The sequence below is a fragment of the Ammospiza nelsoni genome, chromosome 14 (assembly GCF_027579445.1).
Source record: "Ammospiza nelsoni isolate bAmmNel1 chromosome 14, bAmmNel1.pri, whole genome shotgun sequence".
Classification (NCBI taxonomy): Eukaryota; Metazoa; Chordata; class Aves; order Passeriformes; family Passerellidae; genus Ammospiza; species Ammospiza nelsoni.
Window position 1 is genome coordinate 10,337,419 of NC_080646.1, and position 72,089 is coordinate 10,409,507.

At 36.8% G+C, this 72,089-nt stretch overlaps 2 protein-coding genes across 5 annotated transcripts in view; both read right to left on the minus strand.

Moving 5' to 3' along the window:
* DTWD1 (DTW domain containing 1) overlaps positions 1–9,276 on the minus strand; it is a 15,676-nt gene extending 6,400 nt beyond the window's left edge. Inside the window, exons 1-6 of one of the 2 annotated variants that reach the window (XM_059482579.1) lie at positions 9,219–9,276; positions 6,806–7,084; positions 5,595–5,738; positions 4,458–4,731; positions 479–704; positions 153–240 (exon numbers count right to left, since the gene is read on the minus strand). In XM_059482579.1, coding sequence (XP_059338562.1) covers positions 153–240; positions 479–704; positions 4,458–4,731; positions 5,595–5,738; positions 6,806–7,078 — 1,005 coding nt within the window. In that variant the 5' untranslated portion in view covers positions 7,079–7,084; positions 9,219–9,276. Of the gene's footprint in view, positions 1–152; positions 241–478; positions 705–4,457; positions 4,732–5,594; positions 5,739–6,805; positions 7,728–9,218 lie in introns of those variants that run through there. The other variant, XM_059482580.1, reaches the window with a different exon arrangement.
* A 10,927-nt stretch (positions 9,277–20,203) lies between these two features.
* On the minus strand, positions 20,204–49,704 carry FGF7 (fibroblast growth factor 7). 3 transcript variants are annotated; one of them, XM_059482401.1, is made up of 4 exons: positions 49,495–49,704; positions 48,402–48,596; positions 24,750–24,853; positions 20,204–23,968 (listed from the first exon to the last, which is right to left on the minus strand). In XM_059482401.1, exons 1-4 carry the CDS (start codon positions 49,532–49,534, stop codon positions 23,774–23,776), a joined length of 534 nt encoding a protein of 177 aa, XP_059338384.1. In that variant the 5' UTR covers positions 49,535–49,704; the 3' UTR covers positions 20,204–23,773. The 3 variants fall into 3 exon arrangements, with proteins under 3 accessions (XP_059338384.1, XP_059338382.1, XP_059338383.1); XM_059482399.1 differs by having other exon boundaries at positions 48,402–48,986; positions 49,495–49,676; XM_059482400.1 differs by having other exon boundaries at positions 48,402–48,971; positions 49,495–49,667.
* Positions 49,705–72,089: the final 22,385 nt, after the last annotated feature.

Consider the following 72,089-nt stretch of genomic DNA (forward strand, 5'->3'; position numbering starts at 1 on the left):
CCACTCACCCCAGCAAGCAAACACCATCTGCTCACTCAGTAAGCCTTTGATGCCACGAAGGCAAAATCTGTATTGCTGTGTAAACCACAAAGAAACCATCTGACAGAAGTATTAGTAACAATGGAAAAGCCAGCATGCTAATTCCTTCTTACAGTTAAGAGATCACTCCTTACAGCAAGAGGGGTCAGGTCCTCCACTCCCATCTCAGGAAATGTGCTCATCACAGTGAGCACATCAGGCCTGTAGGTTGAAGTACAGCAATATTTAGGAAAACGTAACTGTTTTCAAGTAAGTAACTCTAATAAGACTGCTCATGTGAGCAGTTCTACAACCTCAAGCATGCAGGAGGAGGTCTGCAGCTCACTTCTGGACATTATTTACAGGACAGTCTATTGCCAAAAAAAAAAACAACCTAGTTATGTTTGTGCAGGTTATTATTACAAAAAAAAGTAGTGTCATGCACCGACAGACAGCTTACTTTTTTCCTGCACAACACTTGGCATCTTTAATCAATGTATACATAAATGAAAAGAAAAAAAGCAGATTATCATATTGTCCTTTGTAGCTCTCTTTCAAAATTTCCTGATGATAGTCCACAAGGAAATAATAAATTGCTTCTATTGTGGAAAGGTATGTATCTGGTGTTCCCTTCTGATGACGCCAAAAGCAAGTTTTCCTTGTCTTCAACTCAATTTGCAGTAACCCTGTCAAGAAAAAAAGATGACCTAGATTAGACAATCTGAATTGGTGGCCAGAATGTCAAACAAGACTTTAGCGCCAAGACTTTAGTTTTGTTTTCTGATTTTGCTGCTAGCCTGCTCAGTGCCTGCATGAAAATAATTTCTCTTCCTGTACCTACACTTTTGATCTTTAAAACTGAGGCAATAATTTTATCCCCCTTTTTGGATCACTTTGGAATTTGATGAGGTGCTGTAATTCCTAGGTTACAATCTTCAAATCTGCAGTTAATTACAAGTTATCCTTTCATTCAAACAGCCACACAGCCCTCAGTAAACTGCAGAGTCGCTTCACATGGCAAGAGTGGAATCCACACCTACCAAGACTCACCAATGTTCAGAAAATTATTATTTCATCTTTTGCAAAGTTAATACTTTTCAAGTGTAAAACAGAATCCCTTAGACTGTTAGTGTTGCTGAAGTGAGGACTATTTACAAGAGCCAGTTTGTAATTGTAATTGCACTTATGCTTGTAAAGTAACTGAAATGTCACTGAAATTACTAAGGAGTAAGTATGACAGCATCTTGCAATTAACTTTATTAGATACTAAAAGCATTCCCACTTAAGATGAAAGAGGGAATTTGGTGTCTGTATGGCACAAAAAAAAATCTTTTATCTACTTTAGTCTCTGTAACTATTCTATTATTCAGATGGATTTTAAACAGGATGGGCACTTGGATCATGAAGAACATGGTACACACCTGTCAACAATATCAGAAGCAGATTGTAAAGTTATCTTTTTCTATCACAATCTGATACTCTGTCTCATGGGACAGTTTAATACAGGTAACAGCACAAAAACCAGTATGGTCTAAGAACTGCTTGGAAGTTATGGACAGGGAAGTTTCAGAAAGGTCCAAATTCAGGCTAGAGCCTAGCACTTGTAACTGTACACTTCTAGCCTACAAACTGTGTTTAATTCTTTTCAGTGTAATTGCAAGAGGGATTTAGTTGTTTGCTTTGCAGTTAGTAAAGTATGGTATCCTGCATTGTAGAAGAAATCTCAATTACAGCATTAAAAAAATCCAAACCTGAACAGGAGAGTCTGTCCCTGAATTTCCATGTTATTATTGACATGTCAGAACCAAAACCTCAAAACAGCACACACAGTCTAATTATTACCTCTAATAATCCTACACATGTGAAACTTAAAATAGCAGGAGGAAACTGCATCAAGCTTGTTGCCCCCAAGAGTCTTCACCACCTGAATTCTCAGGCCTAACCAAAATGAAAACTTCCATCAAATCCACAGTGCTTTCACCCTAAAAACAGTGAAGAAAATCTCAAGGACGATTCCTCCAGCATCAACTCCCACGTAGTTGTGGTTTGAACACAAACAAAAGTTCACTGAAGGCAAGACCATGGACACTACTGAGCTTACCACAAGTGCAGTATCAGTTACTTTCAAACAAAAGACTTTAGGACTCATCATAAAAAAAAACAAAAAACCAAAACCAGAGGGGGTTAAGGATAAAAGTTTACTGAGCACTTTTCATCTGTACTGGATCTGTATTCAGCCAAAGGCAATGTTTGCTTACAAATACTCACCGTTCACATGAAACCCCACAATGCTAATGAATAAGCTAATAAAATATTTGGCTGATACAAAGCAGTTACAACTTACAGGGAAAAAAAACCAAAGCAATCAGTTTCTTTAACAGTCATGGTGATGCTGCCAATAAGCTCCATCACTCATGTCAGAAAGTCATCATTAACATTAAATTCACCTGTTTGTTTTCCGGTCTAGAGATCACTTTTAATGAAGTAATCAATCCTAGACAATACCAACTCTCATGTATTTCTTGTCTTTAACTGATTTAGTTTTGTTTTCTAAAGATATATTAACACTTCTCCAAGATATAGAACTAATTTTGTTCAAGTTCTCCCAGCTTATTTTAAGATCGATGTACTCATTTGCTTTCTCTTGCAGCACAATTTACTAGATTTACTGTCTATATGAATATAAACTTACAAAACACAAGGCTTTTCTTTATGTTTTCTTGGCTTCATTAATGTTTTCCTTCAATATTTCTTGTAACTTAATCCTAATAAGTATGGCAATTACTTTTTATTTGGAATTATGAACACTCCTTTTTTAGCTTTAACATATGATGGATATTTTGTTGGATGATGACTTCATTTGCAATTGAACTGAAAAATGAAAACAGTTCTCTATTTTTCATGTATGTACAACATAAAAATGTCATCAGTTTATGCCTAAGGAAACTCTGCCCCATTCATCTTGGAAGTGAAAACTGCAATCTCTAAAAGGGGTATTAATGCAATTTATGTTCTTTATGACAGGCACTAAGGAAAGCAATACATGCACAGGCTGTGCACACTGTTACACCCAATGTGTGGATGGGTAAAATTCTCCCATACTAGAAACTGACTTGCATGACACTATTAAACCTCACAGCAATCCTGAAAGGTGCTCAGGAACCCAGGGAGCTGCAAAACAGCTGGAAAACAGCTGGAACCGAGATGTACTAGAAAGGAAAGAGTAGTACATCAAATCAGCATTCTCATGGGGAAACTGGAAACCATTCAAGAGCTCCAAAGTAACACCAATTAAGTCTTTTTGACAAATATATGCATAGGCTTCCATGGAAATTTTCAGTTCCCCTGGCAGCCTCGTGTTTTCCTTGAATTTGTCCTCTTAAAGTAAGTTTCAAATGCCTTACATTAATGAATAACATGCAATTCCTCTAATCTTTACAGTAATACTTCATTGTGGCTGATAGAGTAGGATTTTAATTGCCCAATACATCATACTAATGTAGGATTCTTTAATAAGCTGACTAGACAAGGCAACATCCATCTTCTATGCAAGAAAGTCTGTTAAATTCCTTGTAGGATCCAGTAGTAGTGTATATGTGTGTGTATACATATATATATGTAATGTGTATATATATATATATGTGTATATTGCATATAAACTTGACAACCTGCCTCCCAGCTAAGTGCACTTTTTGCACTAATGAAAGTATTTTCTAACTCCTATTCATCTCAAAAGAAATGGAATGCTATTGCTAAATTGTTTTGTCTTTTGTGGTTTTAATTAGAATGCTTAAATGTAAACTTCTTGTAAAGAACCTAAGACAAAAACTTTTTGCAGAATTACCAATTTCTGCTCTCAGAGTTGGAAGGGTGTGGAGGGCAAGCAGCCATTCCTTTTTTGTCTGGAGTAGTGAGATCATGGAAATGTCCATTAACAATTTGAGGAGAAAGAGAACCCAAGGCATGACAAACCTGTGCTGAACCTCCTAAATCCCTTATTTATCTTCTTGGGGCCTGTCTGCCACAAACTTGTACACAAATGGTCCCATGGGTCTCTGGAAAGCAGGCAGCCACCTGCAAAAAAATCTTCCTGGCTTCCCCTTCAGAGGCCTTTCTAACTACTGTTCTACTGTCTAACATGACAGCTTCCATTCTCTGAGACTGAGGAAATTCGCTCCAACAGAGAAGTGAGACAAATAAATGTAAATGCTTTCTTAGTACTAGTATTATCTTTTTGCAAAATAAATTATATGCCATGAAAAGTAATGGAGTCTTTGGCTCAGGAAGTATTTTACAGCCCTGGAAGAGGCTGCTGAATCCTTCATACACAGAGATAGGGGTACATACAAGCTTACATTGTGCTCAGGTCTGTTATAGACATATGTCCCTTAATCATTTATGCAGCAATAATGTCACAGTATCAACTTGTATTTTTTTACCTTGAAGTCGTTCATCAGTTATTATCTTGTTAGTTTGATTCCAGGTACTGTCAATAAATATTATTTTCTTCAGTCTAGTGTCTTCACTCCTGCTGCTTGAGATGCATTCATTTGGATTTTTTTCTTCTTCAGGTTCTATTTTTGCTTGTTTAGGAAGGGGCTCTCTGAAACAGTCATCATCACTAGAACACACACTTTTCTTGGTGTACTTTTGGAGATGGAAAGCAATATCTTTAACTGAAACTGAATTTGGGCCAGGAAATATAAGTGCTATCTGAATGAAGAAAACAAAGAGATCTGAGTGTCAATAAAATCTAACAGAACAACAGGAATTGTTATATTAAAGATCAGAAATTTTCTAACCTGTCTGTAAACATTTAAGTCAGGACAAGATGAAATAGTGTCTCTTAAAAATATTCTATTGTCCAAAGCATTAAATGCACATTAAAAATATGTTAATGAATTGAGATTCTTAACAGAGATTTTTAATTAATGTTACTTCCATGCCTCTACTACCAACTCTAACACTTCTGTATAAAAAGATTTTTCAGCCAAGACAATGGTGTCAGCCCTGAGGAAGTTCAAATGTCACTTGTCACTGCAGTGTATGGGGCAGGAGGGCCAAAAAGGATAGCTTACCATTTAAATGAACATACACATCCACGTTCATAACTCACTTTTTTTGTGCTCTATGCTATGATAGACAAGACTTGAATTTTAGTTGTTTTCCTTTGTCATAGTGAATGTTAAAAATTTTAAGGAGGTTGTGAAAAGGTATGTATCTGGTTGCAGCTGCTAAATATGAGCACAACATTCAACTGCTGTTTAACTTGCTCCAAGTTGAATACTTTAAATATAGGCAAAATATTTCTTCAGATACACAGTAAATCCAGTTCTCCATTATGTGAGGAGATGAACACAGAAAATTCAAGGTGGTTAAATAGTGCTGCGGTCTTTCTCAGCTTTGGAGAAAAGGTTACAGTCCATAACTGTGTGTTTGCAGAGCTAATCTTTGAGAGAGCACAGGATGGACTGCACTAATGGAACAGTGGTTTCCTCCCTGCAGGGCACTACCACTGCAGGAGGGAGCTGCACCTCCCCAGCACAGAGCCTGGCCATCTCTAGAGAATCTCTTACTTCGTGTCTCTTCTCTTCATACTCTGGAATGCAGGGGTATTTATAAATTGTAACATCATCAGGTGCCAGGAGCTTAGCGTGCACAGCCGTGCTTTTGCCGTCTGTTTCGTTTGGGTGTTTAATAATGTCAATCTTCAAAGGTAACTAGAGTAAAAGGAGAAAAAAGCAGTGTTCATCATCATATTTACAAACATCTATTAGAAACTTACAAGAACTTATTAGAACTTACTTAGAAACTTATTAGAATTTACAAGAACTTATCTATTAGGAACAAACAAGAACTTACTCAAAACTTGGAAGAAATTCCTATGGATGTGTAATTAAAATGTATGTGATGATTTTTTTATAGGTTTAGAACTAAACTAGAGACAAGTTAGAAGAAGCACCTACCTACATTCAATTCATGCAAATAGCTAAGTAAGCAGTGATGCACTTTGGAATGCTGCCAATCTACAGAAATAGAATCAATAAGGTAAGCTGGATGTGCTCTTAATTTGAGCAATATAATGGTTCTATCTCTATTAGGTACTCACCCAACTGTGAAAATTATTATTTCAATGAAAATATACCTAAGTTTACTAAGTCAAATTTCAAAATTACTTCTAAAGTATTTTTATGATGCTTTCAAACGCCACTGTCTTCAAAACGCATCTTAGATCCTAAATGATATTGCAAAATGTCTCAGTCCTCTCTGACAGTTTCCCCAAGTAAGTCAGCTGAAAGGCATTTCACTACTTATATTTTAACAGTGTTATCTGAATTATAGAACCATGACATATAGGAATGTCTTTTAGGTCACATTTTATGTAAAATTCTCCCTTGGTTTTGGACAAATTTTTTGTTCCCAATATAACATTTTCTGGCCAGAGTTATTAGAAACTGAAGAATGTGCAAGAGCACCATAAAGAAACTTTCCACAACTAAGTGGAAACACAGTTGCATGAGAAGCTGAGTGACTTCAGCCTATATTCTCATCTAGAAGACACATAAATGTTTATGTGAGGATTGGAACATTTTCAGTGTTTGTACATGTAATTCCTCAAGTAAGAACAGTAATTTTATCTAACTGTAGTTTATTCATACTTATAGCTGTGTTCAAAATGAATGTCTGTAAAGAATGAGTCAGAAAAGAAATGACTGCAGACACTATTCTCTGTCCACAGTAACTAAAACCCCAAAGATATTATAAAAAATTATTAAGAAATACTAACCTTCACAGTTGGAATTTCTTTGGTAGGGACAGTTTCAACAGGAACAAAGCATGTATAACAATAGAACATCCTTGAACTATTGCATCGGGGGCATTTTGATCTCCCACTCTTTTTTGCCTTTTCCAGTACTTCCTGGGATGCTAACTGTAATTGTTGAAGTGGATTATCTTGAATAGATGATGGACTCTGCAGTAGGCTTTCCAAACACTCAGTATTTCTTTTTGCTCCTTGAGCATTTCCTTCATTTAAAAGTGTAGATGAATTTAAAGACATGGTTAGCTGAAACAGACAAAATGTTGTTAAATAAAAAGCCAATTACTATGAACTAATCTACTGGAAAATATTCAGCATTATCCCATTTAAGAACAGGTTTCCTACAACAGAAAGAATAATAAAATCATCTGATTCAAGAGATTTGCATGAGATAAACTGGAAAGAACTCGAGATCTGCATCCTTAATGCAGAGATGCACATTCACTATCCCACTCATGTAAGTCCTGCAGAAGTCTATTATTTCTCTGTTGTTAAGATTTGTGCCTAGAAGTTTATGAAAACACTGTAAGCAGTGTTTACCTGGATAAGCAATCCCATTTGTCTCCAATATGACTACTGACAAGGAATTATATGCCTACAGGATAGAAATTTGTAAGACAAAAGTTAATTGTGCTAATTTAGATCTTTATCCTAAAATTTATTGCGTGTGGGCCAACCAAATAACCTGAATGAAATTCCTGTTGGATAGAACTTTGTGAAATAAAAGAAATTTTCCAGGAGAAGAGCTTGAGGCTGAACAGTAACAGCTAGAAAAGGGCTTTGGTGCCCCATGTTCCAGATACTAAGTGCTGACCCAGTCTAGACTTCCACAAGTTTGTGTTTTTTTAGTACTATTGATGGATTTTTGTCAGGCTTTCCTCAGGATAGCTGTTGTCTCACCCTCTACAGCTGGCACAGAATTTTCACCATGTAGCAAGGCATGAGAAACATGACCATGTGTCCACCCCGGGGCAGACAGAATTAGTGCTGCTGTGCTGTCACAGCCCCCTCTCACTGCTCTCTCAGCCCCACAGCAGCCCCAGCCAGGAGCCTGCCCAGCCTGCAGTAGTTATAAACTGCCTTTGGCACTTTGTGCTGCATCACATGCAATGAAAGAAGTTCTTCTCAGGATTTACTTTCAGCTAATTTAGGTTTACTTTTTCATGTCAAGGATCACACTTATGAAATCGTGTAGCAAAGTCATGTTTAACAAAAACAAACAAACAGTAAGTCCTGAAATGTAATCCAAAATGAAGCGTTTAAATAAAATCAAGTGTAATGTAATTGGAAAGTAACAAAACTAAAAAACTAAGCTAAGTTTCCTACACCAAATTAAAATCAATTCCAGAAAAAATTGTTATTTTCTGGTAAAATTAAATACTCATGCATGCTATGATACCTTCCCCTCTGCCTCTGCCATGGTCTAACTTTTGAAAGGGTCAGAGAAGTCCACTCAAATAAATACAAAATCTAATATGCATACGAATTTTCTAGTGCAATTTGCTTTCAAGTTTCTCTGAGATAAAGCCAGTATAGTTTACATCTCAGAGCAACCTGTGCTATTATCAAGTTTCCTCAAGAAGCAGAGGGCGAGAGGCCCTGGAATTGGACATGCATTCCCAGCCTGCAAACTGACTCTCTTCAGTGGAATGTCTTACACTCTGTGCCGCTCAACGGTGACACCCTGGAGCACTTTTGTTATCGATGCTGACAAGGGATACGCTGTGGCCTCAAACTAATAGCTGTGCCCAGGCTGCAGCACTTTACATACAGTACAGTACACTTCAGAAAATGACAGACTAGAACTTTGAGATCCAAATCTCATTTCAGAGAGATATTTTTAAGACTGAACAACAACTCCATCTGCACCTCATCTCTAAACCCCTGGTAAATCGCTGCCTGTGGGTGGTACCCTCCACACTCCAGCCGCCATTCTAGGACAACTCAGCAGGTCGGCGGTGCACCTCGGGGGGCCGTGTACAGCTCAGGGGTGCCACAGCCCCGGCCATGCCGCTGCTCGCTGCTATCAGCCCGGCGGGGTGAGCGCAGGCCGCCTCGGAGCGCAGGTTCTGCGGGCGGACAGCGCAGGGCGCTGGGCGGGCACAGCCCTGGGCCGCTGTCTCTGCCCCGGTAACAGCGCGGTTCTACCGCTCGGTGTCTGAGCGGCCCCGTCCCGCCGCCGCAGCGGCACCGCGGCCCCCGTGGGCGCAAAGCCGCTTCCCACCGCGGGCCGCCCGAGCCCGCCCCGCGAACGGCGCGGCCCCTCGGCGCTCCCGAGCCGCGCTGCCTCCTCTCTCCTGCCGCCACCGCCGCGCCGGGACTGGAGCTCCTCAGCCGCTCCTCGCCCGGCTCCAGCGCCCCCGCACCGCCCGCTCCTCACCCGCCGCCCGGCGCGACTCCCGCGCGGCCCTCGCAGGCCCCGGAACGAAAGTGCCGGGCTCGGCCGCCGCGGGGAGGCGGGGAACGGAAACAGCCCGGGGCTGAGCGCGGCTCCCGCGGGCCGCCTCTGCCTGAGGGGGCTGCGGTGCTCTGGGCGCCTCACGCCCCGCTTGGGCTGTTCCGTGCTTTGGGTCACAGATTCTGGGCAGAAAGCACTTCCAGCTCCCTGGGCAGGGGGGAGAACCCCGCCGTTCCCAGCTGGGCCCGCGCCAGGTGTTTCCTGCCTGCGTCCCTGCCCAGCGCTGCCCTCTCCGTGAGGCGGCGCCGCCTGGGTGTGAGGCTGCGGCTTTGACTCCCATCAGAACTCCAGGAAAGATAGATCAGAATTTTTTTTTTTTTAAACTCTGTATTTTTCGCGTCACCCAGTAGAATCCTTAGAGCATATTTATTGGCTGGAGGAATTGTGCTGCCACATTCCTCTGCTTGTTTTGAATCTCTCTCTAAAGGGAATATGGGATCTCTTCTGTGGGATTCCTTGGCCTGGTTGAGGATGCTGCTCCATTGTAGCATTTACCCAATATTCAGCCTTTAGGGTGAATTTCGGTAATCTGCAATCTTCACAGAGCTTCCAGCTTGTAAACAAATTACTGAATACGAGAGAATAGTGGCAGAATTGTCACTTTTTCTTCAGTGTGCACTTTAGAAGTGCGTGAATAATAATACTGTAATATTGTGGAGGTAGTGAGATGGAGATGGAAGTTCTGTCTTTGTGATCCCGTGCCTTTACGTATCTTTCACATATTTAGTATGTTTCTTAGCATCTAAGGATATGAAGTAGTATTTTGTGTATTAGAAGAACAAAACCCTATAAATGAGAATTTATAAACTGAGAATTGAGTTTGAGTGTAGGTTGTATTTCCAAGACCCTTGGGCACTGCAAAAGGGCTTTGTAGAAATGGCACACCTTTAAGAGAGCAGCCTCTCTGCTGTTAACCTTTTTTTTTCTTGCACCTATACCATAGAGGAAAATGCCTTTGTGCTGTACAGCAATTTTTTGTGGTTGGAACGTTGCTTGAGTCAAGATCCTGAATCAAGCTTTGTTTAAAAGATTTGATCAGGCCATGCCATTACTAACATAAGAGAAATCCTGAACCCTGAGGCAGAAGGTTCTGATGAGGATGAAAAGTTGGTTCTGATCTTACCTTTCTCTCTTTTCTTACACTCGTAGTACTGCTAGGGAAATATTTGACTATAGATGCCTTTCTGGTTTGTTGAAGAATTCGGTACAATGTGGTTACCAGTGAATTGTCAGAATGACATTCTTTTTGGAAGAAGCAGGACATTCCTTTTGACCTGCCTACATTATTTGCAAGTATTAATTCACTCAAATCTTTAAAACCAGAAAATTTGCTCTTTTGAGCTTTGAACCAGAACTTTTTCCCCATTGGAACAAAGAAACAAAAAATGCTTGAAAAGATATGGAGCATTTCATTATGAAATTATTTTTTTTAAATAGTAGATATCTAGGAGGAGGAACCTGACATGAAAATGGAAACACTTACATTTAGGATAATATCAGAACAAAGTATTGAATTTTTTACATTTTAAAGTTGGTTTTACTTAACCATTTTACCCTGAAATTGCAGCATCACAGAATGAGCCTGTGTGTGTTAATAGTTTCAGTGCAGTCAATAACAATTCATTGATTTGCTTTTTTAAAGAAATAATTTGCCTTTCTGCCCTGCTGTTACAATAGAGCATGTCAATGTCCTTCAGCAATACCTTCAGCTTAAAAACACACTGATAACTCTGTTTTAATGCTTGCTGAGTATTTTCAGTGAAGTGATCAATTTGATGATTAAGTTCAAACAACTACCTTTGGTTCCAACAATTTGCTCAAATATTTAAGCTGCTAGTTTAAATTCTTTGCTAGATCAAGGATCAGTTTCCTCTGTGCTTCCAAGGCTGTTCTCAACAGATGGAAGGCATTACTGGCCTTTCCGAGAACTTAAATTGCACATGATTTTATTTGTCTCTTTAGAAACATAATGACCCTTTTTTCTTGAGTTATCTCCTTCTCTAACTAAAAAGTTATAGTCTTTTTAATTACTCTGTGTCTGCTGTAATGGGCCTCCCTGGTCTATTTCTGTTTTTCTGGCTCTTTGAGGTGATGTAATCCTCTCTGAATGCAGAACATGAGAGAGGAGGAAAGCACAGTCTGCATTGCAGTGTTGCCAGAATTAGAGATTCTTAGATGTAAAATGCATTTATACTTGTATTGCAATTCTTTATGCAAAATAAAGTTCACAGATTACTTAATTTAAGAATTACATTTCTATAATTTCCAGAACAAGCTGTTTTTACAATGTACTGGTTGCAGAAGGAGTGGCTGAGTTGTATCTCTGTTGATGAGCTTTACTTTTTGCTGGGTAAGTTACAAAAGGTTTATTCCTTTAGTGTTGTATGTAAATATCTGTATGAACATCAGACCACACTCAGACTTGGAGAAGACAATAAACACACGTCACTGAGGCACAGAAATGTGCTCAAAAGGTGTTCTCATGCCAGTGTGGCCCTGTGGATCTAGAGGAGCATCTCCCTGCCCTTGAACAGAGCACCCAGCAGGCATTGGCCCAGCTAAGTGTTTACAGCTTTCCCTCACTCTGTCAGTGTGAAGTGTCAAGTTCATCATTTGAAAAAACCTAATAAACTAAAGCCCCAGTTCTGCCTGGGTTTTAGGAGCATTTTGTTTAGGCCTAAACAAGGTGCAGGCAAAAGTCTAGGCAAGCCTGTTCTCCACAGTGTTAATAAAGGCAAGATGAGCCTAAAATGGCAACTTTTAAGCCTTCCAATCCTTCCAGGGGGCCTGTGCAGTGTGTTAAGTTTTGTGTGTTGACACATTTAGGTGTAGATCCAGATATATGTAAGGTCGTTGCCTGCTTGGAGCTTTTAATCAATTAAATCATCAATCCAGCCCCTACTTCTTGCTAAACCTGGCTGAATTTTAAAGACATTGTTACTGAGAAAGTTACTACAGAGGGAGCTCTGACTGAGACATGTGAGATGTGGAGAGCAAAGGAGCATTAAATAATTTTAATTCTTTTTATGGATAAGACAAGAAAAATCAAATTTTCTTTTTTTTTCCCCCCTTGGATACAGAAATAGAATAACATCTATCTCTGTATGTTTTTTAGGAGGTAAAAAACCCAGCTTGAAAAACTACTTTGGTTTCTTTGTATTTATAAGAGTATCTTATAGTCACCTAAAGTAGCTGTTTTACACCTTTGTTCCTTATCTGAAATATATTCACACTTTGTAGTGTGCATTCTCTTAGCTGAAAATGCTGTTTATTTCATGTGTGAAATAGATTAATTATGAAATAAGTATTTATAAATTTTTCAGGTTCCCAGATACATTGCTGAGAAGTCAAATGGTAGAAATGTAGAGGTGAGTTTCTTTAGCTTGCATGTAAAAAAGTACACAGCATTCTGTCTTATGAATATGGTTTGACATGGAAATCAGACAAATACCTCAGTTTTTGTAAGATTACATGAATTCAGATACATTGGGTAATGGAAATTCCAAATACTGTGTAAATATGAGGACTGGTCACCATAAAAAGTGTAAATTCTGGGGTTTTTTACTCATCTTCAATGGGAATTAATACAGCAGGTGTGACTGGATGCCTTACTAATTTTGTATCAAACTAATTTTGTATCAAAGAACGTTTTTGTGGTTTAAACTTTAAATGTTTAGACTTTTAGTCTCGTGTTTACTGAAAACTGAAAAGAAAAATCAGTAACAGGCTGAGAGACTTGCAGGTATCTGGCAAATGCAAATCAGTCCCTGTGTTTTGACAGCCTGATGTTGAGATACCTAAAGAAGCTGCTTTTGTTTCTCTCAGTAAAAGTTAAACATTCCCCCTGCAAGTTTTTCCCTTCAGTACTTCTGCAAGCTGAAAGAAGTTCCTATGTGCCTGTGGATCATGTTTCAAATTAAAATCCTTGTACTTTTTACCTTTGTCCAGTTATGATTTGCTTTGTGGTTTTAGGAGTTTTAAATCCCTGCATTCATTGTACTGAATATTTTTTTGTTGTTTTGATAGAAAATTGTTCTCGAAGTCTGTTTCTCTCAAAATAATCTATTGCAGTGCTTCAGGATTCTTTGTGGTCATGGTTTCTCCAGAAGTTTAACATGTAAAGTAATTTTAAGTGTTGTTATGGCTTTTATTATCAAACAAAAAAATCTGCATATCCCACAAGTACAAAAATGTGTTTTACTCATGCAGCTCAACTGCATCAACTGTAGGTCCAAGTTACCTTTTCATGTAACTTTGGGAAGCTGTAGTTGAGCGTATGGAGAATTAGTTTAGTTGGCAGGTTTTTATCATGAAGCTTAAAATAAACTTTTAGATGAAATTGACTGTTTATTTTACTTTGCTTACTTTGTGCAATGGTCCTAAAATTTATAAAAGGTATGAGTTTGGAATATTTAGGTTAAGAGCATAAATCAAAATTGTGTGGGTTCTGTTACCTCAGATGGTCACTATGTTCTTTATTAAGAAGAGGAGGAAAATATTCCTGTGGCAGGAGGCTGTGATTATGTGCACTGGCTTTGGTTCAGTACCTCACTTAGATTCTGTCTTAATTGTTGGCTGATAAACTTAACATATGCTTCAGATAATTCATGTTTTTCAGTGCTGTTCTGAATCAGGAAATACTTCAATATACTCAGAAGCGATTAAACACTTAGAAGTTGTTAAAATGTTTGGAAGAAGGATGTGTTGGAGTAAGAGAGGGCAATAATTTAGGGATATGTGTTTTGGTGCTGTTCCTTTGTGTTGGCAGTGCCTCACCTCAGATAACTGTGAGTTTGACAGTGTTGTGCATCAATATTTGCACACAGCCATATCTGAATTTATGTAGGTATCTTTGCCCTGATTTTTTCCCCTTTGAAGCTTAACCAAGAGCACTTGTTTGACAGAATGGCAGATTTTGTGGCACATTTTCTTCCTGTTCTCAGGCATGCTAAGGATGCTTTTTCTCAGGTAAGAGTGCCGGTAGCATTTTCAGTGATACATGGGTAGCTGCTGCATTTTGGCACATAAAAGCATTAATGTGACACATAAACCAATGTACCTGTATCCAGATTGGCAGCTTTTGGCTCCAGAGGACAGCTGGAAGCACTTGCATGTAAGTACCTGAGAGAGAGAGCAACCAGGACTGGTGATGAAAAGCTGGAAATTATCATGGGCGGTCATTAAAGGGAATTTTTTTGGCTTATATAATATATGAATAGTAAAATGGAATTATTAAATGATGTGCTTTTTAAAAGCTTTTTTTTTTTCTCTAACAGAAGTTCATTACAGTTGTGACAGTTCACTTCAGTATTTTCACATTAATTAAAAAATTACAATATGAAATTTTTTTTGTAGACTTTTTGGATATGGTGTTATTTTGTCAGGTGTATCCTGATTGGTTGTCACAAGTCATTGTGTTGCTTTTTGGGCAGTATTTCCTGAATCTATTAAATATTTTGATGTTGACTTCCAGGAGGGATTGGTAGATTTAGTTTTTCAGTGGGTATCAGGTACTGGTAGTTTTTTCCTTTTCCTGAGGCATATTTTGTCCAGAGTACCAGCTGTGCATTTCAGTGAGATTCTGTTGCTTTATTGTCTGTTGCCTTATGTGTGTAATGCCATACATGTATATATGCATAGAAAATGCAGTACTAGAAATACTGATGTCAAAGCTGGCTTTTTCTGCTCAGTAATAATAATGATGATGACTTCTTAATACTGGTTGTAGGTGTATAAATATGAATAAATATTTTAAAACAGTATCCTGGAATGGAATCTGAACTAACTATCCATGGCATCATTTCTCATTAAGAAAAACAACACTGGATCAAACATCTCAAAATGTTTTTTGCAAAAGCAACTGTTTGTTGGTGGCCTTGAAAGAATCTCTCTATAAAAAAGAGCCACTTTTTAGAAATATTCTTACAGAATTCAGACAATACCTGCCCTAGAAATTTCTATTGGAAGTAGTATTACATTACCATTAAAGGAAGTAGTATTATATTACCATTAAATACCTGGATGTTTTGACAGTAAAAGTTTATGATTTTTAGATTACATATGTCATTTGATATCCATTCCAAAACTTAGATTTAGAGCAGATTTCTATCTTTAGTGCTCATTTATTTAGATTTCATGACAATGTGGATTTCATTATCTTATATGTTGAAACTGATTGACAAATGCAAAAGAAATATGTTTTTGAAGTAAATGTAAAATATAGAAATATTTTCTCAAAACCTTTCTCTGTGTCAGTCACTGTGCGTTGGGCAGAATTCTCTTTTTAGTTATAGACAGAGAAAATTATATGTAGAAAAAGATCACCCTGAAAAATTTAATTTAGAGAAAGTTTATATACATCAAAGTTATATATGCTCCAAACTCCTAAAGGGCCTTTAACTTGGAAGAGCTGGGTGAGCCCACAGCGTTCTCTGTAATGTGTTACCACTATAAACAGATAATGGATGGATTTAAGTGAAATTTAGTCAGAGCAGAAAAAATCCCAGAGCTCTGGGAGACCACTGCTATGGCACAGAGTCTGTGTCTGCATGAAACTTGGTGTGGGAGCTGTGTAAAATCTGAGTGGAATGAAGACTGAAAACCACTGAATAAAGTAAATTAAGTATTGCTGCGAGAGTAATTCACAACCTCAACAAAACATATGCAAATGTATTAAATTACCAGAACTGGAACAACCACAAAGTAAGGACATTCACCCATGTGCAAACCCAAGCAGGAGCAGAAGGGAGATAGCATAAACTGTTCTGGTTGACTTTAGGTATATGAATGTAATTGTTTTAGTTAACAGGCTTGGATCTCATGCCTAAAGTTGACAGTGGCATAAAAACTTGCACATTGGAGACAGGAAATAAAGCAATTTTAATTTCATTTGGGGATATTCATAGGGTGGTTTTCAAAATTCACATAAACGTTTTTCTAAATTAATTTTTTTTAAATTTTAGGTCTAAAACCAAGGAAATGTATGTGGAATAAATGGAATCTCAAAAGCCTTAAGGCTGCCACAGTAATTCATATTAGTAAAGATGCTACTGCTAAAATACAAGCTGGTGTATCTGCCAGTTCTGCAGCAGCCAGTCAGTCTTGTAAATATTTTAAACACATAAACCATGTGACCATATACTTTGGAATGAAACTTAAGGTACACTGCAAAATCTTAATTGTCAACATAGGTTGTTATTAATACTTTCAGTTCATTTTGCACAAACCCAAAGTATTAAAGCAATTCAAAATTAAATGTGAATTTTGATCAACTCTGAACATATATCCTGCCAATATATTGATAAGTCAATTTGATTAAGCTGTGAACAGTATTACAAAGCATTTAAAGGAGCTGCTGATAATCCATCTTGGTTTGATTTGTCAGTTTTCTTACACTAATGACAGCCACTCATTTTCCACTCCTTTGTCTGGTATCTGGATCCCATTTTCAGTATCTCTTGCATTGTAGCCTCTTTTACCCTCTTGTTTTCACTGTTCTGATGGATCAGACCTTGATTTTTATTCTTTCAATCAAGCCTTCTCTTCTGTCTCGTGGCCACTATTTTAACTTTTTTTTTTTCCCAACCTTCTTGTGTTGCTTCTAACTTGCTCCCTTTCTGAATGTTATCCAGCATTTTTTTCCTTCAGGGTAGCTAGTTTCTTCCCTTTTCCCCCTTCCTGAAATGACTGTTTTCCTTCAAGCATCTACAGCCACAATTTTATGCAACCAATGTTCTCTTAATCCCTTTTGTCAGTTTGCACCAGCCATAACCATAACTTTTCCTATCCTTGCCTCTTTCCCCCCTCTTTGTTTTGCTTTCATGGGCTTATGTGCTTTTTCTGAATTTAGATCATTCCCCATTCATCAAGAAAGGAAAATCTTATTTTTCTTGTGAATAATTCAGAGGAAATTAACTGAGCAAAAATTTGTAAGTTTGCATTTCCAGTTTTTAGTGACACCACTCTGACATGTTTTCTCTACAATTAGGTTAAATGCTTAGGAAAAGATGCTGGGCTCTCTGTGTGTCTGTTACCATTAAGGAGAGGAGGTTTGGAACATGCTGTACTCAGAAATCCTGAATTAATGAGGTACTGCAGACACATCAGAGGATGGGAAGAGCCCTGTCATGTGCCATGATTTCCAAAAAGCTTTCTCCTGTAAGAGCTGTGTGAGGCTATCAAAGCAGAGTGGAGTGGAGAGTTCCTCTTGAGACCTTGCTGAGGGATTTAGTGTCTACAAATGGATCTGGCTTTATAGAACCTTTGCATGGATTGCCTATGCACAGTTCACTTCATAAACTGAACTATTTTACTGTCATTGTGTATTGCCTGTTAGCTTTCCTGAATAATTTTCCTTTTTTACTTTAGTGTTTCTTTGTAAGTACAATTAGTGTGGTTTCTTTAAAATTGAAAATCTGTGTTACTCTCATCAAGTTACAGTCTTGAAAGGAAATTCTTGTTTACAGAATCCTTTTTTTGTGTGTTGCTCAGTTTGCAGTAAAATGTTTAGAAACAGAAATGTATCTGTGTTTTTGAACACAGGAACGTTTGGGTATTTTTTTAAACCCAAGAATCTAAACCCAGTGGAAACATTTGCCTGATTTTTATAAAATCTAGTGGTTCCATTCCAGTATAATCATATTTCCTTTTAGAGCTTGATACTTTACTAGTATATAGAAGCAAGAATAGGAAAACAAATAGAAAGTGATTATTTGTGAAGCAAGGTCAATAAATCACCTCAGCTGTTGATTAACACTTCTGACCTCAGGGAGCCTGTTTTAATGACAGTAATTTTGAAGTCACTGCAGCTGTTTATCTTGATTTTTTTGCCAAGATACAATGAATTATTTTTTCCTATGACACTAAAATAAAAGGGAGAAGCCTTACTATTTTAGCCCTTCCAGTAGTGATCTACCTTAGGCTTTCAGGGTGCTCACAGTTTTTTTAATAATTGCTTATTCTCTTTCATGGCCACTGAGAAATTAGTACTTGTTCAGATCCACTTTTGTGCCTGGGTTTTGGTGAAAGCAATAGAAATAAAGTGCATAGGCAAGTTAGCTGAACTATTAATGTATCTTACACAACAATTGAGTGTCCATGGCTTTCAAATGTTCCCTCTCCTCTAACAGTCGCATCCCATTTTGCTGTACTGTGCAGTAATGTCAGAGTAACTCCAGAAGATATAAACAGGCTCCCCCTGTTTGCTGGGGTGAGCAGAGAACTGATCTGCTGTGGCACAGGGGTGTCCTGTAGCAGCAGAGATCACTTGAATGTGACAGACAGACAGACAGACAGACAGCTGCAGCTCCTCTGCTGCCCTGGTGTGATTAGGTAATTACATAAGTCACATCATTTGTGTATGTTGGATGTTTTAACAGTGCATACCAGACTCGAACTTGTTTGTCTTTCTTATCAAATAGGACATTGAAAGTGGCTTGCTGAAAGTTATACAAGAAATCTGTAGCAGAGCAAGGTTTCAAAGGCCAGTAGGTGAACCCTGAAAACTCAGCAGCCACTAACTGAGGGCTGAATTCTTACCCATCAAAACTGGTGCTGTCCAAGGTAATAGTGAATTGTGTTTATGTTTGTTCAGCCAGTTGTAATTGTAAAGGGAATTGGTCCTGAATTCTGATGAAAATTGTATGATATAACATTATAAGGAACATTTCTAGGGGTAGTAAAGCTATTACTAGATTAGCTGGAAGCAAAGGGAGGTGAATCTTCTGTTCTACACCACACCTGGAGTGCTGTGTTCAGTTCTGGGCTCGTAGAGCAGGAGAGACATGGACAGAAGAGAGCCCGGGGAAGTGGCACAAAGGTGACTGGGGGTGCATCCCTCCCATGAGCAGGGGTGGGGAGCTGGGACTCTTTAGCCTGGGGATGGAAGGCTTAGGGGCAAACTTAGCAATGTGTACAAATTCCTGAAGTGCAGAGAGACCTGAGCCAGGCTGACTTCTGTAACACTAACCCTTAGTGACAAATTGAGGCATCTTCATTCTAGTTCCTCTGCTTTTCTGGTTAGTACTAAAGTAAAATAATGATTTTCATGAGAAAGTAATTTCATTTGAAGTGAGTAATTTTGTTTTTCCTTCTGTATTGGGTTGATCTTTTCAAGTGCCAGGTCTCTAAATTAAAGTGTTTCCCTAATGAAACAACCAATCTTGGTGAGCTAGGATTGGCTTCCAGGAAATGGAATGGAAGGAAATCTCCCTTTTTAGGGCTGGAATGTAAGCAGTTATGGAATTTCAGTATCTGGAATGCTTAAGATTTACCAGCTAGCTTTCCTCAGACAGGTATTGTGAAGTTATTTACAGAGCTCAAGATTTAACACTTGGTAGTTTTAATACTATATTAAGCCCCAACCCCCAAATATTTAAAATTAAATTTTGCTGTTTTGTGAATTTCTGTGTGAAAAAGCTTTTTTAGAATTTTTGCTGGGGCAATATTTAGAAAGTTAGGATAAATATCATGTTATAAACCTTGTTCAACTCTTTGAATATTTTCCCATCTAGTTTCTGCTTTGAGTACAGTCCTAATCTTCAAAATTATCAGCACAGAAAATTTAGCATCTTTTTCTGCTAGTAAATTCCCCTTCTCTGCTGTATTAATTAAATGTGTGATTTAAATAACTGTTACCATTTAAAACTCATCCAGTGATGTAAACAATTGTACTTCCCTTTTTTTGTTATTAAATCTTTAATAAAATATTATTTTTAAGTGAGGATCTCACCTCTGGTGATGGCTTTTCCTAATTTGTGGAAAGTCATCTAACCTGTCACTTCCTTTTTCTATGTGATAAAAGTTACAAAATCATTATGGTATTTGAAAAATTAGTAGTGAGGAGATAGATTTCATAGGTTTATGAAATATTTAGACTGCTCAGATATTGGTCACTGAGTGCAATGAAATACTGATGTTTTTATTTCTTTATTGATTTAACATCAACTTACATCTTGCTTCAGCTTATTAAAAGAGAATATACATATTTTCTTCAAAAAGTAATTTAAAACACAGACAGGTGTATTTTAATAGTCAATTGACCAACCATTTAGTAATGTGATTATTACAGATGCTATGCAGAGCCGTGTTTTAAGGTACCTGCAACAGAACTAAAAGTGAGACTGTATTGTACCATATAATATATTTTAAAGGTCATGGATATTGTCCAATTGTCATTTTTATTGTTTATGAAATGTATTTACACCATTTTGCATACCTTTAAAGACTCACAAATTATGAGACTAATGTGTATCTCCCTAACAAGGAGATGTGTTTTGTGTAGTTGTTTGAAGGGATTGTTTCAAGAAAAATAACTTTCTTATGGAATCCTAGAGTCATTAAAATAGGGAGAGCAGTACTGCAGGTCTCTTGTCCAATGTCCTGCTCAAATTAGGGCCCACACTGCTTGGACTGGGCTCTGTATTTTAAAACCCGCCAAGAACGGATTTGCAGTCATCTCTGAGATTCCTCAGGTGAGATTTGCTCATTTGTGCCCCAGAGTGTTTATCAGCAGTGATACAGAAGTAAATAAGTTACAGCTGCTGTGTGATGGAGCAGTTTCTGGGAGATGGGAGTGGCTGCTGTAGGTGCTGCTTTGACCACAGGAGTTGTTTCCCTTCTGAGCCCCAGTCTGGACACACTGTGTAGTGTCAGTGGGAAACAGAGAAAAAAGCTCCAGCAAAGCCAGTGCCTCTGAAGGGAGGGCAAAGAAATGACACTTGAGGTTGGCTTTTGTAACCCTTTTTGCTTGGGTTTTCTTGAACTTTTAGTATTATACAGGTTAGTAATGAGCCATTTCCAGATGTGTATCACTTTCTTTATGTACAAACATATTTCCCTCCAACATGGTATATGGTATGTTGGCACTAAGATTGCTTTGGATTGTGGTGGATTTGATGTAAGAGGCTTTTGGGAAGACTTCTGGCATCTTTCTGAATTGCTGTTGAAATCTAATAGATTCTTATTATCCTCCTCTTGTAATACTTTGCTACTGGAGATCATCACTGTAAATTTTCTGATTATTATTCTCTGGTTTAAGCACTAAACTGATTTTTTTGAGTCAGTATTTGAGAATAGATTTTCTAAGATAAAGATACATTGACAATTGCTCAGTTGTAAGGACATGTGAGTGTGGCACTGATGAATTGCAGCATCAGAACAATTTCCTCACAGAACACATTTCAGTTATGACAGCTGTAAAACATAAAGCAGCCTTGGCTTACCTGAAAATGGTGGTAACGTTGTGATTCATTATATAAAGCATTTAGAAGTAAGGGCTAATTACAATTTGGATTCAGGATTTGTTCAGCTGTATTTCTATGTTCTTGAATTACATTATCAAAAGATTTTTTAAAAGAGCCTGTGTGCACCTGGTTTTAAGATTTTTTACATATATATTTGTATATTAACGTGCATACATACATTTTAATTAAAACTTCAGTAAAGCTTTTAAGCACAAACAATCCTAATGGGGTTTTGTTATTTTCATTTTTATTTCAAAGCTTCTGCTAACCTAGTTTAGATATAGAAACTTCTGCTACTATGTTAATGTTGATCATAAATGTGAGCTTTGTTTCACTGTTACATATTCACAGAAAGTAGTGCAGGGAGGTACCAGCAAAAAAGTTTCCTTTATAGTACAGTCTGTTGTGTTCAGTGAACAAGTAATAAATAAAGTAGCAAAAGCACAGTGAAGGTTTACTGATAGAGCTGTACTGACACATTTTTTGCATGGATCTGTTTATATCTTTTTTAATTTTTGACTTGAAAATATCACAATTTGATTTTAAAATGGCACTATTTGTTAAACAAGATTTTTTTAAAAGAAGAAAATATTTGTCAAAGGAAACTGTTGCCATTTTCTGTGAGTGCTATTAAAATGAAAATGTTTTATGTAGGAAGAAATGGTTGACTCTAAACACTTGTTATTCAATGCATAAAATTGAAACATTTAAGACCATTTTAAATTAACTTTATCCCAGTCATGTCACTGCTTTACCTAGTTTTTGGTGATCTCTATCTAAGTGCAATTATCACAACCCAAGAAAAAGTGTAGGGAAACTGAATTAAATTATATGAGGAGGCATAAGTCAAGTAGTGCTTAATTGAGTACTTTCATGGCTAGAAAATTAGGATGTCTTTTCTTCATCTGGTCCCAGGGATTTTAGCTGTAGTTTCACACTATTCATGCAGGCTTGCACGTATTTCTGTATCTGTGAGGGGAGGTTCTACCATCTTTGGATTATTTACAGTGCCTGCTGGAACTGTAACCTTCTTTTACCTGGCATAACTCTGAGCATGCCAGTAATTCAATTATCAAGAGTATGTGGCATAGATTTTTAAGATTTTTGCATTGTTTCTTTTGAGATGTCCATTGTGTGATTTGCTGCAGGCTGTCATTTTTGTCTGCCATCCAATGTATGTTGGCAGGAAGGTTGTGTACTGGGCTTTGTGTCTGGTCACAGAAAAAAATTCATGCATCTCAGCCAGACCATTTTGTTATTCCTTTAGAATTAAAGGCATATGAAACAGATGCAGCTTAATAAGTATCTTTTTTTTATAAATAACATTTAAATAACTTAAAACAATAAAGTTCAAATACAACTTAAAATAAAGTTTAATGCTGTAACAACAGAAAAAGCATGTATAAGAATGGAAAAACAATATTGAAAGCTGTATGCCCTAACAGGAATTATACAAAAGATAGGATATGTTACATAAAAAACCTTAATATGTCTGAATTTTTGCTTCATTGTTATATAAAATGTTAATTTGTGAAAAGTGAGATGAAGTACATTATTTATTCCTATTTTTATTTTACATACACTATTTGAAACATCTTTTAGAGCAGCATTAGGTATTTGTTTCATTAATAGATAGGAACATTTTGTGTTAGAGTAAACTTAATTTGTCCAAACTAACTCTCTTATCTGAATACAACAATAAACATTTACAAGATTATATTTTTTTGATCATATAGTTTATGTATAGGATATGAGTTTCTTGGGGGAAGTATTTAAAATACTGCTCAGCCTCCACATTTTCTATTGACTTGATAATCTGACAACTCATTCCAGCAGCCTTAAAGTCTGACATATTTTACACAACATTATCATCTGCTTATTATTATTATAGCAGCCATATTTAAGAAGCAGATAGTTTTTTAAATAAAATATTATCAGATAATCAAGTAATGACTTATTCTTCAGGGTAAATTAATTTAAGAAACTACCCAGTTACAATGACTAAGATAATGATTGTACAACTCTTTAGAATTTTTTACAACTTTTAGTTAGTAAATCTGGTTTTGTGTATATTTTCAAATCTTTTTCATGTAGTCTCTTAAAAATAAAGATAAATGCGCAAGTCCAGCTTGTTCAGTTTCTCAGTAGTATTCCAGCCTCTCTTGGTATCTTGTCAAACAGTCTTCTTAAAATTAATCTTCCTGCTGGAACTAGTTCTTTATAGATCATTTGTGATTAGGATATTGCCAGAGGAAGGAAGTGGGATGCTCTGTGTTCTTTCTTTGTTTTTTTACCTTTCATTGGAACCCCTTTGTGGTTTAGTGTAATAAACATCTCTTTCCCTTTGTGTGTCCATTTTGCAGAAGCATATGTGTTATAATGGTTTTCTTCAATCAGTTCAATGAAGTTGCAGTCCTCATTGCAGACTTTCTGTTGAGAGTAAATAATAAAATATGGTAAGGCAAGAACAAAAGTGTCTTTTAAAATACTTAGATTAGTGAAGATGGGAGAAGAATGGGCATTATAGACCCTGCATATTAGGAATATTTTAATAAATAAATTTGGCCTCTGAAATCCGAGTATTGAAAATTCTAGCTTTGTGTATTCCTATTACTGCACCTGAATGGGCGCAGCTGGTGAGAGAGAGACGGTGAATTTTGTTTCTTGAATCAGAAGGCTTGATTTATTAATATATGATATAATACATTATTACTATACTAATAGAATATAGAGAGAGGTTTTGCAGAGCAGCTAGGCTAGCTAGGAAGAGATAGAAAAGAATCTACAACAAAGTTGTGTTCAAGGACTCAGTCTCCTAGCTTGCATTGGTGATTGGCTCTTAATTATAAACATAGAAAATGAGCTAATCAAGGTGTTCCTGTTGCATTCCCCAGCAGCTGATAATAATTGTTTACTTTCTCTTCGGGGGCCTCTGGCCTCCTGAAGACGCAGAAATCTGAAAGAAAGGATTTCTGTGGAGAAATGTCTGCGACATATTCCCCCTTAGTATTCCACATTTTGAAGAAGTATATAAGACCTAATCATCGAATTTATTAAATGGACATAAAAGTCCAATATGGAATGCATGGGATAAGTCCAGAATACATTTTACTTAATTAGGAATCAATAATAAAAAAACATACAAATGTTACATCTCAAAATACCTCTAAGATTGTAGGGATGTACACATAAGAGAAGTTTGCATCCATACCTTTCCATAGAGTCGCCCTGACTTGTTCATTGCCAGAAAATATTCACTTTCCACTCCTTTGATTGCCACAATTCCAACTGCCACCGTGCGGATTTCTAGAATACCTGCAAAGGTACACAGCAAGGGCTGTAAATGCTTGGTTGTTCTCCAGTTAACTCAGGTTTCCTTGAACTAATATTCTGCAGTATTTCCACATTTATTGAATTTATTTTTGGAAAACAGGAAATTTAAGTGCCTTCATGAAAGAAAGGGGTAGACTTTTAAAATTCCCTGTGTGATCATGTCTGCATAGAGCCACTTTAAAATTGTTTGGTGGTAATTTTTAAGTATATACTGAAGTTGTGATGTCAATATAAGTAATTCCTCTATTTTCAGAGAATCAGTGTAGCTTAGAGTTTATCAGGCTCAGGGTTTCATTTGGAATATGTAGTTAGCCATCAAGGTTCACAGAATTTGTGTAAATCCTTTATTTTGAAGTTTTGTGTAGCAGTATCATCCCCTTGAAAGAGTGTAAACCTTAGAACTTGCGAGTGATAGAAAACAGACCACAGTGTCTGAAATAAGATGAAGTATTTGCTTGACCTTTGTGTGCTTTTATGACTGATTGGAGCTGTAAAGATACGTGTATTTGAAAATCATTAAGGGCTGCCCTGAGAGCCTATTTATTCAAAACCAGAAAGCCTTTAGTGTTGTTTTCTATAACCTGATTTATTTTCATCTCACTGATACATATCAGCAATACTTTTCTGTAGTCACTATGATACATTTAAGTTACCTGCAACATAAAAATATTCTTTTGTTAATATTTAAAAAAAAAAGTGAAGGGGGGGATTATGCAGGTTATCAAGGAACACCAGGTTGTTTTCAAACTTAAATGTTATTAATGTTTTCTTAAACAGTAGTTTAGAGTTATATATCTGAGTTTGAGTTATTTCTTTCAATATTGAGTCACTGACAGAGCTCTACCATAGCAACTGCACTATGGCTCCTTCTCCAAAATGGGGTCTTTCAAAGGCAGCCAACTTGAGGCAAATTGCAAGAGCTTAGCATGGGGGAGACAAGTGAGGGAGGTGGGAGAGAGGCATGTGTTAGGTTATCACCTGGGTGTCCTCTTTAACAAAGCATTTCCTGTTTTTCCCTTTCAAGTTGGCATTGACTTTTCAGAGCCACACGGTAATAGTTTTTTGTTACTTAGGTTTTTAAGAAACGCATTAAAAATCTATGATATTTCTCCTTCCCCATACATTTTTATCTCCTCTTGCTCTTTGCTTTCCTTCGTGTTGTTTTGCTTTTCTCCTTGATGTTACTGATGTATCAGTTGTAGAACATACGGGTATATTTTTCGCCCTTTTTTCTTTAACAGATTAGTTCCCTCTTATGGTCTGTGCACTGCTGGGCATTCAGCTCAGAGTGTTTATACTTCTGTACTCCCCTATAATGCTAAGCCAGCTTTTTTTTAAGTAAAGCTTTTAGAATTCTTTGACAAGTTCCACTCTTCTGCAGGCCTAGCAATAGTTCTAACAAAGGGTAATTTGTAACCAAAACTTACAAAAATTATAATAACTATCATTTCAATTTCACTTTAGAAAAACCACAGTGAGGTTGAAAAACAGATGAGCATCTGCATTTAGCCTAACAAAGAACACAACAGTGGAAGGGATCTCTGGGTCATCAAGTCCAGTGCTCTGCTAGCCTGGGAATTGCATCAGATAATTCTCTTTTCATAAACTTTGCCAATACTAAATTGGAGTTGTTATTTCTTTGCCCCCAGTGTTTCTGCCGAGGGCTGTTCCAGAGTTTGATTTATTTTAATGGCTAGAGACTTTGTAGTAATTTGCAATCTGCATTTCTTCAGTGACAGCTTATATCCATTTGTTCTTTTGCCTCTGCTGGCCATTAATGTAAGGGGAGTTTTTTAAAAAAGTCCATGTTTGAGTTTTCTATTTATACAGAATTTAAAAAAAAATAAAAGATTCAAAATTACTTTTTAAAACAAATAATGCTAATAGGAATTGAGATTTCCTTGAGTAAGCTGATGTTGGCTGAAGTTAGAGTAGTAAGAAATCTTACTACTTTAAAAAAGGAAATGCCAAAAGGTTTTGTCCAAAGCAATATTATTATTGTTACAATTTCTACATTTTTTTTTAGTTTTTTTCTTTTTGCCTGAAGTAGATTGTGACTAACTTGATGGAGTTACTTTATTTTGGTTTGGGGTACTTGTTTTTCTACTTTATTCACAGTTGAGACATCACTGTCTTTCCTTGTCTTAAATGAGAAGGTCTCTTCTTATGTGCTTCCTTTTGAAGTAAAGGTGTTTAATCCTTTCAATATCTATTCATGAAAAGAAAAAAGTCACTAAACTAAGATGGGAAAGAGAAAATTCTTAGACATAGATTGTTTCATTGAAATACTCTTTTCATACTCTAGTAACTAAAATTACTTTAAAGGCATGCTTAAATTATTAAGATGTTGATGAGGAGAAATTCAGAAGGCCAAGCTTCAAAAAGGTCTTAAATATCCCTGATTTCAAAATTAAAATGTAAACTATGTTAAGTTGCTTTATCTAAAGCATCCCCAGAGAAGTTTGGAAGAAGTTTGAGAAAAGACTTAATATACCACAAAGTAACTGGAAAAGAAATCAGATTAAAGCTAGAAAAAGAAAAAAAAAAACAACCTAGAGATGGGCATCCAAAATTGAAAACAACTGTACGTCCTGTAAAATCAGCATGAAATTCCAAACAATTTTATATGGTTGTATGGTCAGTGTATCAAATATAGCTTGAAATTCCTGTAGTGAATGAGGTTTCCTACAGAGCTGAAATTCCTCTGGTGTATGTAAAAGACGCTCAGTAGAGATGGGCTATAGTTTGCTTCAGAAAAGATGCCTGTGGATGGTGGCAGCAGCCTTTGGAACCACTTGGTACAAATAAAATAACACACAGTTGATATCCAGTAGAAAAAAAAAAGTAAACAAAAATAAACAAAACAATCCTTTAGGCTGACACAACAGTTTCGGTGGGTGAAATATGTATCAGGTTTTGGACAAAATTTATGTCATTAATGAGGTGAGTTTCCTGGCATTCTGGTCTAGGATGACAGTTCCTCAGTACTTAGAAGCAGACACTTTTATGTGCAGACTTATTCCATAACCGTAGCCTGAATGGCAGGCCAGTACCTCAGGCTGGAAATCTGTGCAGAAAAATGGCATTTAGTTATATGATTGCTATAACATTGAGCATTGCCACATGAGGTGATTCTGTCCTGGCAAGTAGTATTTGATAATTTTGTTTTTATCTCCTGATACTGTGTGTTTTCTGATTCAATTCATATTTTCAAATCAGCATCTTCCTTTTATTTGTTAGACTCCTTTTTGCTTTTACAACACACTGACATTGTATTTGTTAAAACAAATCTTTGCTTTTATTGCTACATGATCTGTTTGCAGACTATATTAATTTCCATCAGTGTGCAGGCACAGTTGAATAGGCAGTTTCTTTGTGTTGGCCCATAATATCCTTGGATAAAAGTATCTTATCTATAACAAAGTAGCAAGAGCCTTGTGATTTAGCAAAATCAGGGCATTTCCCTTTAGTCACTTGTCAGCTTAAGAGGCTGAAAGAGCAATTGCAGCTCTGGCTCCTGAGAGTGTAAGGAATTCAGTAAATGCTGCCCATGCCTGAAGATCCCACTGGCAGGTGTAACCTCTCAGGAGCTTTTGGAAGAGGAGGGGCAGCAGAACCACAGAGGGAGATCTCTTTTCATGTTCTAGGAAACTGCCCCAGTATGCAGGATTGTTCAGGAAGGTTCTGGGAAGCACGCTTTGAGTTCAGTCCCCGTTCAGCTGCCTCTGTTTCCAGACATTTCATATGTTGCAAGTATCCCCTCAGTGTCTACCACATGAGGTTTCTGGTCACTGCTCCTCAGTTTGCCTGAGTCAGTGTCTGTAGACATTCATTCAGAGAGACATTTTGGCATCCATTACATTTTTCAGAAAGCTGACAGCAATTTCATGCCAGTACTTTCCTGCCAGGTACATGTGTTGAGGGAGCACATATGATTCGTAAAGCACTTTATTTCTTGTGGCTCTCTGTGCAGTTGAAAAAAAGCAGTCTCTTGCTGGTTTTTAAGGGTAGGGAGGCTGGCACTGACAGTTTAGCACTTGTGAGGAATGTTTTTGTGAAACACTCTTTCCTCAGCAGAATTGTCTTTAAAAATAAAGTATGTGAAATCTTAAATAGGGACAAAGGGGCAGAAAAGACTTGGATGGAAAATGAGTCAAAACAAAATGTAACTTCTAAATTTCACTAACTTGTGTTTCTCATTAATGGAATTTGGAGCACATATTTATGAATTCAAATGACCTTTGCAAATGATTCAAGGCCAAGGAAAATTATCTTGTCTTTGCTTAGAAGACACTGTTTAATGATAAGTAATGTAATTTGTTCTTTTGTTCTGGCACTTAATAAGTTAATTTTTGTGCCTGTTAAAGCCAGAAAATAAGGTTCATGATGGTCAGTCTTGGAAGACTTTCATGATATTATTGGTACATGTGTGCATTTGGTAAGCCAGCACAGTAAATAGCTGGTGTATTACACTTAAATGTTTTTCCAGAAGAATCTTATCAGCGAAATGAATACTTTTATTGGATAGTTTTGAAAGTAATTTGTTTCAGGAAATATTTTTCTTTCTTTTTTTTTTTAATATAGTGCCTATATTGTAAAGTATTTGTGCAATTTAAGTTATTTTGAGTCTTAATATTTTTAAATGGATGCATCGTGAAGTTCATTTTTAGGTAAAACAATTTGTGTGCTCTTTCTCTCTCAAATATAAAAACTAACAGTAAAAAATATTACTGCAAATAAAGGTCTTGATTTAAGATATTTTGTAATATGACTTAATTGTTACCTTTCCCTATTATTAAATTAAAATTGATAGGAAGCAGTATTTGCATTTGTATTGAGTACTTAGCAAGAGAATGAAGAAGTTTCCTAAATGGTACCTCGCAGAACTCCTGTTCATAAGCTTTTGAGTAGAAATAATTGTACAGGTATATGTTAAAATATGTTACAAAGCAGTAGATTTCTCCACACCAGGAATTTTTCGTCTGTGGATGTGATTTCAATAAAGAATTAATTAACAGAAAACGAGTTGGTACATACATTCACTATCACTTTCTTCTGTCTTCTCCTTTTGATTCTTGGAATTTGGATTTATGTCATAAACACAGATATGTTGTTATTTACAGCATAGAAGGCTAAAAAAGATCTTCAGAGGCTTTTTGCTGTATCCGTGCATGCATTTGCTGTGCATGTGTAGAGTCTCTGAAGCACTTTAAATATGAATATGGCTGTAAAAATGATCTGAACAGAAATGATGGATCTGTCAAGGATTTTCAGGAGAACAGTTGAAGCTACTGCTTCAGTGAGAGGCCAGACATCTGGATATCATGGAGAAATACTCAATACTCCTGGGTTTGTCCTGTGTGTAATTTCCAAGCAGGAACAATTGTAGTTGTCTGAGGAAACATGATTAACGATAGAGAGGTATTCCCTGAGGACTTGCTGCAGCTCAGGGTTCAGCGTCCTCAAGCAGCAGGATTTGCTGACAAGATTTAGTTAGTGTACAGAACGTTTGATTAAGCATAAATAGCTGATGTTTAATTACCCTTTTGCATTTCATTGGGCACGAAAAGGAGGCATACTATATTAAAATCAACTAAGTGCTAAACAGAAGTCCATTAAAGTATTTTTGTCCTCCATTAGATTATCATTTAAAATTTTCTTTATTTGACATTACCTTATCCATAAATGTCTCCACTGTTTTCCAGTCAGACAAACTAACTTTGTGATAAACCATTGTCCTGTTAATACTCAACATGACAGAGAAGTTAGTTATGGAATATGAGCCATGTCAAGGTTTATGAAAGAAACTGCTAACCTCATAACTCTGTGAAAACAGTATAAAAAAGGCAAGATAAGAACCAAAAATAAGAGGGAAGATACAACAGGGAACTAAAATGATTGTTTAGAAATGCTGTTATTTTACTTCCAACATATATTGTTGCATGTGTACTTGGACTTGTGGGTGTTTACCTTTATTGCAGAAAAGGAAGGGGTAAGCCAAGTTCCACTCTTAAGTCTGTGTTTTTCCAAGTATTTACACATTTTCTTATGTATCATGAAATGTATAATCTGCCCTTCCAACCATGGATGGCTGATACTGTAGTGTGAAGTGAAGAGTGTGGTTTGAGCTATATTTGGAAATACACCTTCCTTTTTACTTTAAACTTAACACATTTGTTCTGCAGTGGGAAATATTAAAAGCCATAATACCTATTTTTAGTCATTTTTCAAATAACAATGAATAATAAATATAATAATGAATAAATGTAATGCAATGCTCATCAGTTTACAACTCTCTGTAAAGTCTACCTCCCCTAATTACTGTAGTGAGAATTTCATTGACCCTATTGCAATTAATAATTGCTAAAGGAAATACCTTAACATTTTCAAGTATTTTTCCTTACTGTACAACCTGTTTTGCCCCAGTTTTGTATTAACTCTCTGTTAATTTTGCTGAGTTAGGAGATAGTTTTATAAATCAAAAGCTTCATTCTTCATGGAAAATGGTGGCATATTAAGAGTTGGTGTAGAATGTTCTGACTCTAAATTGATGCCTTCTGTGCATGTCTCTGTTGAACATTAACTATTCAGACCACTCTATTTCCAATATTTCTATTGATTTGATCTTTAGAACCAAAGGGTGTGACATTTTCACTTAAGTAGATTGCAGTTATGGAGTTTTTCAATTTTTGAGGTGTGAGTTGTGAATAGCAGTACATGGTAACAACTGAATAACATGCTGCCCCAGGCAGTCCTTCTCTTGGGAATGTCTCATTAAACTTATTAGAAGTCTTTACTTCACTGATCTCCACTGCTTTATATAAATATTTTCTTGATCAGCCTCTTAGACAGCATGTAGTCATTTCTCATTTTTGCAGGAAACTACATTTCCCTCCAATAAAAATTGCCCTGAAGCTAAACATATGGTTATAATGAAGAATAATATTATTTTTTAGAATTAATACTGTCATGTAAAATTCAAGTCTTAATCCTTAGTCTGAAAAACTGATCTCTTATTACAGCTTTAATAATTTACTGATATGAAAAATGGAAAAAAAGAGTGGAATGACTGTTTACAAAATGAAATTGTTTCCAAGCAGTAATAAAATTAATGATTTAATACTTTAAAGTTGAACTTGTACAACAAATGCTTTCCCTACAGCTCAGACGAAGGCTATTTCTAGTATTTAAATATTTTGTGCCAATTTTAATAGAATAAATTATGTTTTCAAGCTCTGCAGACTTTCAGAATGTAGACTCAAAATACCAAAAGTAAATGTAAAATGTTGCTTATTAACCTTTCCAAAGCAAAATAAGATATATCCAACTAAAGGGAGAAAACTTCCCAGACTCAGTTTCAGTGTGCATAGCTATTTTGATTATCTGAACTTGGAAAATTCTACATAAGACCAGAGCCTCCTTTTTTTCGAATTCTTCCATAATGCAGAAGTCTTTAAATAGATTACTTTGTATTTTTAAAAAATTTTCGTTACTATGCTATTTTGTGTTTTTATCTGTTGATGAGCTGTGTTTGCTCCTTTCCTGAGTAGGTGATCACAGCTGACCTAAAATTATTCATATCATTTCTGTGGAAGATTTTTTCTTCTGTTTTTCTAAGAAAAAATAGAGTGCCTGTTAACGAGCCTTTTCCATGTACAAGTATTTCATTCTCTGAATTGTGTCTGAGGAACATTAAATCCAGGTGCATTTCCTGTATATCACCTGGATGCACTGGCTGCAGGCAGTTGCAAAATCAGCTTAAATATAACGTGGCAAGGGGTGCTGGATTTATTCAGCTAAACGAGGCAAAAATAAATCCAGCATAGAATCTGCTCTTTTTATATGAAATTTCCCCTGAGCTCAAGGCCTTGCTGTTTTGTTCTGTGTATTGTCTCCAGCTGTTCCTGTGGCAGTTTTTCTGGTTCCTGAAACAGGCTTGACAAGAGGAAGAGCAGAGCCATATTCTGGGGACAAACTGAATCTAAGAACTGCCTTCCTGTGTTCTTTGAGGAAAACTTAAAATTATACATCGTTGAGGCAAATCACTAAAAGCAAATATTAAATTCCTGTAGATTGATCATAATGAAATTCTGCAATGTATTATCAGTTAAAATATATAGTACAACGCTTTTTAACTGAAAATGGTCCCAGAAGTAGCTAATAACAAAAATTATTTAAAACAAGTAAAATTCAGAAAGTGGTTGCAGAATAAAGAAGGTGACTGCAGTTTTCTAGAGCTTGAAGATATCCTCAGGGGCCTATGGAGTAGAAGCAAAGAGTTTTAAATGGTTTGAAATTTTAGACAGTTTAATTTTGTTTCACGTAGTTAAGAATTCATTTCAGTCATAAACACTGCAATCCTCTTGAAGAGAGACATCTTTTCCCATTCTCAGTAGTTATGTAAAATGTAGGGCAGGCACTACCCAAGTGCATGGATTTTAGTTCCATTTCCATAGATTTTAATTCCATTTCCAGACCAGATCTGCTATTTTGTGCAGGAAGAGCTGAAGTTGGATATCTAAATATATCAATTACAGTGTCTAGAAGAACACGGGCAGTCACTACGTAATTCCTTCCAAGGTAGAAAATGCAAGAAGCTGCTAAGAAAATTGTGCTAACCCCTTGCTGCCTCACAGAGTGGGAATTGATAGAAACCAGCTGGCTCACTCCTGCCTTCAAAACACTACTGGACATATATTTATATGTATGGCTGCTCAAGTTGTTCTGGTTTACTGCTGACAAATAATTTAGATTTAGTTGGACTTTCAAAATCTGTATAAGATTGTTATATTAATCTTAAATATTAAATTGTAAACTAATAGAAGGAGAAAATTAAAATTCCCTTAAAATCAAAACCAATCAAATAATCTAATTAAATTCTGATAAATAAATTCGGATTTTGTAGCAGATGTTTCTCCTCTCTTGTTCAGTATATGGATCAAAACTTGTGTCAATTATCCTACCACTGTTGTTTTTTCAAATAGCTTAGGTCATTCCTTGTCTTAATTTTGCTTAAAGTAAATAATTTCCTTCCTTCAGGTAAACACCCTGTTTTTACCAGTCTAAAATTTAAACCTGACTGGAAGCCTGACTTTAGGGAAATCAGTAGAATATTTGCCGTTACACAGAGGCAGCACTTTGAAACCTCTCTGTTTACATGAGCAGATATTTGTAAATGTGTAATTGTCATCCACTTGTTATCCTTAGTTTTTAGCTCGCTTTACAATTCTATACCAAAACAGAGGAAAACAGCAGCATCAGCAGCAGCAGAGAAAATTGTTCCTCTGCTACAGGACCAGTTGCTGTTACCAGAGCAAATAGACTGTAGGAGCTCAGCCAAGCTTCTCTTTTATTCTGTATTTATTTATGTGACTTTTTAATGTGCCTCTTAAAATTCAGCTCAATTGACCAGTTGGAAAATCTGGACTTATTTCAGTTTTGACTGCAAATGCCAGGATGCAGAACAACCACCTTGAATCTGGTGATAAAAGTATCCATGCACACTCTTACTTCTGTCCATGTGCATAATATCAGGAAGTCAGTGAGAAAACTATTTCAGATAGAATCATTTAAACATATTCTATTTTCTAGAGTCCACAGTCTTTCTGTGCTTTGCTTTATTTGCACTAAATAGGAGTAATGGCCTCATTTTTCAGTGACAGTTAATTGTACCCTGAAAATAGAAATCAGAGCTCTAGTACTCACATTCCAGTGTGTTGTGATAGAATACTATGGTGCTATATTAAGAGAAGGAGTTACTAGTCATAGCTAATGTAAAAAAGTAATGGAATAAGTAATAAGTACTGAACAATTAATAGAGCATAGGATTAGCCAAATTATATGATATTTCTTTAAATGTTTTAAATAACTTTAACACATTTTAGTATACTGTTGGTTGTACATAACGCAGTTTCCCATTGCTTTTGTTCTCATTTTATATCCTCATGTATGAATCAGCACAGTTATAGTTGTTTTAATTAAATTATCGGCTTATATTAGCTAAAGATATATAGAGGGAACATAAACAATGGCAACTATGAAGTTAGAAAGCTGCCTTGTTGTCTTACCCAGTGTTCCTTTGCATTATCACTGAGAACCCCAGATGAAGTATTCTCTCAATTAACCAGAGCATGTAAAAAATGGTAGAAATCACTTCACTTTTTGCCTTTGCCTTTGCCTTTGCCTTTGCCTTTGCCTTTGCCTTTCCTTTTAACTAAGAAAAGTTTCTTGTGGCCCCGAGCAGCCTGAGGAAGGATGGGAGCTCTCCTGTGCCTGCAAGCTGCACAACTTCATTTTCTCGGCTCTGAAAGCACACGGGTACTGCTGTATCACTATACAGTGATTGTTTGTAATAAAGATACCTGTGACCAGTCTGTAAAAGGATTTAATAACTTAAAATCAGATCCATTCTGGCATCCATATTGTTATATTGGTGGAATTCCAAATTTCCATCTCTGATGATAATCAACCAACCTGTTTGATAGACAACAGTGCTGTGCATTGGCATAAGTGTAAAGACATACTTTTCTCTTGACCTTGAAACAAATGGCAGATTTCATACCATTCAAGCATTAGAGAACAGCTTCAGTTAGGAGCCTTTGAGAATGTTCCACTTTTCAATTTTTTTCTGCTACAGTTTGTTCTTATATGTGGTGGTGTCATGGAAGTTTGATGAGCTCCGCAGAAGTACTACTTCAGCAACCTGTAGCAGAATATGTGGACCCTTATAAAATCTGGGAAACAGCTGGTCTGTGAGTTGTAGATATTTGAAAATATACATTTCGGTAGTGGGCTTGAACAAGGACCTTGTTCAACAAGGGAAGAATAAAATGTTCGTTTTAAGGAATCAGAGTAAAATAAGATTTCTTCCATAGGTTTATTAAATTAAATTACTCAGGTAATTACTGGTGGGGTTTTAATATAGGAATCTGGACTGGGTAGCAGATGCTGCATGTGCAAATAAAGGGTTTGCAGCTCTTACATTTTTATTTTGTTGTGGATTTGCATCAAGTTTGCATAATTCTGTGATTGGCAGACTCAGTTTGACAGCCTTTTTTGAGTCTGCATTATATTTATGATAATTTCTACTCCTTATGGTACTGTTCTCTCCTAATGTTTTTAACATAAAATAGTGACTCCATAACATTGAACTTAGCAGGAATTTTTGAACTGCCTTGAAGAGTGTACAGTTAAAAGAGCGCAGGGCTTGGCTGTGCCCGTAGTGGTACGTTCTAAAATATATAAAGAAAACCTGTTCTTAGTAAAGGATTTGCTATGCTTTTTGCTCTGACTGAAACAAATATGGCTATTCTAAGCACTTAAGTGGTGAAGAAACCTTTTCTTTCTTTGCATAAAATATCTGTGACTTCAGCTGTATTGCAGCAAAGAGCTGGGGAAACACTACCCAAGTTTACTGAGATCGTGGGTTTTTTTAACCACACAAAATGAAACAAAATAATTCTGCTGTTCTTAACTTCGTCTTTTTGTGCCACCTTAATTCCCCCATGAGTATCAACATGTTCTTGATTCAAATGTAAATGCAAATGTTCTATGGTGGGAAAAAAATCTCACAAAATGAGATATACTTCTACTATTGAATATACATTCACTATAAATAATGCTGTCAGTTTTTAGTCGGTATAGAAATGTGAATCTATGATTTTAATATAGGTCAGAAAAACATAGAATAAACTTCTTGTTATATCTTTCATATGTAAATATAAATTTGCACATATATTTGAAAAGTGACATCTAACTATTTTTTGAGTATCCTAAATTGGTATATTCTGATGTACTTCACTTCTCAGACCATATCTCGAGAAGAATAAATAGTGATAGCGGTGTTACTCCTACATTGATATTGGTAAGATAGAGAAGTCATTCTGACTTGAAAGTCAGGAAGAGATTAATAGTGGAACAGGAATTTCATTTTCCTTTATGCCCAGTATTTATTACCAATGTTATGAAACGGTGTCTTAAAGTAAAAGCACATGGGTTTGGAGAAGCAATAGTTATTATTTGCCATATTTTAAAATAAACTCCTCAGCCATGGATAGGCATCAGTAACAAGACTTTTACTGATTTCAGTAGAGCCAGACTTTTACAAATGGCATGTATTTGTCTCTTTCCTAATATGGGTCTTTCAACTCTTGAGCAAACTTTTCCTAATGAATCACAGGGTTAGATAGCTTTTCCACTAGTCAGTAACTTAACTCCTCCACAGCTGTGCAATATTCTTTACTTTCAACAGCAGCTATTTAGACCATCAGTGATAGTTTTCCATAGTTCATCCCTAAGTCAGTATGAATAGAAAAGCCATATTTTGACTTTTTTTTTGGAAAGAGCTAATGCTGTACTTCTTGGCAGTTACTTTCTCATGTTCATTACATCTCTGTGTTGTTGAGAATTTATTTCAATCAAATATAATGCACACAGAGAGGGAATTGTTTTTTTTTCACATAGAAATCAAAATTAATGAAACAAATATGGCATGGTCTGACAGGGCTCAAGTCCGACTTTTTTGTGCAATACCACCTGTGATGTAGATTGCAGCACATGTGATTACAAGAGATGATGTATGCAGAATTCTTTAGGAATCCACTAACAGAGGCTAGTTTGGGGTGCAGCTGCCAGATAGCTCTTAAGAGGAAAACAAAGAAAGGAACCATCCTGCTGTGACAGGTCTGGTGTTGGAGAGTAAACTCGGGAAACGAGCACTGTAACAAACAATTCTCCTTGCTAAGCTCAGTTCAGCTGAAAACACCCAGAACTGCATTGTTGAAGTATGAACAAGACAATATAATAAATTGTGATCCAAAATCCTCAATATTTACAGTGCTGTATACAGACAGAAATAGTCTTCATTTTTCTAAATCACCTTAAAAGAGGTGACTATCTTTGGAATCTGGGTAGTCTATTTTCTCACAAATGAATAAGGATACCCTAAACAAAATTATGTCATGGACAGAAAACAGTGAAGAGCAATGTGAAGAGGAAGAAAGGGAAGAAAGATTTTCATAAGGGCAGTCATGACTTTAATTGAGCCCCCTAGCAGTAGAAAAATGTCTTTATCTATGTATACAAGATTATGACTTAAAAATGTATAGGACAAAGTCAGAAAACATGGGTTCTGTTATTTTTGTCTCACACAGTTGAAAAAGAGTGGCAACTTGCACGTTTTTGTAGATACCACCTAAAGTGATGTAGAAATGTAAGCACCATATATATATGATGTGGGGTTTAGGCTTAAGTATTGCCCTTTTTTAAAGTAGCTTGAAGTGTCCCTTGAGTATTTATCAGCCCTTTTAGAGAACTGTCTCTGGGTTGTCTACAGATCCTATGTGAAAAGGACAGCATACAGATACCTACCTGTGTTTATGGAATATTTTGTTATCTAAGAAGAAAATGTCTTGTTTTGACAAACATAGAAATGTATTCTATTTCAAATGTTGAATGGTTCTGAATAATTCTCCAATAATTTCTTACTATAATTATGATATATTTTTATCACTAGATAATTTTCTGCTTAGATGATATAGCCATTGTTGCCCATTTGCTTCTCTTAAATAATCTCCCTGGATCAGAGTTAGGCTGTTCATCACTATACTAAATTAATGGGGTTTGCCTTGCATGTTGTAAATAATTAGAAAATTCTCCTTTTGGTCTAATGGTAGTTTTATGGTTTTGGTATAGACTGGTTTTGCTTCCAGTGTTCCTTCTGGATGAAAGTGCCATTTCAGAAGTTTTCACCAGAATGTCTCCTAGAAGAATATGACTAAATTAGAGGAATTCAAATTCAAAACACTGTATTACTTAGCTAAAAAATCAACAGAGCATGATTTCTGCGAAATATGTGGTAATAGTTTCCTAGAAAGATGTGGTAATTTCTTTTTCTTTAGTTTTGTTGCATGATAGTTCTTTTTAGTAATATAGACTAAATTTCCCAAGTCACATAAGGGTGCAATCAAAAATGGAAGCATGCTAAGTAATTTTAGTTTGATATTTGGTAAAGGAGGCTGAGTGCCAGTTTGCTAATATAAACATTCTGATTGAAGTTGGTGTATAATAATCTAAAAGCTTGGTTTTATTAATAGCTGTGCTATTTTCATTACTCAATTTAGAAGGCATTTAAAGGGACAAGTATAAGTGGCCTAGGACTCTTGCCATTTACTCTATCATTTGAGCAGACTCTCCTAAGGCTACTCTCAAAGTTGATGTAACATTTGATTTCCTTTGAGTTAATAAATATCTTCTACAAAGTCCAACACAAATTCACCCAAATAAGTGGCTGTTGCACTGTTAGTAAGGTAGAACAACATGCCAGACTGTCTTTCACAACTTCAAAATGGGAGCTTTTCTGGTTGCTGAAGCAGATGCTCAGAGAAAATGCTCAGCCCTGTGAAGCAGTGTCAGTACTGATGGGGTGGTTGGATGCAAAACAGAGCAAGAGACTCAAGGCACCTGTGTACCTGATTACATGCTAATGAGAGGAAGGAGGGCAGAGTCAGGCCCTCGTGGCTGGCCAGCAGTCAGGAGAGGACTCCTTACAGGGAAGAGGCTCTCCATCCATTTCCTACTGGGGTTTTTGCCACAGTTCTTATCTCGTTCCTTATCTGGTGTGGTAGGTGGTATTTTGTTTCCTGAGTAGATGAACTGTCTTTTTGGAATCATCATTTGGGCATAAGTTAGTTTCTTTTTTTTCTGACTGGTTTGCAGTCATTTAGAGTGCTCTAAAGAACTTGCTTGCCCTGGGAATTATGTACCTTTTTATTTGGTTTTGGTTTTCAGTCTTTGTTGGAAATACTGAGTGGAATCTCCGTGCTCAGTAAAAGACGTAAAAAGTTTGGTTAGAAGAGTGGATTTTATTCAAATAGGAAGAATGGCTTTTTTCCACTTGTTAGTTTGAAAGTACTTGTATATAATTTTGCTTTTGATTAGTAACAATGTTTGCAGGCAGAGTGCTGTGTGAGTTCTGTCACATTTGTAGTTCAGATGTGGTCAGACATGTACATGGCAGAGAATTCTTTTTGTGCTATGTTCTAGTGTGGTATTGCTGAGGTGATGCTGAACTAATGCAGGCACTCCTGCTGTGTGTGGAATTCAGTTGGGATGAATCTCACTGGACGCAGGTATTTGTCCCTGTCCTTATGTAAAGGTACTATTACAATTTTTTTGCTGTAGCATTGGGAAGTGACATGACTGTGATGACTTCAGGACTTTTCAGGTGCAGTTTTCCCACAAGCAAACATCAAGGGCTGCTGCTGAGGGAGATCTTGTACTGGCCTTTCCCACAGCATAAATCTCCCTTGTTGTAAGGCAGCTCTATCAAGCAAGTTCCATTATTTGAATCACTCTGTGCTGGATTTACATAGCTAGTTCCCTAAATCCTTGTAAAGTGTCACCAATAAGCACTGAAAAATGGCTTGGATTTCTGTGTATCATCTTGCACATTATGCACAGTCCCCAAGCTGCCTGGGCTATTCCAAAGGAAATAAATTAGCTTGGTGGAGTTAAAGTTGCTTTTGAAAGCTGGTGAAAGTTGCAGTTTCCTATTGTGTTAGTACTGACTGCACTCTCCAGGATTCAGTTACCCTTTCTGGTTTAGTTCAGAGTTTCTGTCAGGGAGTACAGCTCTTGTTTTCTGAAGGACCTACACAAACACTGGATGGAATCACTCCTCTGTTTACTGCCTTTTTCCCTTGACTAGGTCAGCATTCTCTCCCAAATGCATCTGCTTAGTGACTAGCTAGAGGGCCTGAATATTGGCACCCTTAGAGTCCATGTAGACCACTCAAAGGACAAGTCTATCATCACCATATAATGTTGTGAATGTGTTATACAAGAAGCCAGCAAACTCTTGCAGTGAGCATTTCCACACACCTGGCATGTAAAACTCCACGTTTGCCACTGCATTCCAGCTGTGCACACAAACTGCTACTGAACAATGGCACCAGTTCACCTGAGCAGCTCAGGGACTGCAGCACAGATTCACGTACAACCTTTTCCTAATTTGATGTTGATTGTGGTTATTTTTTCCCTCTAATATTTTTTCAGCTCTAGATAATATATTCATCTAAAAGAATTTCTGTGTTTTAACAGTCATAAAGTTATCTATTTTTTCTTTTTTTTTCTGTAAACATTTACTTCTGATTGAAGTGTCAAACCCCATGTGGCGTTTAACAGTCATAATAAAACATATAAAATCAGCAAGATTATTAGGGAAAATATGCTTCTTTTTGGGGGCTGTTTTTTTTGCTTTGAAATACAATACCTTCTTGTTAGACAAATATTGAAAATGCAAGGTATCAAAATAGCCAAGGACAAGTCTGATCACCTTCTTTTTATAGTCTATAGCACCTCCCAGTGTCTGCTGACACATTTAAGAGGGAGCAAGCCAGCTTACCAAAAATGGAAGTACTAATGCTAAGAAACACCTTAAAAAGAAAAATCCTCCAGGTTATGGAGCTATTCAAAACATGTCATTATTGAAGAGATGGACATGAGTGGTGTGTGTTGGTCCCTGCTGAAGTCACTGTGTTTATCAATGCCATGGAATGGTCATGTTTTCTGTTTTCATTTCTAGTTTTGAGTTGATCTATCCATTCTGCCTGGGCTTAATTTTGAAAAACTGGATGCAGAAGGAAGATTTCAGTGTTTTGAATAGACTATCTAGACCCTTTAATAATTTCATCCTGGTTTTGTTCTTTGTTTTAAAAACTAAATAATAGTCAAAAGAGCCTATTGATTGCATTGGTATTTTTATTGCTTCTTTGGTGTCTTTTCATGAATTTGTGGGCCACATCTTGAATATCCACTTCTAACTTTTCAACGCCAATTGTTACAAAGAATTTTTCCATTTGAATAAATGATGTCATGTGTTATGAAAGTTTTAAAGTGTGACAATTCAGTGCTATGATTGTTAACCTCTATTATGTTACTGCCATAAAAATTTTCACTATTAACATTTTATTAATAATGTTTCTAAATTGCATACACCAGAAGGCTAACTTGATCTTTCTTTCCTATCCAGATTTAAACATAATGTCAAAGGTCAAACAAGACAATTGAAATACTGTTGCCAAATATAGTCATAGACAGTCAATTATGCAACAAAAGCAGTATGCCACCCATGAAGAGTAACAGCCTACATTTGCCTAAACTTTGTTTTGATGAGAAATGTGTTCCAAAATATACTGCTAGTTGATAGAAATTGTAATGTGGAACAGTGTAATCATATGGTTTAGGATGTCTTGGTCTTCCTGAGCTTTAAGGAAGATGGGGAGGAAAGCCAACTCTGTTGTGTATTCCAGGATCCTAGAAATCTGAAACAATCACTTTCAGATACTCAAACAATACAGAAAGTAGGAAGCTGTGAAGGGGAATATCTGGATTTGGGCTTTGTTTTGCAAAACTGACTGTATAAGGAATTAAATTTTATACCAAATTCTATTTGCCTGTAGGGAAATTGCTTCTTTAAGATTCATCTGAGCTCTGTGTTTTTGTCTGGCTACTGACTTCAGGACTTCTAGTTCATTCTCAATTAGTCAATTAATGTTCTATTATCAAATTATTTAATGTTGAAAATAGTAACACACAATTCTTTTGTGGTTTGAAAGTTTTTTGCTAATACTTTTTAAAGCTCTTTATGAAGAGGTGAATAATTCTTTTTCATAGAGGCACAGAGAGTTTGAAGAATTTTCCCAAAGTCTGTAAGCAAATTGCTTAGAAGTTTGGATTAGCCTCAAGTCTCTTGAGTCTCAGGTCAGGGCCACTTCAGCACATTTTCTTCAGGATGGAGCAATAGCATATTTAATGATACAACACTGAATTTTTTGAAGATTTAGAAATTATAAACAATGTAGGGGGGAAAGCTGTGGGGGAAAAGGAGCTGCAATTTATCTTTATATGTATCCTGTGACTGCTTCTGTAGTTTTCTGCTAAATTTGATTGATAGTTCTATAAAAGTGCACTATTTCTCATTTCTGATAAATTTCAGTATTGAGAGATACAGAAAAACTGCCAAGCCCCAGCTGAACTACTAGGGTGCATCAAGGTCGGAGGAATCTGTAAGGGCAGTGTGTACAGACTCAGATTTTTTCACTGCTCAGACCGATGGTAGCTCTGTTTTGAAGCTCCCCCAGGCAGGCATAGCCCTGTTGGTGTATGTTAACTTGTGGAGCTGCTGCCTGGGCCTCAGGCCAGAGGTTTGAGTTTTCCCCCACAGAGCTTATGCAATCATTTTTGTTCATGAGAGTGAGAAGAAAGTGAGTGCAAACTGCTACCGTCTGGCTTTACACATATTTTTCAGCTGGCAAATGCCTAAGAATAGACAAGGTGATGAAGATTCAGGAGGTAAATTCAGAAGTTGTAAACAGTTTTAATTGTGTTCTGTGGCACCCCTCTTATACTATGCCAGTTGAGCAGTGATCTGGATGTTGATAGGTGAGACTGAAGAATCATGCTGCAGTCCTTCAAGGCTTCACACCTTGCTTTCTTCTCACTTCCCCGAAGGCTACACTCACCAAAACACTCTATAGAAGCTGTAAAACAGGTATAACTCAGCTACTTCTGTTATCTGCATCTTTGCTAAAACCCATCTTCATCAGCAGTTGAGGGTGAAAACCTGGGATTTGTCATAAGGCCTAGACTGAGGGATAGGCATAGATCTCTCTGTGGCTACTTGAGGGTACCCCCGGTGCCAGACAAAGAACTGGGGAGGCAGCAGGGGAATCTGGTATATTAGGTTTGGTTAGTTACTGTGAGAGAGAAAGTCATCCTTTGTGCTGTGGGTTAGGTTTTAGAGGATATGTATCTATTTCCATTTGAATTAAATCTTTCTGTTATAATTGGAAAGATTAGCAGAGTACTAATGTGAAGCAAAACCACTTCCATGTTAGTGAAGGTTTGAGTTCTCCTGGCACCAAAGTGTTGGTTGAACCACAACTTCTTGAAAAACCAAGAATGCAGCTGCAGAGGCAGACTTTCTGTTTGTCTGGAGCACACATAACCCTTAACTGCATCTAGCCCATCAATACCTGTCTTGAAATACCTGATTTTCAGGAGCTGAATCTTCTTGGCTCATCTATGTAATATGTATTTAAGCAACAGCAATAAAATTTATACAGTAACAGCATACTTATATTTGTTTTATGCTAAGAAGCTTATATAAAATACCAGTAATTCTGATTTCTAAGCAAGTTAGACTATTTAACCACTAAGATGTGTATAAAGTGTATTTTGTCATCAGTTAGGGTTTACATTTGAGCAAAACTGAGTTGAAGTTCATTTAATATTGCCAAAAACTTTGACTTGTTGGATTCTGGTCAAAATAGAAGTAGTTTTCCAAGATAAAATTGTAATCAAGATTTCTGCCATTTTATGTCAAGATTTCACTAGAATACTTTCTCTACTTTTTCTTTGGTTGGCTTTACCCACTGAAAAAGAAGAGGAAATGGGCGCTTTCTGGGTTTAGAGCACACATGGAATATGATAGGATCAGACATGTTAGGATTCAGGTTCCGGGAAGGCTTTCCTAGTAACTAAGAGACCCTTTGAAGTCTTTAAAATGAGATTCCAAAGGCAACAGAGCATGGAAAGTCCTAAAGCATCATCCAGTCATAGTTAAAAATCCTCTTGGAGAGAGTCAAAACAAACTCTGATTTTTGCTGCCTTTTTTCTGAACAAAATTAACTAAATCTGGCAAAATTCTGAAATGCAAACTGAAATGAAGGCAGGAGTAAACAGTGATAAGGAGTGATTAATTTTTCTATCAAGATTAAGAGTTAGCAAATCACCTTGTTATCTCCAAGATTTGTTCAGTCAATCTCACGTTTTACAATCATGAATTAAAAAAGTGCTTTTTGTGTGCACACTAAGATTCTTTTCCTTGAACAAGATTCAGAATTTATTTTTTGTTAAAAAAGTTCAGGCTTTGGCAAGTTATAGTAAGTTTTTGTAAAAGAGAAATTTTTTTATGAATAATGTCAGATTTTTCTGGGTGACCTAACCTCTTGCTTAGGTCTTGGCTGCTGCCTAATTCTTGCTTTAGTTTTTCAGTGGGTGACTCTCAGCTCTCCCTCTGCCATTTAGTTTTCAGATTGAAAGCAAAGCTGTCAGGTGCAAATTGATTTCCCCTACTTAGTGGAGATCACTGTCCTCTGATTTGATTAGTTCACTCTTGAGTTATCACCTTTATGTCCACCAGAAGGCTCTACTGCTTTCTGAAATGTGCACAGAACCATGTTCTTTGGGTACCTAACAAGGTCAGCACTGTTGTAAACAGGATTTGGCAGTTTGCTTGCACTGAGGCAGCACACATGTATTTCTGTAACTAAGCAATTAAATTCTAATGTTTTTAAGAAATCAAAATTTGATAAAAACAGATTATTTACAATTGGTGAGTGAAGATTTCGTTCAGTATTTAGTTCTGATGTGAAATTTGAATCCACACACATTTAATACAGTGGCTGTTAACTGAAAACCTTAGAAATTTTAACACTTTCACTATTTATGCTGTTACTTTCATAGTATGTGTATACATATTTATTCTGTAATTAGAGAAGTTTGAAATACAAGGACCTTAATTCCTCACCATCTTGGTGTTCTTATAGTCCCAACTGGTAAGAGAACCTTTATTAACTTTGGCAGTTGCCAAAGTTGTGATGAAGTTATCCTTCCACAGACATTTCTCGGTGTGAAGATTGTTCTTCACAATATTCATGCTTCCCGCCTCATGGGCTGAAAAGAAGTAGCTCACTTGATCTACAAAACTGTCAGGACAGCTTCCTTCATGAAGCTAAGTTATGATAGGTAAAAATATGATTTTGTTCTTATTTAATTTTAGTAACACAAATTAGCAAATTCAAAAGGGACAAGATTTCCTTTTATTTATTATGTAAGTGGGAAATTGGGACAAAATGAAAAGAAACTTCTTGGAGCAACACTTTTCATGTCCACTGATTAGTTTGACTGCAGCAGTTCTGACATTCCATCCTAACAGGTTTGATTTACCTTTTACTAACTTTCAGAAATCATGAAACAAGAATGTTTGAACAGACAGAAATACATCCTTTTCATTTGTATGGTTTTAAAATTACGCTTTTATCCAGAGAACCTCGATAAAAATAGCTGGTTTAAAGTTTTAATGTTAATTTTTTTTCCTTAGGGAAGGAAAAACTACTAGTATGCCTTAAAGAAGGTGTGCTAGTCTAAGTGGGCATTATTTTTTCTGGGTTTTTGTTTGTTTTGCTTTTTGCCCCCTCATATAATATAATTTTCTTTATGATTATTGATTTTAGTAGAGAGCCAGAGGCACATCTTCAGAAAGGCTGTTTACATCTTTTGTTGAATCAAGGGTATGACAAAAAGTGTTCCCATAATACTGCTACAGTACTAATTTCTGTAGTTTCTCACAAAATCCAGATTATCAGTGTTCACATTTTGCTAATCCTCTTTGTCTATATTTGCCTATCTACTTTTGAAACAAAAGCATTTGGATATTATTCCTTAAGATACAATAAATAAATTAGAGTATTAAAGTTGAGAGGGTGGGAACTTCCTACATACTTCTGCTAGTTAAAAGATAGTTAATCACAGTGCTCATCAGTTACCAGATAATCGTTACAATTCCATTTGGTTTTTCTCATCATACTCATTGCATTTTCCAGAAAAAGGATTAAGGTTTTTTTCCACTACAATGTAAACATAAGGGTTTAGTGACTCAAGTTTGCCTTTCTATAATTTGTAATAGTTAGTTACCATTACTAAATTATCATGAGGTGTTCAGGAAACTGCAAGAGACTGCATCATTGACACAAGAGGATGTGGTGTTCTCTAATGGGCTCACTACAGAATGTTTAAAGGTGTCATTAATGTGCTTAAGCAGAATGGGATAATTCAGAGAACTGAGAACCTCTGCTTGAATTTGAAATAATGCTAAATTGCTAACAAAGTTTTACTTAAGCATCATGGAACTAAAACAACTCTGTATAATAAATTACTTAGCTCTAGATGCTGTCATAATGTGTTTGTAAATAATAACAGAAAAAAATTGGGTACTGTGAATATTCACCTCTCTTCATTAATTTAGAAGAATCAGTTTCAACAATCAGTAACATTTTTTCCAGTGATTTTTAATGGGAACAACATTTCACTTCAAAATTAGTCCTATGGATCTCTATTGTAGCAATGCCCTCCTGAAACTCCAAGGGAGTATTCTTGAACATGGACCAAATAATTTAGTTGGCTGCTGGCCATGTGTTGTCTTTCAGAGGACTATGGTTATTCACTATGTAATAGCGTAGAAAGAAAGGGGACATATGGAAACAAATTTTAAAAGAAACAGTAACATTAGTCAATGCAGTTTTAGCCACACAAGTTGCCAAGCATTAATGTAGTCATGAAGCAGAGGAATAAATGCTGAAGCCCACTGGCCAGGCGTGTAGCACGCCAGAGTGCTGCTCTGCTAGAACACAGGCACTCAGCTTCAGCTGAAGCCTGAGACACACTAACAGTTCTTGAAGTTTGATTTATGGATTTCTTTTGCTGCTGCTATTACAAAAAGCACACTATTATATACAACAAATTAAATCATTTTAAAGCAGCATTCTTGGAAATATATTTGTCCTTTTATTTGTCTCTAAACACTAGACCAGCATGTCCCTGGCCCCTTTTTGTTATAATTTTGTTTTGAAATGTGTGGTATAATCCTATGTATTTTCCCATTACATCTTAATAAAGTAATGCCTTTGCAAGTAGATGTCGTGTTTCTCTAAATAAACAATACATTTGTAACAACACAAAAGACAAAGTGGAAAAATAGTGACTGGAAAATTTGATGTCTTCAAATATTAATCAAAGATTATATAGGTATTTGTGTGGAAAATACATATTAGTACAACAATTCCTTTTCCAGATCAGAATTTGTACTTGGTAGAGCTTCATAAAATATTGTATGTCCATTCTTTCTAGATGAGTCATAGTTTTGGAAGAAAGGGGGGAGAATATTTTTTCAGCATTATGATCATTGTAATAATGAACTGCAGAAACTATAATAGATTTTGTTCCTGGCTTGGCAAACTATCTAAAAGATTTTGCAAGAGAGTTTACATAATTCTTTCCATTTAACTTTCTAGTGTTTCTATGTTTTAATTGTTAACTCAAACACACCAAATTTTTAGGTAGTATGTGCTCTATATAAATGTGGTTTAATGTTTCAGGAGTATTTTATGAGGAGAGTTGATGGCTATACATTTTCATACATACAACCATGTTCACTTGTTAAAATAGGCTCTCTGTTTGCTAATAGTTCCCAGCTGTAACTAATACATTAACAGATCTACAATGCAGTATTTAAAATGACGCATTTCAAAATCAATAGCAAATGTCCTGCTGTACGATTAATTGGAAAACTTGTTTTACACAATGGTCAGTACATGATAAAAAACTCTTTAGGAATTATGGTAAATCAAGGAATAGGAAACAATGATGTGTAAATTTCTAAAAACTTAGGAAAAGCAAAAATAGTACTTACTGTAGTTGTTGTTTGCTTCTCTTGTCCCTTTCACTTTGCCTCGTTTATCAATCCTCATATACCACTGAGTTCGACAGAAAAGTCTTCTCACTCTTACATCCCCCCCTTCCATATAATCATAGCTTCTGGTATGTCGCTCAGGGCTGGAACAGTTCACATTTGTAGCCATTTGCTCTGGAGTCATGTCATTGCAAGCTAAAGATATAGTGCCCATTAGAAAGATAATGTAAAAGTATGATCTGTAGAGCAAAATTGGCAGGATCCATGTCAGTATCCATTTGTGCATTATAGTGCAGTGTTCTGGGTGTTCATGAACAACATAATGAAAATTAAGTCTCAAGTAGACTGTTGCTCTTAGGTCACCGACCTGCCTTCTGTCTTTACGAGTTACAGATTCATTTAAGTGAGATTGCTCCCTCTTCTAGAATTCTGATCGTTATTCCTTAATAGTTAATGGCGAAATAGAAGAGCTTCTTAAATATCTCTTCAGTCAGAATATCCTTTAAAGACACAAGTTATAAAAACCTTTGTTGTTGGGACCTTCTTTACTACTTGAATTTGCTGCTTGCACTGAAAGTAAAAGATCTGTGAGAAAAGGTGCATGTGTAAGTCTTTATGCTCAATTGTTACAAACGTGCAAGGATACATTATGCTAATGAAAATTGCTACACAGAAATACATGACATGCCGAGCAGATTTTTAAAAACATGCTAATGCATATACAATAGATATCTCTCATACAACTTTTTACATAACCAGACATTTACACTGTAAACACAGTTCTCTCTTCAGTTTTAAGTCTTTCCAAAAATCTCCTATTGATTCATTTCAATTCTCATGCATAATAAAATTCTCCTGATTACTTCATACCTATATTTTTACTGTTAGCACAACCTATCATACAACTTTTCTCTAGTTCGCGTTTCAAAACAAACCTCATGGCTTTAGCCCTGTGTTTTTATTCTACCCTTTTCAGATTATTAGTAGAAATAGTTTTCTTAATTCTTTTCTTAGCATCTAGCATATAGAAATAAAAACAAGTTATTAGCTGTTAGAAATTGTTGAATAATCTTATAAAGGACAGATAACTTACTTGTTCCTCTTGATAAGAGCTGGATACCCAAGTACTCCATTTCTGTTGTCTCCTTTTTGCAACATGAGACACTCTACTGTAGCTACAAACTTTCTCAGCTCAGAAAGACTCCACCAGAATTATAATCGTTTCCATAAATCAACAGGCTGGAGAGATGGTGTGTATGTGCTTATGCGTGCGCGTGCATGTGTGTGTTGAGCCTGTTCAGTCCTTTTCGATAAATACCTTTGCTGACCTCACTTGGAAGCAATTAGAATTTAACCAGTCAGCTGTCAGTTGAATGCACGAACAAAAGTAAAAGGAGACTTGCATTGTATCGTGTCCAATGGTCATCAGAGGGAGCTATGTACATAGTTTATGGTTTAAATCTCCAAGAATCTTCTTTCTAAAAATGTATATTTTGTGCTGCGTGGAGTGAATTGCTTCACATGCTAGTTAGTGTTTCTGTGCTCTGGTTTAGGTCAGTATTCTTCTGTCCTTAAGAAATTCCTCCTCTTCTCTTTTGTACTCACATGCTTATCTCAGTGTGCTTTCAAATCTCTTCTGCAGTTTGGTGGATTCATAGTCTGCTTAGTGCCTTTCTGAAGGATATATGAAATGTGGGTCTGTTACATACTGTGGAGAAGGGTGTGCTGTAGCCCTTAGAGATCATGAGGTATATTTTTATACCATGAATTTGAAAAGAGAGACCACTGCACTGAGGTTTTATTTCATCAGCCACTAGGTGAAAATGAGAAAGTATATTTGGATGTTTCAAAGTCTGACATTCAAACAAAACCTTTATCAGCTTGAAAGAAAAATTGCTACTATGAAACAGCCTTTTTTTAGCCTATGTAGTTAGTTCTGGAAACTCGCAAAGGGAGGATGAAAACTGGCAGCAATGTAAGAGCACCCCTAGTACTGCACACCAAGCAACGGGCTTAAAATCTAGGGAATGAAAATCATGAGTGGATACACCCGGTTTTCTGCTTTTGTGTACCTCTCTGACACTAGCCTGCCCATGTTCCATTTCACCCCTAAATTCTGTTGAGTTTCTGGTGAGTATATTTGTAAAACACACTGAAGCAAAGTTTTCAGTAGCTCTTTATCCTTTTAACTGCCCTGCTGTTGATGTGAGCACGCCTCAATCCCTTTAGTAAGCAATACCAACAAGGAGAGTTTGGAATTAATCCAGTTGTTAAGAATAGTGTACTTATGTTTAATAGTTTCTGCCTAATAATATAATGCAGTTTATCATTCCATGCTCTTGTCCCATCCCCACTCCCTTCCTCCCTCTTAATTAAAAATCAAGTGAGCTGTAGAGGCAGTTAAAAATCCCAGGGAGTACATATGTGCCACCTTGTGGTGAGGGGAACATAAATAAACAGGGTGCTTCACTGGACTGATCCAAAATTAACAAAAAGGTGCACCAGGCAAACTTGTAGTACTCAGCCCTTCCTATACCCAGAGAGAATGAGTAATTTCCTTCCTTAACATCAACAGCCTCCTTGTCAGCACTCACAGGGATCAGTCCCATTTGTCACTTGCTTTGCATTCTTTTTTAACCATTTTCACACATAGTCCAAAATGGATAGATTTTTCTTGTGGTTACCTCTATTTCAGCATACTGGGCTGTTTTCTGTGTTCTGTAGCTCATTTTCCTACTTTAGCAAGAGACTCAATATATTCACCTTTCTGATATGAAAGATGTGCTGCTGAGGGCTTTCAAAGGCTGCAGACCTGCAGCTGATACACAGAGAAGTGGCTGTCATTAGTTCACTCTTGTAAACTGTGGTCACAGCTATCTCCAGTTTGACTTCTGTCTTGTCAACCCATGCCACCATTCTGACAGGGAGTGGGGACTGAAGTCACTTATCCCAGTGTGCCTTTTGCAGTATGTTTGCTGGATTTATTTTATTTCTTTTTATGCATGTTCTCTGACCCATTCCACAGTCTGAATTCAGAATGATAGCAATGAAAAAAATTTGTGGTATTCAAAAGGCTAATCTCTTGTGTATTATAAAGAAAGCAATCAAGGATAAAAGGTAATCTGTGTTTTACTCAGCAAAATAGGATGCAAGTAGAAATGTTTTTGTAAATATTCTGTGTCTTTTATGTCCAATAACAACCTGTGCTTTCAGATCTGTACTGGCTTTAATTTTTCTTTCTCCTTGCTTACTTACCGTTTCTGACAGTTAGTACCAGGAGAAAAAATACATACCTGAGGTTTTGGTTCCAGAAAGCTGGAGCTATTTGTGGTCCAGGCATAGGCAGGCATGTATTTCTCTTGGCTCTGAAAAAATAAATCACTTGCTGTAAGTGAGTTTTCTTAAGTGGCACCTCACTTCAGATCTCTGGAAACTTTTGTAGTTAAGAATAAATTAAAAGTGGCTTAGATAAAGCACTAGCTCTTATTTTAGTTGGTGAACAGTGCAGTTACTCTTTAATTATAGCTGCTAACATTCAAAATACAGGGATAGCCTTGTATTTTGTAATTATAGAATAATATCTTTCCACTGTGCTTTAGCTGCAGTTTTCTTAATTATTTATTTTTGTGTTTTGCTACACAAGTCCAATTCTGTATCTTTTAATGGAGGGATGCCTTCTCACCGTGTATGCGTACATGAGGCTTCTCTGCATGAGTTGCCAAGGCTCTGAATGGCCCAACATGCATCTGATAAATCAAGCATAACTGTTATGTCTCTCAAATTGAATTGGTTTAGAGAAGTTTTATCTTAATTGACATTTGGTTCTCTATCTGTTTAACAAATTGCACGCCCAGGTCTTTGCATTACAATCCCAAGCAAATCTTTAATAATATGTAAAAATTTTCCACCTAAAATGCTTGTGATTTTCTGTTTCTTTGGCGATGTGTTCAGGTTGCAGGACCACATGAAACGTGGAAATGTGCAATATGCACATGCTGTAAGCCATCCTTTAATACTTAATGCATGCATTGGTGCTTCATTCTCCCTGTTGATGAGAGTTTTCCACAGCATTATTACAGTGCCCATACTGAAAAGGAAAGTCAAAATGAATTGCAAGCACTTTGCTACTCATTGTAAAGATTGTGCATTGGTCTCCAGTTAAAGTAGAACTCAATAAAGGTTATTCCCTTTTTCCTTACATAGGAAATTGCTTTTTGTCCTTTCAGATCAAAGCATGACCACAAGGACCCATGCTTTCTTCATCTCCAGGCTGGCCTGCTGCAAATTTACTGCCCAACTGTGGCATTGGGTCATGAATGTGATTAAAATCCCTCAATTTTTGTCCAGTTTGCCCTTAGGGCAACACGTCACTGCTAAGAAACTTATAATTCTCTTCCTCCTTGTTTCCTGATCCATTTCAAATTTGCTTTAGAACATCTTCCCGAATTTCCAGAGTTTAAGACAGTAGGAAGATAAAAATCTTTGGCTCTAACTTTAAATCCCAGATCTCGAGTTTTAATGCCCTGCAGCAATAGCTAAACTGGGATTGGAAAGGTCCCAGGGAAAAAATACCGTAGAAGTGAAGGTGCTAAATATTCTTGTGGTTAAATCCTTATCCACAGCTTCCAGACCTCAGAAATCAGCATCAGATCAAGGCTGACTGTTACTACATGCAAAAGATACAAGGAAAGTGCTGCAGTTGGAGCAAATCTTTGGTCAGCGTTGTGGTATATGAGAAACACAGCAACATGTGTGGAAAACAAACTCATATAACGAGGCAGTAAAAACAAGAGAGACAGGGAATATTGCACTTCAGTTTGGATTTATCTTTTCAGGTTGTGAGGCTGAGATTAAAAACTATAACTATGAATCCTTTGTCTCCCTGACTATAAGAATGTCTTTTTGGTTTTGGTAACTGGTATGGGTTATTAAAATCATATTGAAAAGACAACAGCTATTTTTTCCTAGCAATTTTCAAAACAAATCTCTTCAACATCATTCCTTTTTTTGTTTCCTCCTATTCATCCAGATCATATTGAGCTGATTTAAATTTACAGGAAGAATTGAATGGGATGCGGCAGATACTTGGAAAAAACCCCCACTCAAACTATCAAATAGTTTGACTACTGCATAACTAATTCCTTTTCTTTTGATTAGTTACAGCAAATGTGTTTTATACAGCTTACTTTAGGGAAAACAAAGGCTGGGAATACCTTAGCTCAGTCAACAGTCAACTTAAAGGTAAATCTATCCAGACTTTTCACTTGGACAATGGAGTATCATGATAGTGACTTTTGAAGGAGATAGGATAAAACCAGAATACAATGACAACTGGATGAGTCCTTCCTTTCTGAATGGAATGGTTATGTTAGATCTTGTTATTCATAGCTCAATAACCCTCAGCCTTAGGACATTCTACTTGTAATGACATCAGGACATTCAGGCTATGTTTACCATAACCTCAGATCTTGATGCAGAATTGTAACAGTACATTTTTGGTGGAGATACAAAAAAATAGAGAACTGGTATGAGAAAATATTGAGGAGACCCTTTGGTTCATCTTATTTATTACTAGGTATGATGTTCAGAGGTCTCTCTTCTCTCGAGCAATCCATACATTTCTAGTCAAATGTTTTTTACCAAAATACTTAACCATTCAGTGGTTTCTTCTGCCTGACTTTAAATATATTCTTTTTGCAAAATAAATAACTTGTAGCATCTTTTTATATACCCAGATGGTTGGATAAGAACCAGCTTTAAGACCTGGATTTGTGGAATCTGTGTGCTTAGTCACCTCCTGCAGCTGTCTCCAATTAAATAGGTGTGATACATCCAATATCTACTGCCTCTGTTGAATAGTGTAGGTGTCAAAATGCTCCTGTGATTGATTTCTAAAAACCTGGGCTCACATATGTACACACCATACACTGAAACATTCCTAAGGCTGTAAAATAAAATACTCAAAAGGCACAAATTCTAGCTATGTATCTCATGCATTCATCAGGGGGGAAAATTGTGAAGAAAACAATAATGATACAGCTTAGTCTGTATCATGGTACCTACACACACAACCAAACCAGTGTTTATCAAAGTAAGCTCTTGGCATCTCTGTATAATTCAGTGAGTCCAGGATTTCACCCAAGGTTTAATGTAAATTCCTTCTTTGTGGTTCCCTGTTATTTACAAGTGTTGAGATTTAACTTGACATTTTTTCAGTGGCCTTCTCTGTACAAGGCAATGAAGCAGGTTGGTACCATCAATGCAACAAATACAAAATAACAAAAGGTGGGACTGTGTATGGCAGAAATGCTACTGGATTACTACTATATATTTATTATTTTATGTTGGGAAACAGCTGGAGTAAGATCTTTCCTAACTTTCAGCTAATTATATGGGCTATTGTTACATGTGTTCTAAAAGCAAAATAACCTACAGGGAAACTGCTCTATTCCCCTGTAAAGCTGTAATCCTTGTAAAGTTCAAAACTTACCAGCTGACTCAGAGTAAGAGCAATTCTCTGTAATGAGTGCTTTATTTATTACTCATCTTTCAGAGACAGGGATACCACTTAGTCCCAAAAATGTAAGGTTTTCCAGCTGTTTGCCATTTGAGTGGTAGATAAGCATTTGCTAAACTGAGGGAATCTAATAAAAGGGTGTCGTTCCTAGGGAATCTGTGTTAGTAATTGGCTTACAGAGTGAACTCCACCACATTCCCTCACTTTTTCCATTCCCTCACTTACTGATAATGAAGTCCGTGATATCCTACTAATTCCTATGTAAATTCAGGCCAGAATAGTCATTTCATAATCTGGTAAGGGTGTGAAAGAAGGATGAGAAGTGCTAGGATCTGAGTGCAGTTCAGCATATCAAGTGCAGGGTTAGAATGAGCATGTCAGCGTCATTCCTGAGGCATCTGGTGTAGGCATGGACTGGTGAGCCAGTTTTTCTAATTATAAAAGGAAGAAAAGAAAGTGTCAAAATACCTTTGTATTCAAAGGGCAAATTGAGGCTATGTCAAAACTGCAGTTTCTTTCAGAGCTTCCTCAAGAGATTTAGGCAAGAAGGGACACTATTGATTTCAAATTGGCTGTAGTTTAAAGATGCCTAGACTGAGGGTTACCAGATAGTGCTGTTTGTTTATTTGCGATATGAACCATCCTGCTCCTCTGTACGTATAGTACTGTAGATTGCAGAAGTGATCCCTTCTTTCTGGGAATAGCTGTGCTTGCAAGAGTTGAAATGCCTGCCAGTGCAGCTGTTGCTCTGTTAGATGATTATTTACCTGGCTTGTGGCATCAGCAAGGATTGAATTTTGTCAGAGACTGACAAGGGTCAGGCGTTGAAACAGATTGTGACTATACTTGATATTGTTCTGATCTGCATCCCAACTCCTGCCTTATTTTGCTTGTCATAACTATCACATTACTATAATAATTTCTACCCTTTTAACAGTAATGCCAGTTGCTAGCTTTTCATACCTTTGACAACGACTGTCCATTGCAACTGAAGTATTCTCCACAAACTAAATATTACTGTTCTGTGAAGCTGGAATGTGGAACATTTGGGAGGTGATAGAGCGGGATAAAGAGATGTGACTAAAAAGTCTGTGTATTCCTTCCTCACATGTAAAAGAGGGGGAAAACTTGATTCTCTGATAGGAATTTGTCTAGTGTAGTGGTAAATTCCCTTCATCAGCCTTTTATGATACTGGGTTGAGTGCAGCATCTGTCTAGCTTGTGTACCTCTTGCCTCTCTGTTATCTCTCTCATGCTTGACAGCGGGTTATTGCAACAGAGGCCTTTTCTGGAGTAGAAAACTTGTATCAACATGACTTTGTGAAAGCTTTTCTCACACTGACTGTGTGTATTGGCTGAAGTCACTGTGCTAAACTCCACCATGCTGAGGTACAGTGTGGTAGTCCCTTGACACTGCAGTCAAATGAAAAAGTTTTTGTGGGTTTTTTAATCCAGTTGATTGAAAATCCCAGAATAAGAAGATGAAAATATTAAAGGGAAGTTACTGAAAAGCTATTTAAAAAAAAATTTGACATGCAGTTTTTTGCTAGTCAACCACATTTCAATAAAATTCCTCTCTGAAGATCATGCCATTGTTTGTTTGTTTGTTTCATAGCATTGTTAGACATGAACAATAAGTTGGCAGTGCCTGGTATGAATTCTTGGTCTCTAAAAAGTCTCCGATGAGTGGTTTATCAAATTGAACATATGTTCTATAATCTTAAATTACAGATTCATTTTTTCAAGTAAGTGTGTTGTGCCTCATTATTCCTAATGGTGACTAACTGTTTTTATATCTTTTATTGATGAGAAACATGTGGAGGAAAAGACAGCTCTCTCAAGGTGTCCTGAAATTTAGGGGCTTGTTACAATTCTGACTCTTCTGTGAGGATTGTGAGGTTCTATCAATAATCCCCAATACCAACATGATTTTGATAGCCATTACTTCAAAAGCAAAAAAAGGTATAGGAGTCTCACATTATACAGATGTGGAAAAAAAAATGTGCTAATGCAAAGAAGGATCAGCTGTGTACACATGAGTTGATGTAAGGGTTCATGAAAAATGTTAATTCTGGTTTTTCCAAAATTCTGTGTTTGACTTTATGATTTTCATTTTCTTCTGATATTGGAGTAATTGATAGTTGTAATTGCTGATTTACACAGTTGGCACCAGCATCTCAAATGTAGCTGGGGATGTCTCAGAAAAGGGAACTTTGTTCCAGTACCAGTCTTTCAGCATTCACTAGTGCTGCTTCTCAGGAAGGTTATTGTCTGAGTACACAAACTCTGTACACTTCTGCATGAAGGCAGTGATGGGTTTCCTGAAGTACCACAAGGGACTGGTAATGTACGAGCAGGTGCTGGCATGTGGAAGAGAATGGAGAACCAGCCAGGGCAAGAGGAAAATTAGGAGCATTAAAAATTGTGGAAGAGAAGAAATAATGGACAAAAATTGGTGAACTCTCAGGAAGAGGGAGAGAGATCCAAGACAGAACAGAGGAAGGTAAGGAGGTCCTAGTGTGTGCAGTATGTCAGAAGAAATAGGAGCTAGGAAATAGGGGAACCTTGGAAGTCACTTTAAGAAGATACAGAAAGAGATCAAGAAATTTCTCATACAAATCCTCTCTTCTTCTGTCTGTTGCTTTTTCAAAATATATCTAAGAGAAATAACATAATTTGGCAAATCAAATGTGTATTAGGCTGTAGTGCATGAAGTCTTTCATTTCAAAGTTTGTATTTTGGCTTTGGTAACCCGCAGTGAAGGACTTCTAGGGATGGAATGATTGCGTGGTGATGAAGCTTTGTTCACCCAAAATGTAAGATGCTGATAGCTAAAAGAGATAAGTTATTTCTAAATTGTCCTTTCTACCTTTATATGGTGTGCTGTTTCAAGTTTTGCAGGCCTGATTGTGTTGCTTGTGCTTTTCCCATTGTGACACCCAGCTGCAGCAAAATGACCTGGCCCTACTGGGACAGTGCTCATTAGAGTTGGTGCTGAACAGGGCTAACCCAGTCTCTCTTCTAGTTCTTTTGAAAATAGGACTGATATGTGAGATAGAATTTTTTAAAATCTATTTTTGAAATTATTATTTTAGCTACGCAGTGAAGAAATCCCTTCTTCTCCATGCTTGCCAAAAGAAACTGCCACTCTCTTCATGGTCTCTGGTTCCTGGCCTAGATGTAAAGGTTCAAGGGAAAAAATATGGCTTCATTAGGGCCACACTATCTGCAGTAGAATCTGTGATATTGAGGAGTGGTCCTTTATTTTCCTTTGTGGTTTGGGATCCCTGTTCCTTTGTGACTGGAAATTTTGTTCTTTTCTATTCCGTGGAAAGAAACAGATGGTCTGCTCTGCAAAACAGTGCTGTTAAGTCATACTTAATCTTCAAGATTGCAGATACTGGCCTGCATTTAGCAGAAAAAGCTCCCATCAGGATTGGCACAAAGATTTCCATTTAGTGCCTCTTTGGAGTTGAAGATTGATATGTAGGTTCCAAAAAATTTATCTTGCTTACAGTCCGGTTAACCAAAGTGTTATTCCTGTAAAATGCTGAGGTCTAAATGTAAATTAGTCTTTTTCCTGTAATCTTTATTGCTTGTGGAATTATGAGCAAAACTGAAAATAGAGATTTTTCTTTGTTTTAGTGTTGGCCAGCACGCCTAGTTTTAAGATAATGGTGCATTGGAGTATAATCAAAATAGGTGTCTAAAGAACTAGATTGCTTCATGTTTCTTAGGGATATTTTTTGTGAAAGAGGAGATTTCTGGGTTTGAGTGTTTTTCAGTTCCTACCCCACCCTTCTAAAAGATACTTACACTCTCCCTCTTCAGTTTCGAGAAACACCCCCAGGGCATCCTTTTTATTTGAATTGATTTTCTGGTTGTTTATCTTTTTCAATCTGGTCATGAAAAGCACATCTGGTTCCTATTTTAATCAGTATTCCAGTGGGAGCAACATCATATTATAGAAGGCTAACAATGCTAAAATAATAATCCGTAATGATGCAACTTCTGGTAATTTAAAACTGTTTTATCCACTGTTTGTAGAAGTGTGTTAATGATGTTGGCCAACTGATCTCCTAGTAGATTAAACTCACCCTGGGTCCTCATGACAGAGAATATCTACATCCACATAGGTGAAGCTTTCAAACTGTCAGCAGTTCCTGAAGTGTCTGAGCATTTCAGTACTTACAGAAAGTGCAGAACTGACAGTTGTGCAAACTGAAGCAATCACTTGACAAAGAGGTTGGGTAAAACAGCCCTGGTGCTGGTTTAGATGTCTTTACTTCTGCCTTTTATTTGACATAGTTCTGCCTCTAGAGGTGACAGAGTTGGAGGTCTTGCTCTTGTTTTTCTTCACTTTGTTAGTTGATTCAATACTCAGCATTATATGGTGAGACTGCCAGAAAACAACAGTGGTTGTTTTATTGCAGAGCTGTGTGCTAGCAGATAAACTGAGATGGGTTGCCAAACCGCCTTCAAGTGGTAGGACTTATTTTCTGTATTTCCTGTCTTGGTTTAAGCCAGCAACAAAGAGGAGAGACTTCTACTGTTTCTCTAACTAATTCATATTTAGCAGTTATGTAAAAGTGAAACTTTGTGTCTCTGCAATTTCCACAGGAATGGTCCAGCAAAGCAGCTACCCCCAATACTTTTGCTGACAAGGTGTTGAAGTGTGGACCTCTCAGTCACATTCATAACGGCATTGCCACTTTAAAGTGTATCATTCTGTAGCCATCTCCAGACTAGAATTCCACAAGATAGCAGAATAAACTGAAGAGGCTGTCCTTCAAAAATAGCTTTGAGAGGTGGGGAAAATGTGCTCCTGCTTGTTGGGAAAGAATCCTCTGTTATCAGAGCTATCTAAAAATTTCATTCAGCCTTCCAAATATTTATTGGAACTGTCTCATTGATATACACCTGCTTCTACCTTGGCTCTTCAGCAAAGTTTCTCAATTAATAAGGTTGTAGCATATCTTAAATTGGTAAGATCAAGTAAGTAATGACATTCTTGACAGGATGATAGAATTATACATTAATTATTTTAGAGACTAAATTTACACATTGATGTTCATGACCTTCTCTCTCCTCTAGCCTGGTGTTAGGAAGAGCTAAAGCCCAAAATGAAAAGAAACATTAAAATTTTGCAAAATCAGTTTTTAGATAGGAATGGTTATGTGTTAGAGAACAATAACTGCAGTCACTGTTGGTGGAATCCTCCTTAAGGTCTGTGTTCATGGTAAGAGAATATGGAGAAGGTGTACAAGTGAAACTCAGCAGAAGGTTTCTCTAGTTCTCTAAGAAACTGCTCTGAATTTATCAACTTACTTTCCCATCTGAAGACAATTGGTTATTATCTTAACACTTCCATAGTTTTGTTCTGTGTAATAAAACAAGCCATTTTCCTCACAATTCTAAGAGAATAAATTATATAAACCATCAGGGCAAAGCCAAGCAATTTTCAGAGGAGCTAAGTTTTTGAAACTCTGTCTGAACTTCTCTGAATGATCTGTGCTCAAGGTCAGAATAGCAGGTCAGGGATATCCAATGACTGCACATTAGAGCAGGGAGCTGCAGTATCTCTCATCACTGAAGTTTTTGGTTTGCATTTTTAAATAAACCAGGAACAAGTGCAGGGTATATATAGTACCACAGCCTTATGCTGGCAGAAGGAATATCTTTGCATAATTTTATTCCAACATAGTGAATTATGGAGTTGGTTGAACGGGTGAAATGTATTTTCAGCTACCCATTTACAAGAGAGAGAATCTCCAGAAGACTATCAAGCCATATTCCTTGCTCTCATTTGAAGTTAAGCTACATTCCTTGTTGCTTTTGTGAACTGGATTTCATTATTTGTTTTATTTTTTTCCTGTTCTGACACTATTTAATTCCAGTATTTAATCTGTATTTTAAAAACCGTTCTCATCTTTAGAATGTTTTATTTTGAAAGGACTTTCTTGAATCAAAAAATATTTTTGTTTCCGCAGAAGGAGGGGGTGGAGAATCACTGTACAGTCCCTTTGGCACATTTAGATTTCCCTAGTAGCCAATTTCAAGCTGTGGATACTGAAACAAGTTTCCAGTCTGGCTTGCTCTTCAAGTTGTAGATGGTGTGCATTGTTTCTCATGTTGAAATTGTATCCTCAATACAAACCAAATTTGTCTTTCCAGACCCTTTCCAGGTTTAATTTCTTGTGGTCGTCTTTAAGTGCCTCCTCTAGTATGTTTCTCATATGTATCACAATTTAAGTTCCATATAAATATTTTCAGGATACTTGAGGAATAACTGTAAATAATGAAAGGGAAATAAAGCTTCGTATATGTAGATATATTATTTCTGATATTTAGTGGGTTTCTTCAGAAGAAGTTTCCTGACTGCATAGCAAGAGGCATATGCAAGCAGCAGGCACTCTGAAGAAATGACAAAGAAGGTCCTTGTAAGTTGATATCATAGCTGGGGAAAGTGAGGAGATGTACATTTTCCATGGCTGTGAAGTGATGTAGCCGTAGATCTTGGATTTAAGTGCAGGTGGCCTCACTGCAGGAGGTTTTAGAATGAGATCAACTGCTCAGCCTGTGTCTCAAGTGTGCATTTTGCTTTCTGGTTTTCTCCTCGTCATCATATTTTTCCTTTTCTTGGTACTATTTACAGAAGAAGATATCTGTTCAATTTTCTATGTACACATACTAGGGAACAGCATATAAATTGTTAAATAAAACACATTTCTGGAATGGGATAAAGGCTCAGAAAGTTATGAAGTCATGGAACTTCTGCAACTTTTAAGAACTACTTTTATGTCCCACCTCACCCCCAATATATTGGTAAGCCGGTTGCAGCTCAAGCATGTAGTTTTTCACAATTCTCTTCTTGACTTCATTGTCAGAGCAGATGTTCTTTCTGCCATTTTTTTTCAGAATACTTCCCCTCCTTTTCTCTCCCATGAAAACAATTAACTTCACCTATTTTGAAAGATGCTACTGTCTTGTTTACGGAAGCCAGTTCAATTTTTCCTTTGGCTCAAGAAGTGTTTGGTTTCCTAAAATTGTTTTGTCTGTGTGCACGGTGCCAATTTGGAGTTTTGTTGAATAAATGAGTAAATAAGTTGTATGATTAGTAGAAAACATACTAAAAGAAGTATTTGGTGTGTACTCACTTTCTCCAAGTAGATACCATAAATATAAATTTAGGGTTAGTTTATAAAGCAAAATTTCTCATTTTCTTAAAGGATAATCTGTTCATAAATCAGTGGCATAATACAGCCATTTCTGTTTTGTTGATTTTCTTTCACTTTCTCAGTACAAGTAAGAAGATAGTGGATCACATAGTTCCTCTATTCTGAAACAGAAAACCCACCTGACTGCAATGATTTTCCTTAAGAACTGATGATGTGATAAAGTCACTCTATTTAACAACCAATATTATAAGATAAGAATATTAAGAGCAGCTTTATTGTACAAAATGAAAGGAGATAAATTATCTCTGCTTTATCAAAGCTTTACACGTTCTAGAAACAGATGCCTTTTTAAACCGATACAAAATTCCTAGATATTAACTTCTCAAACAATAACAGCTGTTAGAAATCAATCCCTTTTGATTAACTACTCTTGCAATATGCCAGATTTGTTTCAAAATTAAGCACTATCACAGAATGACTTTCTAAAATCACTGTGTTGTTTTCATACTTAGTCCAAGGAAATTCACAGTAATTCAGAATTCATTGTATATTTAGTCCATATTTCATAGTAAGGGAAATCTTTTGTAACCTAAGTTAAAATGTTACTTTTGCATTTCCTCACTATTTAAAGGCTGTCTAATGCAGCTTTTCTATTTAATTTTTTATGGCTGTTTTACTCTAATCACAAAAGTGACAAGGGAATTAGGGCTGCTATGGATTCAGTCAGTTGTATTCCTTGATAGATTAAATTTTTCTGGCATTGTCTTGGAGAAATTAGTCAGTCTAGGAGTTTAATTTTAATTACTATTTTTGCTTGCAAATAGATAAATGTGTAAATTAAATATTTGGAGATAAAGTTTCAAGTTGTAGGAGAGTGCCTGGTGTCCCAGGGCTGGACTCTGGCCTGATGCTATGCCACATGCCAGTGTACACATGCAATTCCCTGCCCTCTGCACCTGTTCCAGCTTTCTGCTATTCTGAGAATACATTTGTGTGTGTGTGGCAAGGAAGCTGCTTTTTAAATGGAGATGGATTTCTGGTGCCTCTGGGCAACAGTAACCAGTATTCAGAGACTGGAATAGCATCATGCTTTCCCAGTCATGATTCATTTTAAAGGAAAAAAGTTAATGATTCTTTCTTCCTTCCTTCCTCTGATGTTACTGCAATTTTGGACTAAAAGGTTTTGGGAATTTGGACGTTCTAATCTATAAATTGATGGTACAGTTTAGTGAGCAGTACTAGAAATAAGGAGCAAAGCTGAAATGATATTCTATCCATAACCCTCATGCAAGACAGTGATTTCTGCCAAACCCAGCTTCCTGCATTTCAGGTGATCAAAAGCAAGATACATATTTACATAAAAAAGAGGAGGATCTGTGCTTTATTGATACAGATTTACATAAAAAAGAGGAGGATCTGTGCTTTATTGTCCATCTTGGGGAGCCTTGCAGTTCTAACTTTCTCCTCTACTTAGAAACAGCAATAGCTGCATGACTGCACAAGTGAAGTTACTAATTGTCACTGCCAGAGATACTGTCATTTACAGGGATGTAAATCTTTGCTGATTAATTCATTACAATGTTTTTCTTTTACTTTGACACTGAAGACAAGTACAATCCATATTTTATTTGACGCCTCATACTAGATTTAAGAATGGGAGCCAATAATATATCTACAGAAGTACATGCTATCTTTGCTCAGATGTTGAGTCTGTATCCAGAAAATAATTGTGTGTGAACTAAAGTGTCAGACCCTCAAAATAATATAGTCAAGTATGATTAAATTTGTGTTCAACTTGGATGCTTCCTAAGAGAGCATATCTGTAATAAACTCTTCTTCTGATGGTGATCTTCTAAAATGACTCAGATTGCTGTATTAGTGGAAATAGTTATTAATGAAGGATTAAGAACTATAAATTATCTTCTGGCATTCAAGCAGACAGGGAGGAAAAAACAGACTTGCCATTACTGTGCAAAAAATACAGATGTGTGGAAAATCTGGTATTATATATTTGCACTTTCAGGAAAGAAACATTAAGTAGTTTTAGGTATTTGCTCTTAGAAAAGTAGATCTCAGAAAGATTTTAGTTCCAGCTACTGCGCCAGTTCTTTTCTGCTTCCATCTTCAAAAACTGGGGAATGTATTAAAGTGTTGCCAGGTTCTCATCACCTGATAGTTGTTCATTCAAAATTACTGTAATAATTAGAAACAGAATTTTAGCTCCTTCCTTTTTCTAAGCCTCAAATAGCCTCAGAGAATAGAAGGGCCTTGGAGTATTTCATAATTTAATGAAAAAATGGAAGCAAGCTGAATTCCTAAAGCCTCTTGGAAGTTGCTCTTTTACTCAAAAGTCTCTTGAAATTTGAGTGGCAGTAATGGGGAACAGAAATTCTGTACCTGTTTTTTGAGGTGTGTTTTTTTGTGCATGCGTATTTGAATGACCAAGATATCACTCCCCACTTTCCAAGACTCCATTATAAAAAGTTTTGCCACCATGTTAAAACTTCATCAGATATCTCTTGCCAGTACTGTTCCTGCTGTTAGTCAGAGGGTTACATGCAGTATTTAATCAGAAAGAAATAGACAATACACATATCTTCTACTCCTTTTATTCTTCTTTCATACAAAAATTTGCAAAGCACTTTTATATAAATTACTTCATGGCCAATAAGAGAGCAAATTTATTTTCTAAATTCTTTATTTGGACTTAGCCCATTTCTGTTCCCTAAAATTGCTGCTCTAGATGGTTCAAATATTTTGTTAGTACCTCCCAGGCTGAAAACAAAGAGAGACTTTTTTTTCCTGCCAGCATGCAAGTGCTGCTTGGAGAGGTTCTGGAAGCATTCATCCACCGTGTAATCTCTGACAGTGCACACAGTGCTGGTGGAATTTCCTAGATAGGCATGCAACACTCATTTGCCTCATCTCATCAAAGGAGCAGGGGAACTTGACCCATCAAAATTGTCATACTTTTTTGACTAGGTAATTATAAATAAAGCCTCACTTTCAGTTGTTAATAATTCCTCATTTCTTACTTTCATTTGTGGTTATTTCATGGCATGCTGCAATAACTAATGACAGCCTAGGTACTCTGGTTTTTAAATCAAAAACATTTTTAAGAGTTAAATGCTTTCATTTAAGTTGGAAAAATCCCAGCAGAGTAAAATCTTATACAGTACAATTTGTGCACGATATTAGAGCAGACTCAGAGTTCATTCTAAGTTTCTGCATGCTAGGCATCTACTGAAATCAATGACAGCTGCTCATGAAGAGATATTGCAGAACCCATCCACAGCTTAATGATAAATAAATAGTGACTATGAGATAATCTGACTCAACTTCCTTTTAATTAGAAAAATTTTGGTTCAGAATTTGGGGTGAAATTGTACCTAGACTTCCATATGACTTCCTAAGTTATGAATTTACCTCTGAATATGTCCTGCACAGCAGGATCAGGTACTCATCTCGAGCAGTTTGCTCATGTGGCTTTTCCTCTACACCTTCAGTTTATAAGTCTGTTTTTGAAATCAGCTTTTTGTACATATGAGATATTTTCAACAAATTCCTCTGAAAATTTATTACAGCAAAAGTGATATTGTTTCCAGCTGTTTCTATCCAGAACTGATATTAAATACTGGAAGATAACACAACCAGATCACTTTCTCTATCAGACTTTGACACTAGGTCATGGAAATTAATAATGTTCAAAATGTATCTCAGATTGAAGCTGCAAAGGCCAGTCAGAGGTATCAACCAGCAGCAGATGTTAAAGCCACACTCTGATCCAATTATTACCTTGCACTGCAAAGGAGGCAAAATCTTCTGGAGGGCAGTCACAAGGTCTGGTCTGTCTGGGTGGCCTGCGTGTCTTCTCTGCAGCTGATCTAGACTGAGCATCACTCAAGACGCTTTCAGGTCATTCAGATAGGAGCACATTTCATTCCTTCCCACCACACATTAGGATATTGGTGAGGTAAGATGTGGGTAAGATGTCAACAAAGACACTGAGTTAATAGCATCAGATTTGTTTCAAGTTTTTACTCTTACTGCCATATTTTTTTCGGTCATATAGCTGTATGTCATGTTTCCATACTATTTCCCAGCTGTGTGTGGGAGATAACCCTAAGGGTGATATATAAGTAACAATGTTGAAAGCACAAGAGCTCCCAATGGCTTGTTCACTGAAAGCAGCCCATTCAAAGTTATTGCTGATAACCTCTATTTCTGATATATCCAGTGGGATGTAAATACCAATTGCCACTAATATGTGTCTGCTTAGACATTTGATCATGAAATAAGCATGTTGTTTTGCTCATATGCATTAGATAATTTGCAGTGCTCTCTGAAAACTTCAGACTTAAAGAACATTGTTCCTGAAACCACTCTGGAATTGAGGGCAGTGAAGTAGCTGTGCCACTGAGATGAAGCATACCTAGAGCAGCCTGGTCTGAAAGATTTCCCATACTTGCTGGGAGGCAGAATTTCTTTTTTCAAGGATCAAGGTGATCACCAAACTCCAGGTGGTGTTTTACTTATTATGTGCTGTACAGTAAAATTTGGCTTCTAAGAAACAAAGTAATTGAGGGGAGAATAAATCCTTCTGTTGATAGCAACAATATTGGGTCTGTAAGTGAGAAGTCTGGGCAGCAGTGGTAGCAGCAGGAAGGTATTAAACTGCAGTAGCTGGCTTGCACAGAACACTCTGATGGTATTGGGTTATTGTGGATTGAATATACCTGAATTCCAGGTAACACATTGACCTGTCTGGAATGGATGATTTTTGTCTGGCTGAAAGATGTAAAATCATCTCTCAGAAAAGTATCGTCTAACATGAAAATGTTTGATAAAAGTGTTATTAAAAGTTCTGTTTATAATATAAGAACTTAGAAATATTGACTCCATAAAATGGAAATTGTTCTCTATAAGTTTGGGAGTATTAAATGAGCAAAATCAGGAAAAGGAATGTGTAATGAGAGAACAGCAAGCTTTTGTTTGCAAGACATCTTAATATACAAAAGTCTTCAGCTGTCTATAGCAAGATCTTATATGTTACAAGAAGTCCTCTGATTATTCCCTGATTTTCAAACAAGCAAGACTATCAGAATATCAGATTAAACTAAAATAAAAGAAAAATGGCTCTTTGTGCAATATTATTAGGCACTAAAGGACACTGTAGATATTAAATTTTAAAAAGTTCCAAGGATTACTGAAGTAGTTTGAAGAAACTTGTACAGAGCTGTCAAATAGAGTCACTGCCTCTGGTTCCTGAGCCACAAAATGCTTGTGGCCATGAGAGATTTCTGTGGAAATATCCCTGTGTGCTTGCCATGTTCTTAGTCTTCCTTAGGCATCCGCTGTTGGTCAGAGCTGGAAATTGGATCTTACACTCTGTGTACCTTTGGTTTGACCAAGTACAGCTATTCTTGTATTCTTCTGTTGTAACAGGAAACAATCCAGATATCTCTTATTTTTTGTTCTGCTGAGAGAAGTCTGATTTTAAGTAAAGCATATGCAGCATTAAGATATTTGATGGCACTTAGTCATATTGTTAATTTGTTAATTTTGATTTTTAATGTCTTCTCATCTGCTGATAAGCAGACTTATTAATCTATAGATTCTATGTTTCAATAAGAAGGAACTGATAGCAAATTTTATTGATTTTTAAATTATCTATTTCTCCTCTTACTCAGAGCCTGCATGATTTGGCTCTGTAGGCTTGTTTTCTTGTTTTGAAAGCCATCTTTCTTTTTTTTTTTTTCTTAAGTGTTTGAAAAGACTCAGAAGAACTGAGTGGTATCCAGTGGTTGACCAAGCTGTTCTTTTGTATTAGAACTGTGTTAGAATGATGCGTTGGTTATGTTGCAAAATATCCTCCTATCATTGATCTCTTCTTGAACATCAAATTTTGAATGCCCAGCCCCTGTTTGATGCTTTGTGATTTACTTATCTTGCACTTATTCCTTTCAGTACTAAACATCTTTCCCTTCAATATTCCTTGGGTCACTAGTTCTTACTTCTTTTAAGAAATCAGTGTTTCTCCAAGACTCATAGGAGCTGCATTGTAAATAATTTCAAATAGGAGAAACAGGTGATACGATGTGTTGCAGCATATGATGAAGTTGAGATGGCCATGATACACAGAGTGTCATCATACAGTTTCAGAAAGCTTCACCCCATACAGAGGAACACCTTACCACATCAGAAGGCTTCGAGCTGTGCCCTTCCTGTTCTTCAGCCCAACTTTTATCCCCTCACGCTGCTGCACTGCACCTGTGTGCCCTCTGTTCCCTGTGTGGTTGCTCAGTGCCCCTGGGCACTCCCTGGCTCAGTGCTGCCAGTGCTGCTCACAGCTGTGCCCACTGGGGGTGAGGCTGGGCCAGCCCCATCACCACAAACTGGGGACCTACAGCAATGTTTGCATCACATAGAATTTTGTGTCCCTTACACAGTGAGAAAAGTTACCCTTACATAGTGAGGATAAACTCTTCAGCTTTTTTTGATGACAAAATAAAAGATTGTGGACCTTAATCTAGTAAAACAGACTCTCATCTATAGAACCTTTAATGCTTGTTTAATTCTGTTTATGTAAGTTATTTAATTAGCCCATCAATACCACTGTTTTCAGATTTATTTTTTTTCTGTTGGGAATGTAAGGAGTTAAAAAATGTGCATCTCCAAGCCTAGTCTGACAGTAGACTATGACCAGTTGTGATGCAGAAAACCAGATTACAATTTCATTTACACGGCTGTCATGCAAAAGAAGCCATTTGGTTTGGGATGCCAAAAGGGTGCAGATACTTCCTGTGAAAGAGTAGTTTAAAATTTCCAAAGCTGTTTTTACAGACTTTTTTTTTTCTTTGTAAGAAAAGATCTTGTGAGAAGTAGTGGCTGCCTTTGGTTCTCTTGAGTCTGTTCCATAATAGGCTGTGTGAATGAGGTGTCTGTGTGAGGCAGTTGTTGCAGCTCACTTGAAAGCTGACCTGATTTAATTTTTTACTTTCTTTTCAGAATGCCTTTTGTCATCCTAAAGGGAACTTTGTAACCTTTTCACTAAGCAAACCAAATTTTCCCTCTCTTTTCATTCCACTTCTTTTTCCTTGTTAGGAACGGAGTCCTATTGAAAAGAAGGCACTAATTCCTTACCAGTAAGGGAGAAATCGGATAAAATGAAAGCCTGTGAGGCTTTTCTCTGTAGGATGACAAGTTGTAAAAATACAACTGTATGCTGAAAAGTGACTGTAGAGATGGCATCTTGGGAGTGAGTGGGGGAAGGTTATGTTTATTATCTGTTAATGACTTCCAGATCAAGTTTGCTCAGTTTGTGAGTATAAAAAAACTCACCCTTTTTTAACTGCCTTCTCTACAGACTCAATTTGGGATTTAAAAATCATGCTGTGCTAATTCTAATCCAAGTATTGCTGTCAGTAATAAAAAGGTTCTTCAGGGTATATTGTGCCTTTAGTTAAACTGTCCATCACTGTACTGGAAGTGAATGTTAATGCTGTTGATGAGAAGCTTATCAAAATCAGAATTTGTCTTGTCCTGATTAGTCTTAATTAAGTCTTATTAACCCTTTTAAACACATGTCTGTTGTATTGGTTTCTGGACTTGTCTACTGTGGAGGAATGTCAAAAGAAGAGGAATAAACCTCAGAGCTATTATTTTTGCATTGCACATAAGGATTGTTGGGTGAGGTCATCACAGTTATAAATTAAGTCCTGTTGACATGCTGGCCATCTTGATAAGTTTAAATTTCTCAAGGATTTGAGTATCTAGTGCTCATATATAACACAAATGAGAAATTCATGGGAAGAGTCAGTCTTTTAATTAAATCAAATGATGTAATTTGAAAAATGTCAACTTTCAGACTTTCAGGTCCTTCTTTAAATCCAGTTGGAATCATAATAATCATAATTGGAATCATGTTATCAGGTAAAGAGCCAGCAATCTGGAAAATGTTGGGGTGCATTTAAGTGTGGCCTCTGAGGGTGCTTTGATGGCAGCACCACTGAGCTTGGTGGTTATAGTAAAGGACAAAAGGGATACCCGAGGTGATCTTGCCCTCCTTCCTCTCTCTGACAGATATTCAGGGATCCAAACTGTACCCAAATCTTGTCATCAAAGACCTTGTTGTCAGGCTGCAGGCTCAGCCATGCTCTGAGATGTGACTTTTCCACTGCTCTGCTCACTAGAGTGGCAAACTGGGCTGGATTTTGCCTCTGTCTCTCTTAGCCTGGTACCCCGGGATACTTTCAGGATCAAGGGAGGAGGAGAAAGTGTTCATCTTCCTTGTCATACTTTTCTCATTTTGTTCCTGTCAGATCATCTGGCACTCTTTGATGACAGTAACTTTTCTTTAGCCTCATGTTGTTGGTTACTGGTCCTGTTCCGTTCTGTCCACTTGCTTCTTTCCAGGGACAGCACTGCTGCACAGCAGGAGAGCACTGCAAGGATTTGGGATCACTCCTGGTTTTAAGAGGCAGTAAAACTTCTGTCCTCAGTACCCTGTCAAAGGGGCTCCTCGTTGTTTCTGGTACCAGGGTGTTTCCTCCTGAGCTGAGCCCTGCACCTTTGACTTCTCCATTTGTTCCTCCTGTTGCTCAGCCTCTCAGGCCCTTGTCTGCCTGCCTGCTGCTGCACCTTCCCATGGAATTGTGTGCTTTGTGCATGTCACTTCTGCATGCAGTGGGAGATTTTCGTGAAGCACACAGATTCCAGATAGTGTGTTTCCAAACCCCAAATTGTAAGGTTAGATTATAATTCAGTTTAAATCAGGACATTGCTTTATCCCTTTTCTTTCCTAAACTCTCATTTTGGACCTAAAGAGTTTCTATGCTTATGAGTTTCAAAAAGTCCTGGGCTAGATCAGGAAACTTAGGCCTTTTCTAAGATCTTTTTAAGAATTCAAATTAACTGATTTGGAAGCCTTGGTACCTCCTTCCCCCTCTTGCTAATTTTCAGCAATCTGGAACATTGTTCTCACACGTATTCTTCTTGTGAGTATATAAATTGTTTTGAAGCCCTATGGGATAATTGTCATTGCTGGAAAACTTTTATTGAATGGTGTTTGTCTGCCAGCATCAGAACTTGAGGAGGTTATTTCATCTTGGCTTTCATTTCAGTTCTATTTTAGCAGTTCTTTGTCTTCAACTCCATCATCTTCTCTGTGCACTGAGCTGCTGTGTTCAAAGACATTTTTTGAAATAAAATTCTTCATTTTGTGGTTCTTTTTCAATGATGTTATTTCTCATTTTAGGAGCTTTTGTATTTCTTTAAGGCAAATGAGACATGTTAGTGGTTATTTGTAATTCTTTTTTGTTCAGTGGATTTCCTGTTATGCAAAAATGTAAAGCTTTTCTCACTGTTCTTCCAAACTTTTGTTTTCCTGTCTTGATAGTTTTGTACATCTGTATCTGCTTTATAACCTGTGGCTAAGATGCATTTGCCTATTTAAGATCTGGCTTTGTCTTTGTGGATGTCTGACAACTTACTGTAAAACTGCAAGTTAGAACTCCTGCTTGCTTGTTTGAAGACCTTCAAGAAGTGAACAATTTTGCTTTTCTTTAACAGTTTTTCTGAATGGACACGAGGGTACTGAAAATCTCCATAAAATTATCAGCATGTTGTTCTTGCATACCATAGTTGCAGTAATAATTTTATTCTTTTGTTACTGTAAAAAGAATCCCAGGGGAAGCTTTAAAGCATAAGGCTTGCACTGCACAAAGTGCCACATTTGTTTTTGGAGCACAGGACAAATCTTGGCCACAGAATGGTTTGGGTTGGAAGCAACCAAAGGTCATTGAGTCCCAACCATCCATCCAGGGACACCTCCCACCTGCTCACAGCCCATCCAGCCTGGCCTTGAACACTTCTGGGATGGGGCATCCACCTTCCCTCTGGGCAGCCTGTTCCAGTGCCTCACCACCCTCACAGGACACAATTTATTCCTGTTATGTAATCTAAACCTGCCCTCTCTCTGTTTTAAGCCATTGT

Excerpts from the sequence above, each read along its gene's own strand:
- FGF7 (XM_059482399.1), bottom strand. The coding sequence starts at position 48,687 with ATGCACAAATGGATACTGACATGGATCCTGCCAATTTTGCTCTACAGA. Across the intron at positions 24,854-48,401 it reads AGAAGCAAACAACAACTACA|GTATTCTAGAAATCCGCACG; the intron begins GTAAGTACTATT and ends GTACCTTTGCAG. Across the intron at positions 23,969-24,749 it reads CAGGGCGACTCTATGGAAAG|AAAGTCTGCAATGAGGACTG; the intron begins GTATGGATGCAA and ends TACTCTCAACAG.